This window comes from Phoenix dactylifera, chromosome 1 (genome assembly GCF_009389715.1).
Source record: "Phoenix dactylifera cultivar Barhee BC4 chromosome 1, palm_55x_up_171113_PBpolish2nd_filt_p, whole genome shotgun sequence".
Taxonomy (NCBI): Eukaryota; Viridiplantae; Streptophyta; class Magnoliopsida; order Arecales; family Arecaceae; genus Phoenix; species Phoenix dactylifera.
In genome coordinates, this window is record NC_052392.1 from 28,848,897 (window position 1) to 28,920,489 (window position 71,593).

The 71,593-nt window shown below is 39.2% G+C and overlaps 5 protein-coding genes across 10 annotated transcripts; 1 reads left to right on the forward strand and 4 right to left on the reverse strand.

The window, feature by feature from the left end:
- Positions 1 to 5,554: 5,554 nt before the first annotated feature.
- Positions 5,555 to 9,264, reverse strand: LOC103696278 (cytochrome b561, DM13 and DOMON domain-containing protein At5g54830-like). Its single transcript, XM_008777844.4, has one exon. The coding sequence runs from the start codon at positions 8,979 to 8,981 to the stop codon at positions 6,228 to 6,230; it is 2,754 nt and encodes a 917-aa protein (XP_008776066.2). The 5' UTR covers positions 8,982 to 9,264; the 3' UTR covers positions 5,555 to 6,227.
- A 2,855-nt stretch (positions 9,265 to 12,119) lies between these two features.
- On the forward strand, positions 12,120 to 22,223 carry LOC103696277 (probable purine permease 5). 5 transcript variants are annotated; one of them, XM_008777842.4, is made up of 3 exons: positions 12,121 to 12,269; positions 15,255 to 15,313; positions 20,681 to 22,223. In XM_008777842.4, exon 3 carries the CDS (start codon positions 20,689 to 20,691, stop codon positions 21,739 to 21,741), a length of 1,053 nt encoding a protein of 350 aa, XP_008776064.1. In that variant the 5' UTR covers positions 12,121 to 12,269; positions 15,255 to 15,313; positions 20,681 to 20,688; the 3' UTR covers positions 21,742 to 22,223. The 5 variants fall into 5 exon arrangements, with proteins under 5 accessions (XP_026656630.1, XP_008776064.1, XP_008776065.1 ...); XM_039131251.1 differs by lacking the exon at positions 12,121 to 12,269 and adding an exon at positions 12,296 to 13,184; XM_026800829.2 differs by lacking the exon at positions 15,255 to 15,313 and having other exon boundaries at positions 12,120 to 12,269; positions 20,657 to 22,223.
- A 714-nt stretch (positions 22,224 to 22,937) lies between these two features.
- Positions 22,938 to 25,769, reverse strand: LOC103696276 (chorismate mutase 2, cytosolic-like). Its single transcript, XM_008777841.4, has 6 exons — positions 25,661 to 25,769; positions 25,343 to 25,562; positions 23,977 to 24,063; positions 23,755 to 23,898; positions 23,561 to 23,653; positions 22,938 to 23,369 (listed from the first exon to the last, which is right to left on the reverse strand). Exons 1-6 carry the CDS (start codon positions 25,684 to 25,686, stop codon positions 23,118 to 23,120), a joined length of 822 nt encoding a protein of 273 aa, XP_008776063.1. The 5' UTR covers positions 25,687 to 25,769; the 3' UTR covers positions 22,938 to 23,117.
- Positions 25,770 to 29,918: 4,149 nt separating this feature from the next.
- On the reverse strand, positions 29,919 to 38,661 carry LOC103696274 (eukaryotic translation initiation factor 5A-2-like). The gene is made up of 5 exons (XM_008777839.4): positions 38,411 to 38,661; positions 33,665 to 33,787; positions 33,519 to 33,575; positions 33,346 to 33,420; positions 29,919 to 30,300 (listed from the first exon to the last, which is right to left on the reverse strand). The coding sequence occupies exons 1-5, from the start codon at positions 38,531 to 38,533 to the stop codon at positions 30,199 to 30,201; spliced, it is 480 nt and encodes a 159-aa protein (XP_008776061.1). The 5' UTR covers positions 38,534 to 38,661; the 3' UTR covers positions 29,919 to 30,198.
- Positions 38,662 to 45,630: 6,969 nt separating this feature from the next.
- On the reverse strand, positions 45,631 to 49,029 carry LOC103696275 (probable LRR receptor-like serine/threonine-protein kinase At2g24230). 2 transcript variants are annotated; one of them, XM_039131276.1, is made up of 2 exons: positions 48,780 to 49,029; positions 45,631 to 48,504 (listed from the first exon to the last, which is right to left on the reverse strand). In XM_039131276.1, exon 2 carries the CDS (start codon positions 48,479 to 48,481, stop codon positions 45,908 to 45,910), a length of 2,574 nt encoding a protein of 857 aa, XP_038987204.1. In that variant the 5' UTR covers positions 48,482 to 48,504; positions 48,780 to 49,029; the 3' UTR covers positions 45,631 to 45,907. The 2 variants fall into 2 exon arrangements, with proteins under 2 accessions (XP_038987204.1, XP_038987202.1); XM_039131274.1 differs by having other exon boundaries at positions 45,631 to 48,686.
- Between the last annotated feature and the right edge of the window lie 22,564 nt (positions 49,030 to 71,593).

Genomic DNA, 71,593 nt, shown 5'->3' on the forward strand with positions numbered 1-71,593 from the left:
AAGGGCGACTTCGTATTGAACTCGAAGTCGCCGTTACGTCCCGATTTTCTCCCGTGGAGTGCCTGGATTTGGCGCTCCAGCTTTTCGACCTTCTTGTCGAGTTCATCATTCTGGAGGATCGCTACAGCGGTTCCTCCGGGTGCAGGTTGCCCTGGAACCAACTCAGCTTCTGAAGGCTGTGGCCAGCCTCCGTGATTTCTGACTGGGTGCTCTCTCCAGAGGGAGGCCTGGACTTGAAAGTCCTGACCTCGAAGAGGAAGCCCGCTTGTAGGGGGCTCCGGTTGAACTGGAGCCGGGGGAGGCGGTGCTGCTGGGATGCCCCTGGGTTGCAAACTTTGGACGGCGGTAGCCAACGCCTGCACTTGCTGCACCAGGGCATCAAATTATTCCGGTTGAACTTGAGGTGCTGGCTCAACCGGGGGTGGTGAGTTCCGAACGGAACATTCTAGGCTTGGTGGAGGACGTCGAGAGGCGTTGGAAGCCCCTTTGCTTCTTAGCTTCATGGTAGCGAACTCGGGCCCTTCCTCTAGCGCCAACTGTTGCTGGAAATTGGACCCGGGGGCCACCGTGAAGCCGGAGAAGAAGGAGCTCCGCTGCTGCAGGGGGCGGACAGTGGTGCGCCGGCTGGCTACGTCCTCCGCCGGGGGGCGTGGGAGCGTCCGAAAAGGGGTGGTGCGTCCAGTCATGTCCTGCAAAAAAGCCGGTGGCCGGGCTCCCCGGCGCCGGCCCTCCGATGCCTAAGTCAGAGGGGGCAAGTATGTGGAGAGAGCAGGGGAGAGAGTATGTGGAGAAGACAAAAAGAATCTCGTGTTCAATTGTGTCTGTGCTGTTTTCTTCCTTTTTCCCCCGGTCTAGGAGGGTTCTCTCCAGCTCCGGGTTTTTTCTCTGGTTTTTGGTCCCCTCTCCCTTTTCCCTCCAGGTTTCCTTTTATAGGAGGATTTTTGTTACCTGGGAGGTGACAGGAGGTTTGTCCTGTTTTGTAATAATTGGGCACCATGTGGCCCATTAATGGCGTAATGGAGAACGGGACCGGATCAGACCGGAATCAGGGAGTTGTCACGGTCGATCGGACCTGTTGGAGTGGTTGAACCGCCGGCTGCGGTGGGTCTGGGGTCCGTAGATGGTAAGTGCATTTATTACCGAATGAACCGGCGGTCAGGGAGAGCCATACGTTCTGATGGTTCAGTGATCCGGAGATCGTCTTGGGCCGTGTTCATTAAATGCCTGAGTGCATCGGAGACTTGAGGGAGTCTCATGCATTAATGGCAGGTCGTGCCGAACGCCTGAGGAGATCTTATGCCTTGATGGCTTGGAGATAGTGGCAGGTCGCAAGCCGTAGGAGTTGTCAAGTCCCTTGGACTTTAGGCGGAGGTTGAACATTTGGTCAAGGCATCGGCTCGGCGAGGGTGCCGAGCTGAGCTGATCGCCCAATGGGGCGCCCTGTGGCGGGGCTGCTTTGAGTACTCCTGGTCGGCGCCCTTTAGGCGAGCACCTTCTAGCAGAGCGCCTCGGCGCTGTCTTTGGTCGGCACTTTCTAACCGAGCAGCTTATTTTGGTTGGGCACCTCTTGGCGCGCACTCTGGTCGGCGCCTTCTAGTCGAGCGCCTTCCTGGTCGGCATCCTTTGGCCGAGCAGCTTTCTGGTTGGCGCTCTTTGGCCGAGCGCCTTTCCGGTCGGCGCTCTCTAGCCGAGCGCCTCCGTGGCGGAATGACTTGGGGTTTTCCCCCAACAACCATTTTTAATTAAAGAAGTAAAACCAACAATTTTTCACTCCATAGTCCTTAAGATCTCTATTGTAATCCATATAGATATCTAGACATAAATAAAATAGAAGATCAGTGAAATGGAGAAGACATCAGTGATTCCTTAAGAATTAGCATATAAGAGTGAAGATTCAAATAAAAGCAGTTCTAAAGAAAGAAGAAAGCAAGGCTAGAATTGTCTAATATAAAAGGCCCAATAGCATAAAATTCTTGATAAATTTTCCCAGCGTATGCCAAAAACTGAAGCACAAAAGATAAAAGCAAGGCTACCGATTTAAGTTCTTAAATCTCTTATACAATATAAAATGAACAATTACCAACTTCATATCACTGATTTCTGTTGTGGTTCAAATTTGGCCCGAGGGTGACCATGCCAGAGGAGTCGAGAGAGCTGTCAGAGCGTCAAAAAAAAAGAAAAGAGTCATCTCCCACGCAATGGTATACCTGCACAAAACCTCACCGGTGCTTCCAGTGAGGGCCCTCCGACGGTCAAATTAGAGTGGAGCTCAGTTAGTCCAGCCAAAAGTCCCTTAGGCGTTACCTGACGGGGCTATTTATTGCCTAGGTAGCAGTGGAATGGCATGTTCTCATCATGAGAGGAAATGGCTTTAAGCCAGATGGCGTGCAACTAAAGCTTGCTAGTGGCGCGCGGTGTAATCCGTTCTTAGGAACGTAAGGCGTAGATAGTCGTAGCAGGATATGGCTGGGATAGTATGGCGTTGTCCTTAACTGTCGTGGGCCAGCAAGCAAAGCATGGCGTGGTGGCGTCGCAATGTACAGCCACGTAGGAGGGCATGGGCACGCACATGGGTGCGGCTGTCGGCAAGGCTGAGCTCGTCGAGGGATCGCATCATGCATTTGGCGAGGTCGGCTTGACAGGTGTTGAGACTAGTTTAGCATCCCGAGTTTCGAGGCGTGCTTGGTTGGGTGCCCCAGCTCAAGGGTTGAGGCAGATTATTGGATGGGGCACCCCGAGCTCGGTCGGGGCGGGTCAGCAAATAGGAAAGGCGCTCCGAGCTTGAACGGGGTGAGTCGGCGATCGTGAAAGGTGTCCCGAGCTTGGTCGGGGCGAGTCGGTGATCGTAGAAGGCAAGCTCGGGATGGGTCGGCGAATATTCCTGAGGTTGAAGGAGTTTTCGGCGGAATCCGAGGTCGGGCTGATTCTGGATCGGACCGAGGTTCCGTCTGGATGGCCCTTCCCCCCCCCCCCCCCAAAAATCAAATTCATATACTCAATGGAGCTGTTTGGCTGTCTTATTTTCTCAATGCATGAAAAAAAAACGTATTAAGAAACAAAGCAATATACTTGGAGAGGGGGCAAATCTTCATAGCAATTGCCTACAGAGTTTATAAAAATCCATTACCCACAAACTCAGTTTAGCGAGGCTATCCGTCAATCGTCAGATGGTACATTAAATCGATTGACACAAAAACATGGACAATAAAACCACGACCACCATTGCCTGCATGGATGATACAACCCCAGTTTGCATCAAGGAGGCTGCTAATAGCAATAATCTACACAATGGTCTTAGGCTACCACAGCCACGACCAACAAACCTCATCTCATCAATGCTCTCTCTTAAGCTGTAATTTGGAACACAAAAGGAGAGGTAGCTTAGGTTTCTCAAAGAATGATTACATTTTGGGAGAGGGGCCATGTCATCCTTTCTTTTGGCATAATAGAGATAGAGATATAAAGCTGTAAACCCAATTCATTAACTAGAACAAAAGATAGGTCTCTCATGGAAAGTTGGAGGGCTTGGATTCTTTATTCTCTCTCCCTCTCTTCCTCCTCCCTGTGTGCATGCGTGCAGGCATATTCATGAGCTAGCATATGTGGGAACTTTACAGATGTATATTTAGTCCCACATCAGCTATTCATGAACGACATATCCATCTTTATGAATGATCTGCAACACTTATGGTCAGCTAGACTGAAAAATGGCGGCAATTGTGGATGCATATGATGATCATGGATATCAAGAATATTGCTTTCAGTAATCAAAATCTTCCATGGTCACATAATTTTTGCTGGATGATAGCGGCAAGCAAGATATGACATTCCCCAACAACATAATAAACGCTGGAGAGAAGGTTGGTGCACCAATATCTGCCACATGGCATGTGGCATGGTTGCACGCCCAACCCACCTCAGAGCCAGGGAAAGTGGGTGAACGAATAATGCCAATACGTGCTAGTTTGTACCAAGCATTAGCATGGCACGGCATCAGCCTGCAGCACTTGGAACCTTGCTTCGAGTTTCACTTGTATAGATAGACTGCCCCAAGAATGAATTAGAGGCTTCTCCATTGTTTGAAGGTTTCGAGGATTCTATGTCATTTAAAGAAGTCTGATAAAAAAGAAGCAGCAATGCTTCATTTTTTGGTAAGCTATAGATGAAATTAATTCTAACAATGTCTGACTTTAATTACATCAGTAGTATATGTGGTCGCGGAATAGTCGTATGTCGAACAGGTACCAGTAGGCATACCGGTGGCCTGCCGGACCGGTTCAGCTTGTTCAGAACCGGGACCGATATCAAGCCCGTACCAAAACGGACCCAGCAGGAGTTGAAGAAGACGAAGGCCTAGAGAGAGCGAGTGAGGGAGGAAGAGAGCAAAGAGAAGCCTCCGCCGCTCGTGGAAGGCCGCGAGGGAGCAGTGGAGCCCGCAAGGGCGCGGCAGAGGCCACGACAGCTGGAAAAAAATTAGAAATTTTTAAGTGAAGTCGATCACTTGCCGACTTTATTTAAAAATTTCTAAATTTTTTTCCGCGGACGGCGGAGGCCTTTTCTTCTCCCTCCCTCCTCCGCTCACTCTCTCCTTCTATTCTTCTTTCTTGGCTCCGGTTGGGTTCGGCCGGTACGGGCCCTATACTATTTTCCATGGCTGAACCGTACTGGTCAGGGTCTGGACCGGTATGGTATGTGCTGAACCAGCCAATATACCATGGTCAAATTTCAAAAACCATGCCTGCATTCTAAGTGTAGCAACAAAAAGGTCTAGAACTCAACATAGCCAGTAGCTTTTTGCTATTGAAAACTAATTGGCATCATCAAAGTCAAAAGAAATAATGTCCCTTTTGGAGGTGTTACCAGAAATCAGCATTGATAAATTATAATGCAGAGTAAGCAGAGGCACATTCGATTAATTGCAAGAACCAAGCAAACCCCCAAGGCTGAAAAAGATTTTATGCAATCTGGCTCTTCCGAACAAAGCAGACTAGATAGAAATGCTGACAGAAAGGTTATCTAGGTATACTGAAGGCCATCATATAATCAAATCAACCAAGATGGCACTTTCACCTCTGCCTGAACTATCAATCCATTTCCTAAACAAGCCACTATCAGTTAAAGAGTCTCAACTCAAATCAAGTAGCTCCATGGATAGGGAAAAACTAGAACCAGATTCTTGATAGCATTGTTGAGAAAATCAGAGAGATTTCTCCAGGCAGAGACTTCTCTCTTAGAATGAATCCTATTGAAACAAGTGTTTGGCAAGCTAACTACAGGACTCATGACTTTTAAGTCAATCCATTTCTGTGAAATGCAAAAACAAGATTTCTATCCACTTCGTGTTCCTTTTTTCCTAAACAAGATAATATGGTAATATCAAATCTAAATATAGACTAGCAAATCTTGATGTATCGAGCATATTCATAGTTCATAACCAGTCATTAAATTCAAGAAATCTCAATAGTTGCAATTACTGATGCTAATTATGAGAAAAAGCACGTAAATACTAACATTCGATGAAGAAATTGCCGCCACACTTAAGATAAGTGAGACATATAAAATGATCAGCACTACATAAAGAAACTTGATCAGAAAATTGTACTAACATAAGACAGAGTTTGTCTTTCAACCAGGGAAACAATAGCCCCTAGGAAGTAAGTATTGGGATATGATCCAGACAATGCTAATCGCAAATGTGCAAATAGCAGAAAACTTTGCTGAACATTTTTTTTTCAAAAAAAAAAAAAAATCTTAAGTTCGCCAGTTTAACAGAACAAATTCCTTCCATCACTTCTCATATAGATGAGCATAACCTGAAGCAATGATCAAGGACAACAACAACATAATGACAGCTGCTCGTCTGAATTTATGTTCCCATGCATGGCAATTTATATCACCCAAAAATCAAGAATATTTTTCACTGGCCAAGTAATAAGAGCTGAGACAAATTGTGAATCAGTTATCGAAACAGGTTTCTATTCTTACTGTGCCAAAATCCTGTACATATACAAGTCATATGTCTGGTGCAGACTTCAGCAGCAGTGCACCAGAAATGTTGCAAAATATTTCATATCCAGCACCATGTTCTGTGAGTAGATAAAGTCCTTGCACTGCAAGGATCCTCTGCGGTAGTCAATCAATATGGCTCCAGTTCCCTCTATAATTAACAAATTCAAGGATTGAAGCATACAATGTGTCATGTTGGAATAAAATAGAAAAAATGTTTCTTATCTGCTAAGAGGTTCAAGCTGCAATTCCATTATTCCAGATGGATGGGACTCTGGTTTAGTAACAGCTCTGTCAGGCTGTAGCAGATCGACTGAATCTTCTTCTTCATTGTTTCCCAACACCCAGTTGCCTCTGACAGAGCTCCTATCCCTTTGCTTCAAAAGCATATATTCTAAGTAAATAACTAAAAGTACACAAGCCAAAACCCATAATATTAGGGCCCAAGTAAGTCCTTCAACATTCTCACTGTCATATCTATGTCCCAAATGTTTCATTCCACTAAAGAGTGCCGCAATTCCAACCACAATAGCAGACCTCCCTATGATAACATGAAAATATTCCCAAATAATCCTCTTTGAACAAGCAACCTCTCCATGCTCTGCTCTTTTAGGCCGTAAATACGCATTTATTGGCTGGGCACATGCTAATATCATAGCTGTCAAACCAAATTTTACATGTACTGAACTGATATAAAAACCTCGGAGTTCAGCAGCCGCGAAGAGAACACCAAGTAAGACAATAGCTATGCCGGAATACTGCAGGTAGACATGCAACTGGTACCAGCCATCACCTTTCACATGCTTCAAGTACCTTGCAGCTAATATTCCACCTGGAAGCAATATACCCCAAGCAACAAACATCATAAATCCATGAACAGCTAAAACAGGGCGCAAGTCCTGCTCTGCCTCTGCTGATCCTCGTAACAACAGAACCCTGACAGGCCTACTGCTTGTGACAGAATGCATGTTCCTCTCATTCAAATGGTCTGCTGACCATTGGGCGCCCATGGCCCAAACAACTTTCAAAGGAGTAGTCGGATCAATAATATTCTTGCACTCTACCCTTCCACTACATGAAGGTGATAAAGGACGAGTGAACTCGAATGTTATGATGCCATTTTCTGATCTACATCTCACATAGGTTAGATTTTCGGAAGTTGGATGCACATTCATGGCATCCTTTCCATCTATCCAATAGGTGTCCACATGGCCCTTGCCGTCATCATCTATCCAACCTACATATGCGAAGCTATTTATCATTCCACTTCCAAACCCAATTGCAAGGTATCCACTTTTTTTCTCACCCCGAGCAGCCATTGAAATTGAACCATCTGACAAAGTCCAGAACAAGGAAACTTGTTGATCATCCAAGAGAACACTATTGTTATACATATCAGAGAGACCACCATCGACCACTTGAACTTTCCAGCCCATTTTCTGCTCGTATAGGGAATGGTAATAAACTAGGTCAGGCGTATTCCGATCAACAGACCACACTAATTCCGTTGGGCTGGATGGGACTCCCTCAGCCTCTGGTCCACCTGCATAAATTACTTCAGTCATATTACGCGACGTCGCATTCCCTCCGAGAGAATCAGATGTGATGTAGAGTGCTACATAATGCCCGGCTTGGACCGAGAATGTCACTGGCACACCCCTTTCAACTCTCAGCAAGGGAGCTTCTTTCTTGTTGATATAAAGAGCCTTTGTCGGGCTGGGAGGATTCGGGTAATGCAATGCAGGCCCTGAAGACACAACCAGCAGCGTCTTCCCATCGGCGATGATTAGATCCTGATCCTCCTTGTCTTTTGCATCCAGCGGCCCCAGGCAATCATTCACCTTCATCGACACATCGAAGTCAAAGTACCCGTAGGTCGTGAGGCGAGGGCCGCCATGGTTCTGAGGGAGGTAGTGAGGGCGGAGGGTGTCGGGCGGTCGCATCAAACCCAATGCCCATATCACTGTCATGTTGCCGGTCATGTTCATCGGCACATCGTAGTTCTCGTCCACGGACACCAGTGGACGCACATATCGGATGAAGGAGACCCCATCCCTCCGGTGCCCGTACACCAATTTGGTGTTGTTCACCATCACGGTGGGGTCTGAGCCTTCATACGCAGTATCCGGGCACACGCCCTTGAACTTGCCGTCCTTGCTTGGGAGGCACTCACTGTATTCAGTAATGAAGTAGTCCTCCGCGAAGGGAGTGGCATCTTCTGTGAACCAAGCCACCGCCACATCGGCGTGGATCATGGAAGGGGACGGCAACCCGGGCGCCGCCCACCCAAAGGCCATATAATACTCTGATCCAACTGCAGCTTCTAAGCCTAAATCAATGGAATTGGATTCAGGGGAGAGCGTCCATCGTAGGCGATACCTTGGAGACAGGGTGAGGCAGTTGTCGAACATCGTGGGCTGGCGGTGGATCCGTCGCTTGCTCCGCCTGGACGACGGCGAGGGGGCAGGGGAGAGATCGGGGCTGGGGGCGGGGGCGTCGGACTGGTCGGCGCCAGGGGGTCCGACGACGACGTGGCCGAAGTCGGAGGCCGTGGCGGGGTCCCAGACCGCGATGACGGAGATCTGGTCCCAGGTGGCGTTGTCGGAGAGGCGGACGGTGAAGGATTCGTTGCGGAAGGTGCGGTTAAGGGTCTGCTCGGAGATCGGGGATCCCAGGGTGAGGTTGCGGAAGTCATCGCCGTTGGCGCCCCACCACCGGACTTGGCCGGAGCCGGCGAGCATGTCGAACTCAAGTACTGAGAAGGAGCAGCCGTCGAGCACCCGGACGACGCCGCGGAGCTGGTGCTGGACCATGACGAGGTCGGCCTCGAAGCCGGCGAGGGTGGTGTTCCTCCGGCAGCCGGCGGCGGCGAGGGAGGAAGAGATGGGGAGGAGAGAGAGGAGAGAAAGGACGAGGAAAAGGCGCGGATTTTCCGCCATGGGAGGAGCTCGATCGAGATCTGGCGCTCGATCCATCGGGAATCGATGGTTTGGGTTAGGGTTTCGGGCGAGGGGAGGCTTTCACGTGGGTCGTTAGGGACGGTGGTTGGGTTTGGCTTTCGGGATGGTCCATGGTCCCCTCACTAGGCGTTGGGTTGGGGACGGGCGCTTCGCGGGCGGCGGAATGCGGCTTCCTCGGATTTGAGAAAGCTTCCATGCTCTTCCTTTATTGTCCAAAGTCCATAGTTCTTTACTTTGTTTGTTGATCTTTGCAATGGAGTCAAAACTAGTTGGCTTGGACGCATTTCATGGAGATGGGCTGTTATGTTAGACTTTATTGGTGATGACAACAAGCTAGTTTAGATCATAATGACAACAAGCTATAATATCAAACTTTCATTTATTATATCATCAAGAGCTCTTCTTTTACTTCTTTTTTTTTATCATTTAGTCTAATGTTATTCATGATTATATATTTTTATGTAGATAATATAATATGTTTCTAGATCTTAGATACAAATAATTATTTTTTTTACTCTTATAAGTACTTCATCCATAGTGTCTATGCATGATATATATATTTTTAGGTTTGTGGCTCGGTCTTGTGCTGAGACCTTAAAAAATTACCTATCTAACTCTAACCAACACCCAAGCTCCTCTCTCTCTCTCTCTCTCTCTCTCTCTCTCTCTCTCTCTCTCTCTCTCTCTCTCTCTGTGAAAGAGAGAAAGGGAGGAAAGACCTTAAAAAAAATATTTTTTATAATGAATATTAAAGATAAATTGACAATGTTCAAATAATTAGAGATGGTCTATCTAAAAATTCAAACCCAAAAGCTTCCTCAAGAAGTCTCTCTCTCTCTCTCTCTCTCTCCCCCCTCTTTCTTTGAAAGAGAGGAAGGGCGGAAAGACCTTAATTTCTTTTTTAATAAAGAATATTGAAGGTAAATTGACAATGTTCAAAAAGTTAAAGATAAACTATCTAAAGATTCAAACCCAAAAGCTCCCCAAGAAGCGGCGAGGCCTGAATGTTTGAGGATCCCCAATTCGCATTATATATGCATTTGATATGAAAATGATTTAAATGCAAAACAAGCGAGTGCAACAAAACCTTATATGCATGCTCTTTTAATCAAGTCATGCTACTTTCATGTGAGGTATCTATAATTTTTTGATTTCATTCTTTGTAACTAGGAGAGCATTAAGTTGAGGTATTTGTAATGGTAGAACTTGGAGAAAACAAAACTACTACAATCAAATAAAAGTTTTTTTATTTAAAGAATCCAAGTTGCAAGGCTAGTATAATGATGATCCAATATTTTTAATAACTTTCCCAAGAAAACTTTTCATATGATTTTTGTCGGAACTCAATATAAAAGTTATTTTTTCTTAAAAAAGTGAGGGGCTTATCCCTCACGAGATACACAGGTAGGTCTCAAACCAATGTTATGGGCACCACACCCTCATGCCTTTGCCAAACCCGTTGGCACTCACCAATATAAAAATTATTGTTGGAAGTCTCCTTTTAATAGTTTGTAATGTTGAGAGGGATTTTAGTCCCACATTGCTTGTTTAAAGATTTTTAGATAGCTTTATAAGCATTCATATCTTACACATGTTAAAGTAATTTTTTGGTGGGAAGTTGTGGAGGGAAAGCTAATATTATATTAACAAAGATTGGCACTTGGTTTTTATCCGTTTTGCATAAAATAACTGCACTAGCAGTTATGTTTTGAACAGGCACTATTCCAAAGGTTATGTTGGTTCAGAGTTTAATTCAGGGTTATAAATTGCCAATATCCTTCACAGATTAATATAACTTCTTCTACAAAATCTTTCATTTCGTTGTTCTGGGGAATCCTAGTTTTGCTGGCTAGGATTCTATTTTGATTTTGTTGTATCCTGGAGCGAATTTGCTGGATCACCAACAGCAACATAGTGAGGCAAAATTCGCTTAAGGACAGTGATAATTCACGCTTCAAGACCGGTTTCAAATACTAGAGTTCCTCCTGCATCAATAATTATTCCTAAAAACAATTCATTACAAACCAAGCTGGAAGGACCTTGCATATTTTATTCTAATTCCATGCCCATGTAACTTAATTGATTCTTTCTAATCCCTCTTACAATGGATATGGAAAAAATCGAGCGAGATGCTTCCATTTTCCTTTCTATTATAATGTACGTGCTACAAGTATAGCTGAAATACATGATAGAATTTGATAGGTTTTGAGTAGTAATGCAAGACTACCAAGCAACCTCACAAACAACACTTGAAAAATCAAGGTCAACTTTCCGGAGTTGTTGCTTCTTGCAGGGCTGCCGGCCAAGCATGCGGCTCTAAAGACAATTAATTGAGTCCTAATCCTAATTTTCTATATTATTTATGAGGGCTGATGACGATTCTCTATCTCTATCAACATATAACATAAACTCACCTTAAAACTCCCAAAATATATTCAACCATGCTGGCCAGTCAACTCTAATTTAGTTCAATAAAAAAATTAATTTTATCAGAACCAAGGGCTCACTCCCAAAATAAAAGAAATTAAAATAAAGTAACATAAATTAAATTAATTATAAATTACTTATATATTATGCAGTAGATGATTGAATAAGACAAAATATAAATGTCCCATTTTGTTTCAAATCTTGCTAAACCATAAATCATTGTGTAATGTCTAAGATTGAAATTAGGACCTTTCTATTTACGAACTAATCAAATATTCAATTCAGAATATATTTGGATGATTGAATTAAAAATTTTATAAATTTCGTAGGTTAGAATAGTACGATCAATAAAATTATAAGATTATATGCTGGGCTAAGCCTATTTTCATAAATATTTAGAAATCACTTTGAAATAAACCAGTCCAACTTTTATATAAAAAAAGAATTTTAATAATTTTTTCTTATTTCAGTAAAATTTAGGCTGGTCAACTCCAAAATCACTTATGAATATTTATAAATATAGATTTAATCTAACTTGTTGTATTAGCCTAACTTACAAATTTTATAGAATTTTCAGGATAATCAATCAAATTAGATTCTTAATAGTATCAGTAAGTACATAACCTAGACATCTGCTATGAGATTCAGCCGTATCTTGACCAGGAAATAAAATCCGGAAAACCCTGACAAGACAAGCGTATTTCGGCGGTCGGAAGAAATATACGCGTCGAGCCCCTCGGACTGTCTGCGTAGAATCGGACGAGAGAAAGGCGTGGCCGTCCATCTGCTGCTATTATTGTCTCGACGACCGACAGTCACAGGCCCACAGAGGAAAATCTCCGTCTGGGCTCTCGCGGCGTCGAATCCCACCTCGAGGTACGACTCTCTCTCTCTCTCTCTCTCTCTCTAAAACCTCTCCTCCTCGAATGCCGATGACTCTTGCCAAGAATTCCCCAGTTTCTGCTGTTAATCCTCCTTTCTTACGGCTATCTTTTTATATCACTCGCCGTCCATTTTATTCTCAGAAGTTAATCTTTTCTACAAGGGAAAAGAAAGATCCTTTTGAGATAAAGCTTAAATAATTAGGCTTATGTAGTTGACTGTCTGTCCCCTATCTTTGTGCTGTCATCGGTGGAGATGCGGTGACGAAATTGCGCACTTCTTTAATTTGAATCTGCTTTTGCATATCCTGGATTTTGCAAATTGAATCATTATTTCTACATGCTAGAAATGGCTAAGATTCTGGCTTTCTTTTTGTAAAAAGATCAGCATCTCCTGTTCTTCATTTTTTTGGGGCGTGTTAGATCATGCAAATGTTGATAACTGATGAGCATGTGCGTTTCGTATTGATGCATAGATGGTTGGTAATTTCTTTGGTCTGAAGTCCCATTCATATGTTGTTGTGGAAGACGGGGAGTGTTGTATGTTTGACTAAATTTTGGTTTTGGTTAGCTTGTGATCAATGCTGAAAATACAGGCTGCATGCTTGATACTTCGTCAATTATGTGTTTGCCATATTATAGCTGGAACGTAGTCGAGAATAAGGTCTAATGGAATGAGTTGATAGGAGAATTTTCACATGGAAAAGAAGGTTTCTAGTTTTCTACTCTTTGAGGCAGAATGACTTGTTTCCAACTTCCTCAATATGTATCAGTTTTTCAGTGTGCTTGATTGTATGGTGACTATTCTTACAAGCAACTCAAGTGAATGCTTGTCAGGAGACGAGTGGGCCAGGCATGGGGGCATTGTGTAGAAGGGCCAGTAATCATAAGCAAGGAGTATCTTGACAAGGTAGAGTTTGCTTGCATCGGTTACATTTGTTGGAGTTTGGGACTCGGCCTTTTCAACAATAAGGACGTCAATTAATTTTGGATATTAGGAAGGGCGCAAGATTGTGTTTGTGTAGATGGTGGTGGAAAAATCTATCTGCTAAAATATTATAAACCTCTTTTATGTGATTTTATTGTTTTCTCTTTAATATTTAATTAATGGCTTTCTGCACACACTGAATAAATAAATTAAGTTTTGATGTTGCCTGGTTTGAAGCATGCTATGAAAGGCATTTCCTTTAGAGTAGAATTCGCCATGCCTATAGTGCAAACAATTGATGATGGTCTACTCACAAAATATAACAAATCGCTTCGTGTTCTCCTTGAAGTGCACTCTAATGAAGGAGAATCAAGGTCGAACCCAAATTAGCCAGATCTAGATGCATTGAATATCAATTTAATTGAAGTAATCTCTCTCAATTCTCTTATATGTGGACATAATCCTCTTCTCAAATGCTTAATAGCTATATTTTTGAGTCCACTCATTTAGTGCTCTTAATTCTTTTCTCTAATTTTGGTGTTATTCAGATAGAAAGGGTTATTGTTCTAATTGATGGGAAGTGCAATCCTTTTCCTAGCTATAGATGTGAAAGGGTGAGTATGATTAGATGCTTAAGCATCCTTTTGTTGAGTACATCTCTTCATATAATCTACCCATTCATCAAGGGTTGTGTTTCTTGGGATTACCATATGCATCTTTTCATGAGAATGCATCTTTTCATCTATGGAAGTCTTCTGAAGAGTCCGTTTGCGAAGCATCCCTTTGGGATGTCTTGTGAGAAGAGAAAGCGTTTCTACGCTTTTTTTTAAGATACCGCATAAGAAACAATTAGAGATGTATCCATAAAATTTTTGTAAAATTTTAAGAGATCAAAGAGAAACAAGGATAAAAAATTAATTCTTATTTATTTAGAAAACCAAATTATTTGGGAGTCTAAAATAAGTTTTTATATTTAACTAGGTTTATGTTTAGATAAATATCCACTATAGAATTCTAAAATCTATTAATTAACCAATGGATGGTAGATGGAAGACATTGCAGAGGTGTAAGGGTTGAATTGGGAGTTCCATTAGAACAGTTCTAGAGTTAGTTGTTGGCAAGATCATAGAAAAGAAACTTGTCTTGTCAGTTCATTTCCATGGACAAGATGCACCTGAGTTTAGAAGTTTGTCTTTTAATGGATAATGTTGATGGAAGTGTTGTCCTGAAGCCGAGACTGGCTTTCCAAGTTAGAAACAATGGGCCTTGAAATTTGGGTTCTAGTTTGAAACTTGAGTAAGGAGCTTGATGGGAGATCTAGATATGTGGTTGTCTTGGTCCAAGAAGAGTGACTCAGCTTGTTTGTTCTTATCCCTCTTTGATGACTTTGGAGATTGAGCTAAGCCTGTACGAGAATTGCTGGCTATGTAGTCCTATTGTAGAAGAAACCTTCCTCAAGAGGAAATGAAAGATGCGGACCAGCTTCTATCCATGCTTGTATTGCTCTCTTCAGATGTAATTGCAGGCTCACATTGTAGAGGTGGAGTATTATCATTGCTTTCTTCTGATTAAGGAGCACTATCTTCTTTGTGGAACTTCATTTGAACTCCTATTGTGCCACATGCTTCAAGTCTTTCCTTGAGGAGTAATGCATGGGGGGATCCTTAAAAGATAGAATCTTGTCAAGAGTTGGCTTAAAGTTCATAGAAAGTGGAGGAACCAATGGGATGTGGTGGTTGCAATTGAGATTTGGTTGTCTCTACACTATGCTTTCACTTGGTGAGTTGGATTTGTGGCCTCACATAGTTATCTGCTCCACTAGTGAGTCAATTGGAGGTTTTATAATGTCTGAGGATATTGGAAATATTTTTGAACAACTTTTCAGATTCTATGGCTCTCTGTTGAGACATTAGACTTTTTAACTGTCTTTAGTTTGAGAAGATCTTCGTTCCTTTCAAAGAGTTGTTTGATGATTTTTTTATCGCTTTTCATTTTTATGGTTGTAATTGTGTGATCAATCATAATGATGCTGGGATTTTCATAAACTTGCAGGATCAATCCTTCTTGAGGTAGAAACAAACAGAGAAGCAGATTTCCAAAAGAAAACTATGGTATTCCATACGTACCACTAAAGATAATTCAACATGTTCATATTTTGAGGTTTCTTAATCTGTGTTAAACTTGGGTTTTAATAGCTGTCTAACTACTTAGAGCTGCTTAAGATTTGTAGAGATTCTGTGGTTCTCCAAATTTTAAATTAGAGGGGATGTGTCTAAAGAGCTTTTTATCCAATTTTCATGCTCCTCAGAATTTACCTTTTCATTGTTTTAGAATGTTTGCTGAAGCAATTGTAACTTAAAGGGGCATGGAAAGATGCTAGTATGTGATCTATGAGCATCTTTTTGCAAGTCTTTAATTGCTTAGGTAACTGCTGCTTCTGCACATTGTATCCATTTTAATTTGTATTCTTAAATCACTTATAGGGTATTGTTGGACTTCTTGCAACCTACTTAGACCTGTGCTTTTAGAACTTTTTTATCTGAAAATTTAAGGTGGTTCTGTTATTTTTAATGTTTTATCATGGTTATTCATTTGTTGTTTCTCTTGGTCTATAAATGATTTCTTTATGAGATGATAGTGTTCTCCTCCAAAATTCATTCAAATTGCGAGGAAGCTATGTGCTATTTGAATTAGTTCTAGTATTTTTGAACCATGGGCACGTCCCAAAATTGCATCAACTATTCAAAACTTTTATCTTATGTTGCTCTTTCTTATTACTTGAGTAATTTTATTATACTTCCTTTTGACATAATAAGACCTAGTATTAGCTAACACTTGCTCTAAAAAGGACTCAATAACTTTAAAAAGTGGGCATAATACTAGTCAAATATACTATTTTCTTACTAGAAGATTGATTGAGTTTTGTGTAAAGATCGTAAGGTTATACTAGGTAAGAGTTTATCCGCCCAACAAAGGTTGGTAGTCTTGGATGTGCATATTAGGAAATGGAAGAGAAGGACTAAATAAAATAGGAATCCAAGGACTAGATGGTGGAATTTGTGAGGAGAGAAATAAATAATTTTTAATAATAGAATGTTGAAGGAAATTGAGATCTAGATGAGGAAATTTATATCATGTGAGAAGATATGGCTAATAGTATTAAGAAAGTGGCTCCAAGAAAGTTCAGTTGGCTATCTAGTAAAAAACACTTAATAGTGGAATGAGAAAGTTCAGTTGGCAGTTAAAGCCAACAGAGAGTGCTATAGAAAGCTACCTAAATGTAGGAATGTAGAAGCGTATAGAAGTCATAAAGTGGTTAAGAAGGAAGTTAAAAGAAAGGGTAAGAGAGGCTAGATTCAAAATACGTGAAAAGTTACATTGCAAGCTAGAAATTAACAATGGGAAGAAAGATATCTGTAAGATTACAAACTTAGGTTAAATGAATTGAAGATAAAAGTCAAAAAGTTTTTATTAAGAAAGATGAGTTTAGAGAATGATGGAGGAGTTATTTTGATAAGCTATTTAATTAAAATCATGTAAACAATTTAGATGCACTACTAGTTCCATTAAGGATAGAAATGTTAAGTATACACAAAGAATTAGAGTATCTGAAGTAACAGAGGCAATGAAAATGATGAAAAAAGAAAAGGCGGTTGCACTTGATGGAATCCCCATTGAGATTTGGAAGTGTTTAGGTGATGCAGGAGTAACTTGGTTGACTAATTTATTTAATAAGATCTTAAATACCAAGAAGATGCGTGATGAATGGAGGAAGACCACTATAGCGTTGCTTTATTAGAATAAAAGTGATATTCAAAATCGCTGTAACTGTCGTGGTATCAAACTCATGAACTACTATGAAATTTTGAAAGTGGATGATTCAGCATAGATTGAGGTGTGACACAAAAAAAAAAATTAAAGAATCGATTTAGTTTCCTTCAGAGGTTAATGAAATAATATAGAGAAAAGAGACAAGATCCTCATTTGTTTTTTATTGATTTAGAAAAAGTATATGATAAAGTTCCTAGAGAAGTCTTATGGAGGGTGTTAGAAAAAGAAAGAAGTTTGCATTAGATATATTAATCTGATTAAATATATATACAGTGGAGTTGTTATTAGTGTAAAAACTACTGATGATAATACTAGTGAGTTTCCTATCACAATAAATTTACATCAAGAATTTGCTCTAAATATTTATCCTTTTGCTTTAGTTATGGATAAGCTTTCTAGGCATATTTAAGATGATATTCTTTGATACATTCTATTTGTGGATCATATTCTCTTATTGGACAAAACGAACGTTGGAGTTAATTGTAAGTTGGAATTATAGAGGAGAGCATTAGAATCTAAGAGCTTTAGATTAAGTAGGGCTAAGATGAAATGCATGAAATATAATTTTAGTAAAATTAGAAATGAAGATGAAGGTGGAGTGAAAATTGAGGATCATGGAGTTTCTAAGAATGATCATTTTCAATATTTAGGATCAATTATTAATAAAGGGTAGATTGAAGAGAATGTTGTCCATATGATTAAAATAAGTTGGATAAAATGAAGAAGTATAATTGAGATATTATGTGATTGTACCTGCAAAGTTAAAGAAAATACTTTTTAGGACAACCATTTGACTGGCTATGCTTTACAGTATAGAATATTGTGTAGTTAGAAAACAACATGCACATAAGATGAGTACGGCCGAAATGCGAATGTTGAGATGGATGCATGCTAATATAAGAAATGATAGAATCAGAAATGAAGTAATTCATAGAAAAGTAGATGTAGCATCAATTAAGGATAAATTGAGAAATAAACGGCTTACATGGCTTAGCCAAGGGATGTACCGGTACAAAAGAGTGATTTGATATATGTAGAAGGAAAAAGAGGTTGAGGTAGACTTAAGATCACATAAGATGAAGTAATAAGGAAGGACTTGACATCACTATAGTTTTCAGAAAGTGTGGTCTCAAACACAGCAGAATGGAGGAAAAAGATTTATGTAGCTGACCCCAATTAGTTTGTGGTTAAAGCTTAGTTGAGTTAAGTTGTAGCGCCCTTTGTAATAGTAATAAATATTTTTGAGATTAAATTAGTAACATGTGATAAAGTTATCCTAGACATTATTATCGCAATAGAAATTATTTTTCAAAGGGTGTTAAACAAAGAGAACTAGATGTATCTCTTGGTTTCATATGCTTGATGAAATGAGTTTGGTGGTCTTTTCAAGCTTAAAACGCTACTAAAACCTTGTGCTAGTGAAGTTGTACACCTTTATGGAGTAATATGTGGCATCATTTCTATGGAAACTCACAATATCCTTCTAGGATAATCTTGGGCTTGTGTTGGGATTGTGAAGCATAAAATCAATACCATTCATAAGCCTTTGAACATGGAGATAAGAAGATTGCACTCTATCTAATAAAGCTTGATGATGTAAAAGTTGGCCAAAGCAACATTGTGTTTATCTAGGGAAATTCCTATCTCAAGACTGATAGCAGTGACTACAGAACAAATTACAATGGGCTTCTCATACACCTTTACCTAATGGTTAATGTCGGGATACGAGAAGGTTGAAAGTGTGGAAAATTGTAGATTACTTAGATGCAGAATTGCAATCAAAGTCATGACTCACAATCAAATCAGAATTGATTGTTCAGCCTTAAAACATGAGTTTTTGATTTTCCAAATTAAAGTTGAGTTTGGTCTGAGTCATCTTGTCTAATTACATATGTAGTGTATCTTAAGTAGTCTTAACAGCAAGGCAATGGTTGGGATTGATTTGCATTTATCGAACATCAAACTTCATTTGAAGTGTTCAAGATTTTGTATGGATTTTAGTTAAAGCTTCTCTAGGGAGTCTTGAAAACTTTCTCGAACCTTCATATCTTGATCTTCCATGATTCTTATGGTTTTTTAACTATGATATAAATTGTAAAAGGATAAGATTATTCAATAGGCATTTAAAAGAAAGTAGTTCTGAAGAATTAGTAGGAAAAAGGTTTGTGTGTCACATTATCTAGCTGCTCGCGTAAGGGTTTGTTTGTCACATTATCTAGCTGTTTGCATATGTCAGTGACAATTGCAGGCATCTTATCTACTGTATCGAGAGTCGAGGGAGGCTGCTGCGAACTTTGAAGATCTGCCTCCAAAATCTTTGTAGCTTTAAGTTCTTTCATAAAGCAACCTCTAGTTCATCTGAGCAATGTTGTCATGATACATCTTCCTAAAGGCACATAAGTCAAGCTCTTCCATATTGTATTCTATTTGGCTATGAATAGGAACTAAGACTATATCTTCATTAAAGTCTTGACTGAAAAGGTGGGTAGTGTCTTAATTGTCTTTACCTTGCATGTGGAGAGGAGTTTCCCCGTGCAAGTGTCTGATATCTTAAGTAATTTCTCATTTAGATGGATGACAAGATTTTCTCTTGATATTATGTCACTTGCCTCATTCTCTTTTGTTTCTCTATTTTAGCTACTTAGTTAAAGCTAAGATATCCAAGAGGTTGAACCACATGTTTTGGATTGGCCATGTTCCTCTAAACCATAAGCTGAGCTTCATCATGACGTCTCAATGAAAATGTAGGATAAAATGATCATATGTCAAGTTGTTACTATCAAGGTTTGCCTAGCCATATCGGATAGTTTGGGGCATACCAAACTGCACCTGCCAGCAACTGGGATAGTTTGACCATCTAATTCGGTCCCAGATCAAAACCGACTTGAGTCGGGGTGAATTGTTTGGTTCTGCTTGGTTTCAAGCAGTTTTGGGTTGTTTCGGAATTAAACTAGGTCCATTGCTTTATAACCCTCCTTCCTCCTATCTCCCAATCCTTCTCACCTCTCTTGATCCTCTCCTCTCTCTCAATTCTCTTTACTAGAATTAGGGTTCCACTGTTGCCACTACTGTTGATGATGATGATGAAAATGACAACGATGATGATGACAATGGCCATCATGGTCGACCACGACCATGGTTGGAGGTATGCCTATCCCTCCCTGCCTCCCTGTCCTCCCTTCCCCCTGCTCCCTCTCCATCCCCCTAATTTCGGTACATCTCGTGTAGGTACGATATGTACTGGTAGCGTACTGAACAATTAGCTGGTCAGTACAATCCTAGGTATCGGTTTGACAAATTTTGGTTGTTATAAATAATGCCTTCATTAGTTATCTTAAAAGTACAACCTTTTGAGTTGACATAAAATTACAGCTCAGAACATTATGTACGAGGTTGCTTAGCCCGACCAAACTCAATTCATTGAAATATGGTAGACTTATGGCTCTTTAGGGTGGGACAAGTCCTGTACAACACCCAATATGCATGCCTTGTCATATACATTCTATATACGCAAGTAACTGACTGTACACGTTGTTTTTTAAGCTCAAGGAGGAAGTTCATTGTTTGGTACATATGCTGACATTTGATCACTCTCCTTCTGGTATGCTGTGCCATGCTGAAAGAGCGTTAATTTTGCTTCAACTCAGGAACAACAATGGAGGCAACTGGATCCACTTCCTCATCACAGAACAAAGTGGCTGAACTTACTTCCTTGGCTTTGGAAACATATAAAAAGAAGCCTCTTTCTTATTGGCTTCTATTGATTCTCAGCAGCAGTGCAATGCTTGTGGCATTCCCTGCTTCAAGCCTCCTGTCCCGTCTTTATTATGCCAATGGTGGCAAGAGCAAGTGGATAATTTCCTGGACGGCAGTTGCAGGATGGCCATTAACTGCCCTCTTCTTAATTCCTATGTATATCTGTGGTAAAATATCGCCAACTCCTCTTTCCCTTAAGCTCTCTCTTTGGTACATTCTACTTGGCTTCCTTAGTGCTGCGGACAACCTTATGTATGCATGGGCTTATGCATATCTTCCAGCATCAACTGCTTCTCTCCTTGCATCATCTTCTCTTGTGTTTTCCGCTTTGTTTGGATATTTCATTGTGAAGAATAAATTGAACCTCTCTTCTATAAATGCTATTGTTATTATCAGTGCTGGTGCAGTCATTATAGCCCTGGATTCAGAATCAGACAGATATGAAGGAATCACCGACAGACAATACACCATGGGGTTCATCTGGGATATTCTAGGGTCAGCTCTCCATGGTCTGATCTTTGCACTCTCAGAGCTGGTCTTTGTGAAGATTTTAGGGAGGAGATCCTTTCATGTTGTGCTGGAGCAGCAGGTCATGGTTTCATTCGCTGGATTTGTTTTCACCACAATAGGACTCATTGTGAATAACGACTTCCAAGGGATGCGGTCAGAAGCAAGCAGCTTCAAGCATGGGGAAGTGTCATATGCCATGGTGCTTACTTGGGCAGCCATTACATTTCAGTTGGGAGTTTTAGGGAGCACAGCTGTTTTATTTCTGGCTTCGACTGTGTTGGCTGGTGTTCTCAATGCGGTAAGGGTACCGCTTACCAGCATCGCAGCAGTTATTCTGTTCCATGACCCTATGAGTGGTTTTAAGATTCTATCCTTGATCATCACTGTTTGGGGATTTGGTTCCTACATTGTCGGAAACTCGTCATCGAGCAAAGCCACCTAGCATAGCATTGGTTTCTATGCTCTCCAATGATCTCTTTAGTGTTGGACATTGTCTTCTTACAGAGAGAATAATTGGAGTGACATTTTGCAATCTCTTTTCTATGTTTTAGACAGTTCCATTGGAGCACAAAGTAGATAAATGCTTGTGGCTTGGTTGACAAACCAAACGGCCTCCTTTTGCTGATGTGCTTACAGAGGACGTCAGATGGCAGTGTACATGGCTTGAGACTGGTAGAAAGCTCCTGGCTCTAATTGAGCCGAAAGAAAATATTTCAATTTGGTAAGTTCTTCATAGTTTGATAGTTTGGAGCAATATGTATGTTTACTGGGTTATCACTCTGTTCAGTAATAGGTTTGGTTGCTATAGCATACTAGATTATTCAACTTGTGGATTGGACAGGCAAAGCTAAAAATCTGCTCTTCTTTGTGTACCCCATCATGCTCATCCTTGGCTGCATATGTTATGTCAATTATGTTTTTTTTTGGTGTGTGTGTATGAGTGAATCAGTTGAGTTCCTCCTATCCCAAGATTACATAGTATAATTATGTGAAAATACTTGCTACCCTTTTCTCGAAAAATTGTAATAAAATCGAATGAACTTAGGGATGATTCCGAGCGTTTTAAGTTCTTGGAGGGGCTGCGTTTGCCATCAAAATCACCTTAAGAATTGTATATTTAGATGCTTCAAATGGCTCCACTATGGTCAGCTCTAAGATAGCTTGAAGTCTAGCTTCAGCATGATTCCCTCACGAACGCTTTGCAAGTAGTTTGACTTCTGATAATAGACTATTCTCAAGCTTTTGGTAGCCACTACAGATAGAACTTGCAGGAGACCAGGGTCATTGTATGCCAATGCTTCTAACTCTCAAGAGGCTGCTTCTAACTCCAAAATATACAACTGTGATGCCAATAAATTGACCAATATGGTAAAACTTAACGATTTTAGTATCTAGTGTTTTCAAAGCCAATAATAGGCTAGTAATATAAGGGGGCAAAATTTAAAACATCTTGGTTAAAAATGTCAGTACTCTACTAGCTCATATCTTAGAAATTATCAACCAAAAAAAGAAAATGAGAATCTTTGTGCCAAGATATAAAGAACTAAACTGTACCAATTTAGATTACGGGTTCACCTATAGTTTGTTAACCACAAGCTAGTCCATGCTGAAACCCATGTTTTTAATCAAATTCTAGGATTTAGAATCAAAAGATCATTAGAAGTCCAACTTCCTCAATTAAAAGAAAGCAGAAAAAGGAAAAGGAATCATCAAGCTTCATGGGATGAATCAGCATCCTCGATACAATATGTTTATTTTCTTATTTTGGAGAATCAAAAGTATAAAAACACCATTCTAACACAAAATCAACCAACGTAATCAATCAAGACGACGGAGGAGATACTCAACTTCAACAAGCTTTGTCATGGGCATAACCCACTCATCATAGAGACGACAAACCACCGAGGGGTCTACCTTACACTTGATCTCACCATCAGTGAACTCCACCTTATTACCCTTGTCCTGTAAGGTTACATCTTGCCCAAACACCATAGCCTTTTTCTCTACCCTTTTCTTTACCATCTGTTCAACACGCTCAAATGTTAACAATTTCATCAAAGCATCCCCATCCTGCGTGAAAAAGGAGGATGAAGTAAGTTCAACAGTATACTCTTCTCTCCTCTCATAAAGCCTAAAAAACAAAAGATTAAATATGATGGTTCTCTATCACCTGAGTACGGGTCTTTTTTTATTTTTTTGCAGTAAAAAGGAAAAAATAGCTCACTTTGACTGATATAGGTGTATAAAATAGAGAAGGAGACCTTAGTGCGAATTGCTGGAGTGTAATCTTGTGGAGCATCTCTGAACTTCACCTCTGCCACAAACTTACCATAATGGATTCTTCTAGACAGAGCCTACAAGGGGGAAGAAAGTAAATAATTAGATAAATAAAAATCAACTATTTGCAGCCCATATAAGGTCCGGAATGACCGCAAGTTGATCACGACCGACCTACCTGCAAACATGCAAGATCTGCGGCTGCTGTCGATGCATAGTTACCATCATCACCCTTGACAGTGATTAGTGGAAGCAGATCATTTAAATACATGTTCCATATGGCCTCACACACACTTACAGATGCAGATGTTGGATGCAAGACCTATAATTACATCAAATGTACACACATTTATCAAAGTTAGTGATGCTGAAATCCGAGTGATGAAAGTTGGATACTTGCCTCTGGATAGTCGCAAGGAGGTACGAGCGGCAGCGGTAGATCATCAGGGAAGAAGGGTACTTCTTCCGGGTTTTGATATCGTCCAGCCTGTAACATGTTGAACATGTCTCTAACACTTAATACAATAGGCAATCACTGAAATCGATAAAGATGAAGAGTAACAGAACAATGACCATGACATCAAAGAGCCATGATGCATGATACCTAATTTCTAAATTATAGACCTGAAGATTGAGAGTTGAATGTAATTTAGTATGTCGATAAATAGACCAACTTCATAAAGTGTTAACTTCAAAAAATAAATGAAGATTGCACGGAACAATTTTGCTTATGAATAAGATTATGGAAAATCAATGCTGAGCTAGTTCAGTATACCCACTAGATGCATCATCCAGTGAACAAAGCATAGGAAAACTGGAATCTGTGTGTATAATGAGCCATCCATACTTATCTTTTGATTAAAAAAATTTCTGCATGAAACATATAAAAGAACAAATATGAACTAGAAATCTCCTTTATTCACCAACTGCAGGGATCTACTATTAGAATTATGGACTTCAAATGACATGACCTCCATCTTACACTAAACAGATAAGCAATACCCATTATACATGGAAAAGTCAAAATTTTGCATGCAGGAAAAAATGCACTTACATTTGTCAGAAAGAAAATAAGACAGCCTAGGAGTCATCCACAAATATTGATTATCCATTTCAGAGCAAAAAGAAAACAAAGCAAATGCATGGGGACATATTTGTAATCGAGAATGCAGGATGCTATCTACCAAATCTTTGAGGCATCTGCAAAAAAAATTGTGCTTTTTCGAGCATTTCAGCAAACACTAAGAGTTTGGGACTGGGGCTCTACGAGTTATTTCACCCGAGGCAGACTCTTTTATAACATCTATAAATAGGTATCACAATTACACGATGAATCTACTTTGGTTGGGATTGGGTGTTTGCATATCTGTCCAAATTCTCATGTTCTTGCAACTCAAAACTCTTGTTCTCAACTGAGCTACCTGCCAGCCTGCTGCTTCCCAATGTATGAAACTATAAATGGATGCCCAAGGTGTGCTATTATTATAATATTTTTGCACATCTAAACAACCCCTTCATAACTAGCCAAAAACTGTCCTTTATAGTGGTGGGAGAATGATAGTTGCAGAGCAATTTTCTTAAGGATATAGTGAAAACCCCAAAGATCCAATCATCTAGCAATGAAAGAATTGGGCCTGCTATCAGCTAAAATTTTATAGAGCAATAACATCTAATAGAACCAGATTTTTATCCGGATCCAATTAATTCCAGAACATAGAATAAACAGGGGATTGAGAAAAAACCAAAAAGAAACTAGGGTAAGGGACCTTGGCATGAAGAGACTCGGACTCCCTGACGAAAAACTCCACAAGGGACTGCCCTGACCCCAGGAACGAAGGGTCGTACACCGGGGCGTTGTGCGGGAACCTGGCCCTCTCTATGAGACTGAACACGATCGTATCCTCCTGCCTAATTAGAGCATCCCTCACCGATGCCAGAGTGATCATCCCCTTCGAAGGGTCGCCGGTTTCTGTCTCTCCCGAAGCCCTACAGCACAAGGAAGGAGAAGCGAGCGTAAAGAAGAGAAGAAGAAGAAGAAGAAGAACAGGAGAAGCCATGGAGAGAGAGAGAGAGAGAGAGAGTACCTGTTGGAGACCTTTGTGGAGGCCATTACGTCCCAATGACGAGCGTGCGACTCGAAAAAGGAGAACGGGGGGAAGGAGAATGGGGGGCCGGAAGGGGTTTGTTTACTATTTATAGAAATACTATAAATACGCTTTAGTATTACTTAATAATCTGTTAATTGGATATATCTTTTATTTTTAACCGTTAAGAGGGAATCTATCCAAGAAAACGTGCCGGATGACGACACTAATATCCTGTCGGAATTACGATTGGCGAGAAGTTGGATCCACCTCGGATACGGTAAGAGACGAGGAAGGGGGGAGAAATTGGGGGAGCAGCAAGCTACGGAATCCACTGCGAAACCGCGAGGAAGGGGGGGAGTATTTGGGGTAGCAGCAAGCTACGGAATCCAATGCGAAACCGCGGTCTGTTGGTTGACTGGACTTTTGACTTATGTGATCAGACAAGTAAACGTTGCGTGGAATGGTGGGGGTAGGGTGTCGGCTGTTCATTGCTTGTGATGCAAGTATATGCAAGCTGATGATTCACACTCTCAGGATCTATTTGAATACCAGGAGATTTTATCAGTCCGACAAAATTTTTGATTAGCTTCAATATTACTAAATTACGGTTAGAACCGAACGTTGAAAGATAGGAGACAACTCTAAGAGAAAGAGAGAGAGAGAGAGAGAGAGAGAGAGAGAGAGAGAGAGAGAAGGAGGAAGGAAAGACATGGTGGCCAGCTGAAGTAGGTTGGAGAGGGCAGGCCCCACTATTTTTTTTTTTGGCATAAAATAAATCATCCAATCGGGCTGCTCGCTTGTTTACTCCATCAAATTTTCTAAGTAATTTTGAATGAGGAGTCATTCCCGATGATCGTGCCAATCCGATAAGATCTTGCAATACCTTAGGCTATCTGATTTGATATAAGACCTGCTTGGATGCCGGAGGATCCTAAGACCAATAAGACCCTTCATCTCGGAGACAAACATCAATTGGAAGGAGTTTTTGGAGTTAAAGAAAGAAGAAGAGGAGAGAAGTAGGAGGGACTAGGCTTAGATAGGATCATTTATCTGGCTTTTTAGAAGTTAATATAGATTATTTAAAAAATAATTCATTTTATTTAAAAAAATCAGGAAGCAGAGATCAAACATGCCCTAAATTCATCTCTCTCTCTCTGGTACGCACTCACTTTTGGAGAGAAAATTTCCATCGGTGGACACCTAATCCTTGGGTAATTAACTCCAATATCCAAAGAGTCTTGGAATACCTTGTTGCTGCTAGAATCCAAACTGAGGAGTTGAGGTCGATAGACAATTGAGGTGAAGATGAGGTCGGAATTGAGGCTCCGAGCTATAAAGCTGGGCTGAAGAGTTGGTAGAAGTAGCTGACGGTAAACAAACTAGAGCTTGGGTAGAACGATACCTTGCTAATCTGAAAATAGGAAAAAAAAGTTCTCTTGTCGAAGTTTGTCCGATGGGGGACCCTCTGATGCTTAAGTCAGTCAGATTTTAGAAAAACAAAGAGAGTTTGAAAAAAAGATAGAGTTTCTGAAGAGACAATGGAGAGAAAAATTTACTTGAGGATTTCCCATTTGTCCGCTTATGTAGAGGGAGGTCGACGCCTGTTATTGGATTGGCGGTATGTGCCTTTACCACTTAGTAACGGCTGCCAAGTCATATACGTGGGTAAGAATTAACTACTCCGATCATGCAGTAATGACCGAACACCAATAATAGGTCGTAACTGCAGCTACGATCATGGCCATGCCCTTAATGAGCATTAACTGCCTTCAAACAGACTTTAATGGGAGACACATGGCTCTTCTCCGTTGCTTGGTTTGATCAGAACGTAACTTTGGCTAGCCTTGAGGTCAAGTACTTCGAAAAATACCGAGGTTAGACACCTTAGATCATACGGAGGTCAGGTCGACAAGTATATATCATATCACTTGCCTTTTATTTCCAAGCCTAAGTTTATCTCTGCTCAGGTGACAGAAGTAATATTATTAAGCTGCCCGAGGTCACATTTTGATGCTTCTAGATCCGTGCAGAAGGTTTTAGAAGCGGCATTTAATGAGGATCATTTAATGTGGATTTGCATGGATTGAGATCCTCAAAGCACCATCATTTTGGTATAATTTTTGAGGCAATGATTGGATTCGTCAATAAGATTTGAAATCGTGATCCGAGTGAACTTCTAGTGTTGTTCCCCGATCTGACACGTGATGCAATCAGCTTGGGTAGCTATAGGGGTGCATCAATTTGGGTCATTCTCGCGTCGATAAAAGTTATTATTCCTTTTTCTTCTCTTATTTGCTTTCATATGAGACCTTGAAGCTTGGGTAACTTGCTTGGCTCGAGTTACAATGGTAAGGTCTACGGCCAAAACCATGGAGCTCCAATTGGCTGAGGCTATAAAGAAAGCTTAAGCAGCAGAGCAGCAAGCAGTCAAAGCAGAAAAGAAGGTTGCCTAAGCTGAAGAGAGAGCTATTAAGGTCATGGAAACTTATTTGGCCTTGAAGGAGTTCAAATTAAGATTGTCAAGTGTACCACTGACTCTTTTATGAAAGGCTTCGAAGATTGCCAAGCCCAAGTAGTAAAGCTTCTTCCAACAACATCCTTTAAGTGGGATTGGATGGCGACGACGATCACAATGAAGGTGGGGATGCTCTCTATTTTGTGCTCGGTTAGAACTTAACTTGTAGGTTGGCTTAGCCGAAATATAAACTGAAATTGAACTTATTTGTCGACATTGTGATCCGTGCAAATCCCAAGTGGAATAGAAGTGATAATTTTAGTGGATCTTTTTTTCTCTCTCTATGTAATTTAAGTCAGTCAACTTTAAAGTTACTTTTGGGTATTAGATCTAGTCCCGCTTACAATTTTATAATTTTATTAATTATACCGGCTCAATCCATGAATCATTTCCAAACCAATCGTCAAGTGCCATCTCTCATTGTATTACAGTTGCCTTCATTAAAATTATACTTGATTGATGTCCTAGATTTCAGTTGCATCATGCATACCTCCATCTCATACTCCCACTGTTTTAGCCGTATATCTTGCACAAAACCATGCCTGTGTTGTTTGGTCCTTTGCTTAAGATGCCCGCGTTCTCATCTCCTAGATTTTAGTGCCATCTCCATAAGCTCTATCCACTTCGATAAACTATGAATTTTCTCCCAGACAGCCTTTCTTTCTCTGTAGGATGATAAATTTCTCTCTCTAGGATGATAAATTGCAGATACCATTGACTGGAACGACGCCAAGAGTTTGTAAAAAAATTAAAATTTTTTTTAAAAAAAAGCATCTCGCGAACAAAAGAAAACCCTCCACCTGCCTTTTCCCCTAGAGAAAATGAGTAAAGAAAATAAGAATACAAGAAAAAGAAAGAACCCTCCACCCGCTCATCACATCCTAGGTCTCATAAAACTCAAATTTTAACTGGTTTCCACGAACAAGCTTTCTCCAAACAGCATTTAGCTTGAATGCAATGGTCATTCCTGCTTAGGCTTGCTCCTTGTGTCTTGAATAAATGGACCTACCATCTCCTTACTAATATCTAGCAAGTTTTTGGCCTACTCCCAACTTAGACCATCACTGAAACAAAATTCATGATCCTTATAAACTCCCAAGATGTAACATGCATGATGCTATTAATCTAATAATGTATTCCAAATCTCCCCCTTTCCCATTTTTTCCCTGGTTATAGAGGAACTATATCCTACACCACATTCACCCTATGGCGGTACACCACATCAATCACAATTGCTTGTTCTTATAGACTCCATTCATCAAACACTCATTCCGGTGAACCACCACAAGAACGAACAGCTGAAATTGTTATGGTGCACCGCCACATAGTGCACTTGGTGTAGAATATGATTTCTTCTAGTTATAGTATTTAAACAAAGAAGCAACAATCTTACAACACTAGTGGGAACAAGCAAAGTACCATTATCAATCCATATATTCGTGATCTTAACAGATATTAGATCAATCTATATATTCAAGCAAAAAAAATGCATGGAATCAACTGGCACAAACCCAATACAAGCTTCTTGACTGGAATATAGATGAACATTAATAGCACATTTCTCCAGGCAGGGAATTGTCATGCAGTGCAAGTCCTGTTAAATACAATCCCAACATCATGAATAACCCAAGCATACCCGATGGTGACATCAAAGCATGATCCAATGTCCCTTCTACGGTATTGTAACAAATGAACGCCGTGCAGTACACATGTTCATTGAAAGGTGTTAGATGAATGAGATGCGGAGAATATGCAGTCTTCATTAATAGTAATGAAGAATATCTCCAAGTTAACGAAATAGACATGCAAATTGACGGGAGAAATACAGATGAAGCGATAAGACAATATGTCAAGGGACGAGCCTAGGCTTCTTACTTCCCCATGGCAGGACTCAGATTTTTGGTTCAATAAACCCATGGTCATTTTAAACATACAAACTCTCAATCTTACTAGTTTGTGAAAGCATCACCAACAAGATTGATGCTGTTTCAAATAGCTAAAACCCGTGTTCTAATCAAACTTATTTGGGACCAATGTCCTTCAATGTGCAGATCTGTTCTTCTCCCATTGCCGACATGACGGTGACCACGAGATCCTTGCCTTCAGCAAAACCATCTTTAATCTGCAGAACAAAATAATGAGATAAATTAAAAGTTTTAACAGCTAAGGTATGTATCACTGGTTTCACAAGCATCTCAAGAAAAATTAACCAGCTTGACCTACTGTCAATTAGTTCATAGTTTGTCAAACATGCTTTTTATTTGGCTATACGAGCCAAAAAAATATACAAACAAAACAGTGTTTTCTGAAGAAACAAGTATGCATCCAGTACCTGGATCCAACCAAAAGTTGGCTATATATCTACAATGCTGACCAATACTTTGGTCCATTAAGCCAACAGGCTCAGCACAGGTCAGATTCACTTTTATACTGGTGTGGCTTGGTGTGGGCTAATCCAACATACACAGAGATCACATGGGTCGGGTGGGTGAAATCTATTAGCAGCAGGATCCAATTTTACAAAGGTAGCAACTAACCAACACATACACAGAATCAAGGGTTGGAGGGAGATCAAAAATTAAGGCGTCATGGGGTATCAAAGTCCAGCTTATTTGACTCCCCAACTGATTTGCCATAATTGTAGCCATTTTAATTCTCATAAGTGATAAGTAATCAATTTATTTTAAAAAAAATAGAGTGGAAATTGGGAAAGCCATTCATGCAAATAGCTATCCCTCAACATTGTTAAGTCAGTAATCTAGCAAGAGGTTGTCAAAACCTCCCACAAGTCCTTCACTTCAATCAATATTCTGATGTTAACTTTTAAGAGAGAGAGAGAGAGAGAGAGAGAGAGAGAGAGAGAGAGAGCCAGAAAGCTTGTAACTGATGATGACTACGCACCAAAAAAGTTAATGACACAAGGCTATATCAAAATAATTGAGCTTTCATTTGTGATTATCATAAACACATTAACATAAACTGATCCTAAAGTTTCCAAACATATCTTGATTCATAATACCATTATATCACCCTCACGCTGTGCTAGTTTAAAAGCATCCCGACACAAAAGCCTGCCACATTCATATGACATAATAGACTTCTAACTTAAACTTTGAGACTTACATCAGTTCTCTATCGACATGTTGGATGACAACCTACCATATTCTCAGAAGTTCATAGAAGAAGTACTAACCAAAATTATAAATGACAACCGAATCTTAGAATGACTGGACACCATTCACCACTACAAAGATCAGATGGCATAAGCCACCATGTTCTTGCCCCCACCCACCCCACCACCCCTCACCCCCCTCCCCCCACCCCCCCCCCCCCCCCCCCCCCCCACAAAAAAAAAAGGAAAAAAAAAAAACAATGCAGTCTCAAAAACCACTCTAATCACATATCTTGTACTAAAGGTTTCGGTATGATAGTAAGAAAGTCATCTAGCACTCCTAAGGCAATAATTTGATTCAGACCTTCAAGAGATTGGTTTGTATAAAGTTCAGTCAAGAGAATATCATCCTTAAGGGGAATACAGTCAATGGACATTAATAATTCTGAAAAGCTAATGAGGCCGCCATTAGTTGCAAGTGCTTATGAAAACAATAAAAGTCAAATAGCCACCAGAATAAAAATATTTACTAACCAATTTGACTCGTGACATCAAAAAGCTTGGGCAATACAAAGAGAATATTATAGAGAAGAGTCCATCATCGCATCTAGAGGGAAATCAAAAACCCCACAAGAAAGATGGTAGGTAGGAATGGAGGTCATGCCAAATAGGAAACATAACCAGGAGAGAGAAAAATATTTCTCAAACTTTGCAAACCTGAGACCCAACCCAAGTCATCATTTTGAAACTAGAATTATTAAATGGTTGAATTCTCTTTCCAAATATCTAAACTATGAGAACATTTGAGGTTGTGAACTACTCTAAACTTACTGTGCATGTGCAAAAGTTGGTCTTTCCCAAAGGCCTCCACCATGAAAACAAACAGCTAGAATAATTATATTCATGTGAAAATAACAAATAGACTGCAGAGTGTGCATATCAATAACATGAGGAAAGGCCCCTAAATGAATTGTTGGGTGTTTGTAGCCGTCACTTTGATTTCCATCTTTTCTTCAATTTGTCCCTTTTTTACAAGAAAAATCATGGTTCACCATACTGATACTAATGGTGGTACTGACTAGCCATGCAATATGGTACCATTACTATACTGTACCAAGCCTAGGCATGCCAGAACCAGGTGGAGAGAGAGTGAGAGGGAGAGAAAGGGGGCATAGAAAGAGGGAGAAAGAGAGGTGGAGACGTGGAGAGATGAAGAGAAGGGGGGCAGAGAAAGGAGAGAGAAGGCTGACCAGTAGATAGCCGGTGTCATCTGTCATTGGCATCAGCATCGACAATAATGGTGAAGAAAAGTTTTTTATATAAAAAAAACTCGAGCAGCCAAGCTTGGCGAGCTACAGACAGCTCGCATGTGGTGAGCATGAATTCCAAAGCGGAACCGAATGGGAATCATGTCTTATTAGGCTAGTTCGCCCCTTGAGCTGATCAAAACTAGGTGGTTCCTAGCGGTTCAGCCTGATAGTAGAAGTTTTGCACTGGTTCGGTGCATTAACAAAGCCGAGAGGCTAAATCATCCCAATTTGGGCTTGGTACAGTTTAGATCTGCCCAGAAGGGGTGGTTCGGTATGGTTCAGCGTTCCATGGGGAAAACAATTGCCATCAATAATACCTCCCCTTTCCCATATGAGGAATGACCTGGGTATAAACCAAGCATAATCATTTAAAGACACTGAAATTTGAAATGTCTTTTAAAAGCACAAAATGACTGCACATAGGCAATTAGTTGATGAAACGAACTCATAGAGATCCAGAAAGGGTTCCTAACTATATATAAAGGTACTCATGACTTGAGGCAGATGAACAACTTTCCATCCACTCAGATTTTAGATGGGCTTGACAAAAATATTTAGAACTATAGAACCAAGCTTGGGCTCAAAACTTTCAAGCCACTTGTTATAGTTAGGCCGAACTTTACGGGCCCATTTCGACCTTCCACAAACTCCCAAACTGGATAGATTATATCAATAGAGTTCCTGCTAAATATGGACCCTCCCATAAAAGCTGCAATTCATTTAAAGCTGAAGTGGAGGCACTGACCTGGGTAAGCAGAGTCTCGTCAGTGGGGAGTCTCAGATCATCCTTTGTGTTTCCACTCTCAGTCAGTAGACTAACCTAAAGGACCAGATTCAGACAAATTGGTATTCTGAGTAAACAGCTTCTAGCATCAAAATAGCAAAAAAGATGCTGAATAAGTCAAAATATGGACATACAAAACCATCTTCAGATATATCAATGAGTTGGTAGTCAGTGCGAGTAACATGGGGAACCTGCAAAATGTAAAGACATTGAATCTGATAACCCAAATCATATATTATATTTAAAAAATCCATCCATCTACAAAGGAGAAGAATCATACATCACAGTTATGGGATGACGGCACAATATCTTCAAGTTTCTTAGCAGTGAAAATATCAATCGCCACAAAGTGACACTTGGCATGACCATGCTTGCCTGTTTTAGAGGTTGAAACCTCAACAACCTGTAACCATGGAAATCATAAAAAATCAATCACAACTGCAATGTTAACTTTTGGATTGGGTTTTTTATTTTTTTAAAAAATAAGAAATTTCTTTTCTCTGTCGAGGGTTGGGGGAGTGAGGGTGGAAGCTTTTGTTTTTCAGGAAGCTTAGAAGAGTGTTTCTCATAAGCAACATGTAAGCATGAAAGAAACACTACTATTAATTATATTCTAAGCTATAAAATACAAGAAAGAAAAGCACATCAAGAATGATGTAGATAAGTCAAACAATATCTTCGATTAATAATCTAGAGAAAGTAATGTTAAGCAGAAAGTGTTATGGCATCCCATGATCTCTAAACAATCTGCAATGAAGGAAATAAACAAATATCTGCTTGTTGAGATGAATTGGCTATCATAAAATTGGATGAATTGTGCACACTGAACAAGTGTCTGCACCTACATCAAATGGAATTGATTGTAAGTGGGACTGGTCTATTAATCAAACAAATGTTCTAAATGGCAATCAGTCTAGGCACGTAAGGTTGACAATGCAGAAAGCTTCAGTCTCGGAACAATGACAATTACTTCTGAAAACACAAGGATGATCCATATGTGTGAGACTTCGCAAACAAGCATTCATGAGAAAATTTAGTATATCCTAATTCATCAAAATGGATGGTCTGTAATCAGCGAGTTCATTCTGCTTATGCAAGTCTGAATAAGAGGAATTCTGAACAATCATTCTTTGAGATGAAATTATTCAACCATTGCAAATTAAACTTAGCACCTCTACTGCTTCAACAAGTATGAATACTTGAAGCATATCAAGAAAGAGGTAGAGAAACTTGAAGCTGAAAGAAAGCCAGATTTACATATAAAAAAAAAATCCAGATGCAGTGCATCCAAAAATTTGCAAAATCAGCATAACAATGGAAACTGTTTTTTTTTTTTTTGAAAAAAAGACAGCATTCCACAAACATCATTCGAAAGAAGGAAATAATTGCATGACAAGGTTAAAAAAAACAAAAGAAAAACTTTTGAAGAACCAACAGCCAGAAAACATGGCATGTCAAAAGATCTCATTTGGCACTACATATTAATTTGCTTCTATGCTGAAAAAGGTTGAAGATATCTAGAGTTGACATGACCAAAAATTTCAGGTCCATAAAAGACATTTACGGAAGGGAAATACTAAAGCAAAATTCATCAAAGCCAGTATAGACATAAATCAGTTGGTTCAATAGATGAGAAATAGAGACCATTTCTTCTGTAGGACATGTACAAATAAAATGCTGATAACAAGAAGCACGAAGGAAAAAACATACTTCAGCATGTGTATTACACAGAAAGCCATATTTCCTAATAGGTATCTTCCTAAGTTATCAAGTTACACATACACCAACTTAAATTGGATTTGTGAAATAAAGGTATCATGCCAAGCAAATATATGCCGGTGCTGATAAAAAATTTGTGGCCAACCAGATGCAGCAATTAAATCATGCACCTGCAGTTCTAAAATGACTTAGAGGATTCAGTGTATGATTCTTAAAAGTTGCAGATATGTCATATAAGCTAAGGCTATTGCATTATGCTAAATAAAAAAGTGAGGGAGAGGAATTTGTTAGCCTCTTACTAAATGAGTTGGTGGCCCAGGGGACTGAAGAATCGCATTACATGCTGAAAATGATGAAACATAATAAAAAATTGTTAACAAAACATCTTGTTTAGATATCTTGGCTTTGATTATCAACCTCCTCTTTTCTCAATGATTTTCATTATAGTGTGTTTGCAGTCCTTTACAAATGCACATGGCCCAAAATTCTAATAATAAACCATTATATAGCTTTTCAAATTCACTGTTTGTGCCAACAGACAGTAGCTCAGCTGGTCAGATGGTAGCTCAGCTGGTCGGCATCCATCTCTCCAAGTGGGAAGTCTCAAGACAATATTCACACACACACACACACACACACACACCCAAACAAAAAAAAGAAAAAAATCGTTGTATTATTAAACCTCAGACTATAAATCCTCACGTCAAACCTCCCAGAGACCCTAAAAAATTATGAAATCCTTTTGTCTCATAAAACCAAAATTTTGTCAGACTCTGACCTAGGTCAGTTATGGATAACAGGTTAGTGAGCCCTAAAATCTTGGTCAAATCACCATTTCAAGTAACCACCTCCCCATCACTTGTATGGGAACCCAAACAAGTGGAGGCTATGCCATTAAGCCGGCTTATAGAGAACATATCTATATTAGTCAGTGGGAACAGAGAAAGAAGATCAGCATCATTAAATCCTGTATCTAGGCTAAGCTTAATTTAAAAAATTAAATATGCATCATAATGGAGGAAAATGACAATGGGAACCCACGTAAAGGCAATGGCTAAGATCTACCTTGATCATTTTCATTGACTTGAATTAGCATAAAAAAGAACAGAAAAGTTTACGGTGACATAACGTAATGGTCTAACCTAGGGATTTGAATTTTAAGGTTATAATAGGCCATAAAAGGGTCTAAATGAGAGAATAACCAAATTCTAGTGTTTGGTGATATTTCTAGAAAATTATGAAAGGAAACGAAGAGCAATGCTCACAATCATTCTGAACCTAAGAATCATTCATACGGCTTAAAATCTCACATTTCCAAACTCTGGAATCACAATACAGAGAAGGTGCGTGAAAACCCATGTTTTATTAAACATAACTGTCTTTGTTTTGACAAATTCCATAATTCAAACCCATACAACCAACAAAAATAAACATCAGAACTACTTCAAGCAACAATTCTAATGACTTTTCACATTTTTAACCTAAGTTGATTCAAAAATTGCATTTATAAATTCTAGTCATAATGGGACCCAAAAAAAAAAAAACTCAACCCATAAATTACAATAAAGTCAAAAAAAATTGCAGAAGTTGCTCCTGATCCAACTCAAAACAATATGGAAAATCTAATAGGTCAGAACAACATTCTTTCATCAGCTTAGATTAAAATGGCAAATTAAGCTAGAAATTTGATCAACCACAAAGAAAGAAAAGGGAATCAATAAACAACTTTTTGCAATTTAAGTTTAAGTTCATATTATATTATTGCTTGGTAAATTAAGTAGTATCTTCTTTATGAAAACTAAAATCACTTCAAAGTCTTTATGTTTGGAATGTCCGCATACATTTCTGCAAAACAAAGTGAAATATACAAATTCACTGTTGTCAAAAATTTGATATGGTGAATCCGAGATTTGACAATGTGACCCTGACTGCTTCTAGTTAGGAAACATATAAACTTGCTTTTGAACTGGTGCAGTAGGTGGTTTGAAAGGATCCTGCAACAAAAGCCTAGAGGAAAGATGAAGATTTAAATACCATCATTGTTTAGACTGCCACTAACCAAAAAGAAAAGAAGGAGAGGCATGGGAGCTTTTGGTTCACTAATCCCAATAAAACAGATAATGCCTTATACCCATTAGGTGTGGGCTTTGAATAACAGTTACTCAAATAACCAACCACATAGGCATTGCACAAGAATGTTACTCAACTATTTTTCTAGTCTTCCACTTCCTACAATTTTTTTTCCATCAAGATAACATTTTCCATTGTAGTAAGGCAGGGAAACAGCTATGAATATCTAGAAGTCAGCGCATCAAGGAAACTGAAATTTAAAATGATTACTAAATGCAATGAATAATATAACTATCAAGCACATTTTCAGATTTTTTTTTATGTGAACAAACTAACCAACCAATCACTGCATTTCAAGTTAACACTGCTTCCTAAAATATGTAATTTTCTAACTTTGCTGTTAGTTTTGCCATTCATTTATAACAACATCCTCATTATCACGAATGTAAACCTGTCTGATTCCAAAACATTCGAATCCATATAACATGCCACGACTTGATTTTTCTAGTTGCCACAAACTATCTTATTTTAATAACATAACAACAAAAATACAACTAAACATTACGCTCACAGATCCACATCAGTTCCATTAAAATACCCATATTTATCTCTTCCTCATTTCCTACAATAAAACAAGACTAATACAAGTGATGAGTCCAAGATAACACATTCAGAACACTCCTGTACTGTTATACCTGTGTAAATTATTTCACTTACTACTTCTTGACTCTTGTTTTCTTCCTGTTGTACAAGCCAACTTCTTTTATTTAAATAAAAAAATAAGAGCCATGACACTTAACATTGGATTACTACACAGAGCCCAACAAGATTGCATAACATGCATGATCTTCTTCATTTGATTTCCCTGGCCTTCAATAAGCCATCATCTTATGAATCTAATGCAGCCACGTATCCCCTCTAGAGAATCACTTGCCGATCTTAAATCCCAAATCATGTAAATTACAAATTTTACTGTCTCCAAATCATCACATCCACTTGCATAATAATTACCCAATTAAAACCACGACATACAATCCAAATCAATTCCACAATATTTCCAAAGCAGTAGATAACCGTCAGTCTTTCAATGAAATCAAGCATGAAGTGTCATTCTTACAGCAGCAAAAGAGAAAAACACCACGAACACGCCTCAAACAAGCAGAGTAACCTTAAAATTCAACCAAAAAACCGAGAAAAAATGGGGAAAGAGAGAGAGAAGAGATGGGGCTTCCATTACTTTGCAGGGTCTGCCTTTGATGACGATGTACCCGTTCTTCCTGATGGCCCCAGCCTGCTGCGGGAACGTCTTCGACGCGCCGGCGTCGGCCTTCGACTCGAAGTGATGCTCCTCGTCCGACATCTTCTCTCCCTCAAGGCAACAAGACAGAAATGGAGAAGGGAAAGAGGCACCGAAGAGGACGACCGGTTGTACCCAAAAAAAACAAAAAACGAACGATCGGAGGAACCCGAACCCCTCTATGTAGCGCGCTAGGGTTTCGCTTCTCGTATACCCGCTTAATTTGGACAATCTTTGCCGTCTGATGGCCGTGTTCTCTCGATGTGATCGTCGGTGATAACTTCATCTTTTGATAGAATTTTGAACTAAATTCGTGATCTCAATTGCCGCAACTAGTAAACAGAGGGAGGAGGGCTTTGGGGTGGGGTGGGGCGATAGCGATTGGACAACGACATGATTAAAAAAAAAATCTCCTCGATGGGGATGGAAGCATGATGGGCCTACCATGTGATTTGAGTAATAGATTTTATGAGCACAGCAGTGTTTATACCAAGGCTGCAAATGGGTCGCGTTGACCCATGACCAGATCCGCACTGAACTGCTTAGATCCAATCCAAACCAAATTTAAGCACCCATCCGGTCAGGTTGGGTTCCAAATTTCAATCCATTCCATATTTCGAGTAGGGTTTCAAATTTGGATATGTTCCACATTTTGGGTTAGATCTGGATTTATTGAATTTTGACCCAATCCAATCCAACTTGATATGATTGTTATCTAGATCTAATTTGAATCTTCTGACCTATTATCCAACCCGAACTAACCCAAGGTTGGCCGGGAGGGTTGCGGTGGGGTGGGGTGGGGGGGGGGGGGGGGGGGGGCGGGGCGGCGAGGGGTGTTAAGCACTTAAGCCTATCGGTGCTTAGAGGGTGAGAAGAGAACATCTTCAGGCTTCTAACTTTGTTTGATGAAGAGGTATTTGATTTAATGGATGTTGTTTTTAAGGTGCAGGAGACTCAGTCGAGCTCAGGGAACAGTGATTTGGAAGGTCTAATTAGGAAAACTGATGTTCAAATGGTAGATGGTGATGCTGATTTTGGTACGTTGATTATCTTTTTTTCTTGGTTAAGCCTTATAATATATGAATAGATGCCATTTACTTAATTCATGGTGATCATGTATAAGGTTCATGTTTAAGTGATCTTCAAGAAACACCATTGCATTACTTTCCAATCTCCTTACTGAAAAATATGGAAGATAGTGATGACACATATAGTTCTTGATATAATCATGAGTTCGGAGGACTTGGTTAATATTGAGGCACATAGTTTCTGGAGACCCATTTCAAAGACTCCTCATCATGTTCCCAGAAGATATTTTCTAAGGTTATATAACTCAGACAACATTCTAGTTAACATTCTAGAATAGGGATTCAGATAAATTTTGTGCAAGCTTAATTTGAAAGTATAATAATTTTAATAAAAGGCATTTTAGAAGCAATTCTCTAGAATGGTTGACGAGGTTCTGACATTTCTTCCTGTTAATGCATGGATTTATTACTAAATAAAAAGTATGACTTAAAATTTGTAACTCATTGCCATATGCCTGACCCAAATCCGATCCGAATCCAAACTTTTAGGTTAGGACCAGTGTTTCCCTTGGTTTCAAGTTGAAACTAGGGATACCAAGCAAATGACAGAGAAGGAGATTTGTGCAGTGTGCCACCGACATACGGTTGGAACCTAAAGAAGATGAGATTAGGTTCAGTTGCCTTGAACCTTCAAGAACTTTGTGAGATAACGGAATGCTACCTGTCACGTCCCAAATCCAACACCCAGGTCTAACCACATGACATGGCCACGCACTCTTTAAGGCAAGGCCCCAAAGAATATGCAAGGTTGAAAGTTTATCACAACCTCAATATCTATAATCAAAATGATCTCAATTCATAACGAATCAACAAAACTGGTCCAATAACAAAATTTAATCATCTAACCAGTATCAGTGATGCTCTATCTATTCATCCATTCCATTCGTAATTCAACCATGCTAAGTACTACGTAACCTGCAACTCTTAAAAAGAGAAAGAGAAAGGGATTGTGAGCTTTACAACCAAATAAGAATCCCAAGCTGCTACACCATAAGTAATAAAAAAAATAATCAATTAACAATATAAAATAAATATCATATTAATACTTGGAAAGCTTATACAAATAACATGCACATAAGTTCTCATTATCATCTTTTCAAAGAAGCATATATAGATACACATAAATATATATCTCAATTGTAAACAATTGTTTAACGACAATTTCTTATATCATTTCATCCATTTTTTATTAACTTGATTTCTATGTTTCTCATTGATTAACTTCTGACTTTGGACTAACCAAGATCGTGACTCAGTCCAAGATTGATACCGTATTACATATTATAGCCTATGGTCATTATCCCATGCATAAGCTCGTGGAGGTTTTTCGTGTGTTAGCCCATAGGTGCTATAACGTAGTTAGTCCAAACCATATCTTATCCATCTGATTTACCTGTTACTCTTATCAAATCAATTATCACATATACAATGAATTTTTCTCAAATTCAAGGTATTTTTGTTCATAAAACCATGTTCTCAATATCTGACACACACACACACACACACACACACACACACACACACACACATATATATATATGTACTAACACACATAGACACACATATATATGGTGATTTAAGTACAGAGATTCTTACCTCTATCATAATCCATCGCAGCTACAACACTGCCAATCCACACTTAACATGTCCAGACAATTTAATATCAATATAACACCAATTTATCCCTTATCAATCACTCGCTATATTAATGAATCAATTATTTAGTAATTATCCAATTTTTAAAGTTCTAATATTTGAATAACCTATATTTTTCCTATTCTCTTTTAATTAAAAATTAAATAAATAAAGGGTCAGGATCTTACCTCAATTTAGAATTAGAGTATCAGATCTTGTTGGGCTTCTTCCTATTCGAATGACTGTAGACCAACAAAATTAGGGCTAACTATGAAAATAGATTTCTATAGGAAGATATACGAGGCTAGCTAGATGACAATATCCAATCATTCGAATCGGTCGGTAAAACATAACTGAATTAATATGATCAAGAAATATATATCCAATCAAATAATAATAATAAATTAGGGGTTATCAATTATGGGTTTGATAGTAGCCGATAGCAGTCGAGTGCAGGACAGACAAGGTTGGCTAGGTAGCAGCATCCAATAATTCGGGTCAGTCTGCTCTGGCCAGTTAAGCTAGTCAACTCATGACACAAAAATTAGATCATGGTACAGGTAACAAAATAAAGACTAATAATGATAGAGTCCAATGATGCTCGGCAATGACCGAGATAAGGCTAGCACAATGGGTAGTCACAGTAATACTAGTTTATAACCCTCTACTAAGGCCAACTAGGTAGTAACATCCGGATGCTCGGATTGATTGGATCTAAGCAGTCTAACAAGTCAACTCAAGAACAAAGGTCGGCTGCACTATAGATAGCTCAATACAAATTGATGACGATAAAATTCAAATATGCTCAGTAAGTGCCATCGGGGAGGGGGGCGGAGGAGGGCTAGCATGCCGCCCGACGACTATGGATAAGGGCTGTTCACTAGAGCCGACCAAGAGTCACCGAGAGACCCCCTTACCAGGTCCAACAATTCTAGAGAGAGACAATCCAGTTAGAGAGAGAAACAAGAGAGAGAAAGAGAGAGAGAAGAGAGGAGAGAGAGGGCTCTCTTCTTCTTTTCCAAAATAGGGGAGAGCCCGTCTTCACCTCTTCTTCTTCTCAACTCAGGGTGGTGGCAGCCAAGGTGGCCTACTCCGGTGGCGGCGACCTAGGGCGGTCCTTTGGCCGTAGCCTCATTGACGACAGTGGCCAACCAGCACAAGGAAAAAGGGAGAAAAATCGAAAAAAAACATGGGTTAATTCATGGTAACTTGGCCTAGATTACGGCCGTTCTTCCTTAACGGCAGCCATATGATCTCAAAACTCTTGAGAGGTGGCGAAGCTTGGCCAATCCCGACAGCCGGCGGCAGCAAACACGGGAGGAAGAGTCGCCAAAATAGAGTACCTCTATTTTGGATGGATCTTGGTGACTTGCCGGCTAAATTCAACGTAATAGTAGCTCTAGAAGCAAGAAAAGAAAGAGAATGAGGCGTAGGGCAATTACCTCGGTTCGGCGAGGTATTCCGGCAACCCTTTCCGGCAAAAATCGAAGGAGAAAACCCGAGGAGAAGGTTTGGAATTGGCAGTGAGATCTCGGATTTTTGTCGACGAAACTCAAAGGAGGAGGAAGAAGCCTTAAATAGATTAAATCTCGGAGTTTTAGCTAGTCTTTGGTTCGCTTTAGGCCTCTTAAAGCCCGCCGAATTTAAGGAAGGAGAATATAACATAAAAAAGATTTCATTATTCTAGAAAAGGTCATTTGTTCTAGTTACAAACATTCTTTTACACCTTCCCATCTTTTCGTATGGTTATACGTAGCGGTGAGCTGCTTCCCACTTACCCACTTTACTACCACTAATCGATTATATCTTCAAACTAGCAGCAAGTAGATCTTTTCTGCTCAAAATCATCGTTAAACCTTAATGTTATCCAAGCTATTTGTATGATGCACATATCATATGTTTAGTTTGATCCAGTCAGCCCACTGGACTATATATATATATATGCAGATACATGATGCAAACAACTAGCTTATACATGGATCCATTTCAATCAAAATGACCAATTAGGTCAAACATTTTGATTATGGATCCGTTCTAATCCAAATTTCTATTGAGTTAGGTCTGAATCTAATATTAAAATTGATTTGGGCCCGACCGGACCGACCCACTCTCACCTCTAGTTAATTCGATGCATGGCGGCATAAGCTCACAGTTGCGAACGCTACCAATCGACTCGCAAAAATGTCAGCATGTGATTGGACGTCAACGCGTGATCGACATAAAATAAAACATCATAATACGGTTTCTTCTCTTGTTGTTATCCGAGCATGTCTTGTCGGCATCAGAATGGATAAAACCAAAAGGCAGAAGACTATGTGGCATCTACTTCCATATGTTATCGCTGTCGTTCGTTCGCTCTTGATGGCTAGATGTGGACCTCCACTGGCTTTCCATGAATTGTTTTTTCTTCTCATCCTTTGGCTGGAATCAAATTTGTCATCGTATACTTTTCTTTATGGACGTGATCTTCTCAGATCTCCGGCTCAAGCAGGCATGCGAAGTCTTCACCAGAAAGCAATAATTGTCATGGAATAAAGTTAATGGGTAAATTGCATGCTTGCACTAGTGGGTCCGCATTGCCCAACACAGCTGTCCATCATCTAAGATTATGGTAGAAATTTGTACATAGGGAGCTTGAGATTTCTTGGATGCTGGTTTCATGGAGTGGGTATCACATCCAAACATAATCACTTTGCAAGACACCTTTCATCTTAAATTAAAATAATTTTAAAATATTTAATCAATAACTTCTCTTGGATATACAATTAGATGAAATTGTAACAATTCAAGACCCCACTCAAAATGATTGGAGGAATAATCGATGTAGGACTAAATAGACCCACGGTCAGCCTCCATAAACTTGGCTGCCATGTCCCTTAGTCGATATAGACTATGGGCTGAGTTCGCTCTAATACTATTTTTAACAAGTTAGAACCCCATCTAAAATTGCTAACAAGAAGATATTATTTGGTTTCTTGGTCATATATATAAGTGCCTTAGATTTTCTCGGCGATTAACCGATGTAGCGAATAATGAGCTCGCTCTTATACCATTTGTAATAACCCAGAACTTCATCTAAAATGGCTAACCAGAAGATATTTTTTGGTTCCTTGTTATGTATATGTACTCAAGATTTTCTTGGCGAATAACCGATGTGGAACTAAATACACAGTATCTCTAAAGGCATAGGAGCCTAATTATATAAAAGATGGCTGCCGAGTGCAAAGAAGCCTAATTCACCAACAAAAGAAGATTTCTTCTTTTACGCAAGCATCAACAAATCCATGGTAGAGACTCCTTTGGTTTCTATTCCTATGTCACATGGTAAGAAGATGAATTGCTACCTGATATCTACTTAGCAGAAGACTAAAAATAAGGGCAGAAATTACTGCTGACCAATTTATCAACAATGATTGGTCGAAGGAAAACTGTCTTATGCTTCCCAGAACCTTCGAGGATCATTAATTTAATTCTTGGGTTGATAGGTTGCTCGTTCTCTTCAAATTTCTGACAAAATTCAGTTCAACTACCTACCTCGTTCATTCATTTATCAGCCGGCCCACATCTAATCAGATGCACATCTCACCCACCCGAGGACACAAGCACTGATGAGATTAATTGTTTCAGAAGTCTCCATGCCACTGGAGACTCAAACCATGGAGGTAGAAAGATAGCCTATCAGAACGTCAAAGCCTATTCACTAATCTGTATCATATACTGGTGTTCAAGTTTTGTGGGAGTATCTTCTCAGAAAAAGAGAGAGTTTAGTGTGGGAGTAGTAGAAAGATATGCAATATTAAGTGATGGAGGAAACCCATGTTCTCAAGACAGTATACTGAAAAACTCCTAGATACAGGAACTAGAGTCAAAAACATCAAGCATGCACACCAACCAAACCATGAGATGAATAACAGCACTGGGGGTCACCATCATGAAAGTCTCTACCTAATCTACTTTCCAAAGGATAACATAATAATGTTTCATAATTGAAACATCAGGGAGGAGTGGAGAAAAGGGAATTGTTTTATCATCAAAACGGAGTGGTTTTTACTCGACTCATGCATCAGCAAAGGGAAAAAGATGGCCTAAAGCCTGGAGTGGCCTGCCGGCCTGCATTTTGGTGGTTGGGACCATCATAGTTCTAGAAAACAGCCAATGGGTGAAAGGAAACAAAGTGCAAATCTTTTAAGAAAGGAATAGGCTGCATGAACACCAGCAATGATGTTAATTAAATTATCAAGCAGTGGTAACCTATTGTCGTCATCCAACCTTGATAAGGATGGAAGCTGTGAGCTGATAGAAAATTTTAGTATAAATGTATAAAACTATGATAGGATGCCTCTATACCTGCTAAAATCTCAGTTTAAATCAAAACCCAGCAGCTAACTTATGAAATATTTCTGAGGTGATACTCTGTTGGTAGAAAGCAAAATGAGATAAACACATCAAAAGCCACTTTGCTTTACTTTCATCCATGGAAGATTGGTTTCTCAAGTCAAAAAAAAAAGGAATCATGGTTGTTTTGTAATAGACGAACGCAATGCAGGAAGAAACCATGTGGAGGAAAGAAGCTAATGGCAAATGTAAAGCTTCTTCTGAAATTCAAATGAAAAATTGAAAGCAAGGACTTTAGTTCAGAAATAGTTCGGAACCATTGTACATCTCCTTCCACCGGGAACATTGTTAGAGAAGGGCATAGCCAACTCCCAATTCTCTATTTCAGCAGATCAGCTGCCATGGGTTCGATGTCCTTCAAAAGCCCAACTATTTGCTGCATGGAAGGTCTCTTTGATGGTAGGTCAGCAGTGCACAGATAAGCAATTCTCAGTCCTTCCTCCATTCGTGTCTCCGATCCAGTCTCCCGAATCTTAGGGTCAATTACTTTCGAGGCCTGATTCTTCCTTACCAATGTCCGAGCCCAACTGACAAGAGTAGTCTCCCTCTCTTCAGGATAGTCGTCTCCAAGCGGTTTCTTCCCTGTAATAAGCTCAAAAAGTACAACGCCGAAGCCATATACATCAGACTTCGTAGTTGCTGAGACATTTTCTGACTCGCAGAACTCTGGAGGAGCATAGCCTGGCGATCCCCGAGAGATCTCATCCTCCAAGCTAGCTCCAACAATCCTTGACAACCCAAAATCAGACAATCTAGGCTCCAATGCTGAATCAAGATAGATGCTGCTTGCCTTGACATCTCTGTGAACTATCTGGGGGTAGCATCCATGGTGGAGAAAAGCCAATGCCCTCGCTGCTCCAAGGGCAATTTTATGCCTAAATCTCCAAGTAGTCAGCCCTTCAGTTGTGATGCTCTGGATAGTTCCAGTATCTTCTTCCCATGTATCAGTGCTCCAATCCTCAGTTGCCTGCACTCCTAATGGGAGGTCATGAAGCAAATTCTGTAGATTCCCATTCTCCATGTAATCATATATTGCAATTCTCTGATCCCCCGCTAAGCAATAACCTGTTAAAGGGACTAGATTCGGATGCTTGATCCGACCAAGCCTCTCGAGCTCTTTTGCAGCTTCCTGCTCTGTCACTGTAGACCCATGAACCAAAACCTTCACGGCTGCATGAATTCCTCCCGGTAGAAAGCCTCGATAGACTGGACCGAACTTCCCTTCAGCTAACAAAGTTCCCCTATCAAAATGTGAAGTCGCAGTCAGGAGGTCGGCAAAGGTAAAGTTCAGCAATGGCTTCTCAAATATGACAACAGGGACTGAGGTAGCACTCTTGACATCGGCAACCCACGTTGACGAATCTGTCTGAAAGGAGAATGGGCCTGAAACACTCGGTTCCTCCTTGATTGAGAGTTGCTTAACTGCCCATGATCTGGTTCTCTTTCGGAATCCAAAAGCAAGGCACACTAACCCTGCTATCAAAAAGAAAACCGATAAAGTTATGGCCAGTGCTAGCTTTAGCGCTTTATACTTTGCTCCCTTCGTTCTGATAAGGTCTGGATTCGCGGCGATCGGGCAGTCATTTTGGGATCCAACGAATGCTGTGTTAAATGTTTGGGGTGAGAATTTAGCAGCACAAAGTGTAAGGTTGTTGTAGGAGAAGTTGAAACTTATCATGTTGGGTAACTCGTCTAGGAGAGGCTGGGGTATTTCACCTGTGAGATTGTTCGTCGAAAGGTCCAGAACTTGTATATTTTTTATGCTCAAATCAGGAATATGGCCAGTTATATGATTCTGTGAAAGGTCTAGTGTCTTCAAGCCAACCAATTTAGAGATTTCAGTTGGAATTTGGCCAGTCAGGCTGGTCTTTGACAAATTGAGATATTCCAGACCAGAAAGCTGCTCTAGCATAGGGAAGTTCTGATGAGAAAATCTATTGAATGCAAGATTAAGGTGTCTCAGCGACCTCGCTCGGCCAAGATCATGGAAGAACTCTCCGCTGAGTTCATTCACAGACAAATCAAGATAAACTAAGGAAGACCAATTGTAGCTGGAGCTGAGGTTTACCTGAGAGACGTGGCCTTGGAACTGGTTGTTACTGAGGTCTATGACCTGCATTGTCTCCCGAAACACCCCGAGAACCGAACCCTGAAATGAATTGCCAGAGAGATTGAGATAGGTGACGGAATCTAGCCCTGATAAGTCCGGCAGCCTTCCATTAATCTCATTCCCAGAAAGATCCAAGAACCTCAAATTTTTTAGTGCATCACTGAAACCATCCGGCACAGTTCCATTCAGTCTATTGCCCGAGAGATCGATGGAAACCAAAGACCTACAGCCAAGAAACGAATCCGGAATGATCCCCTCGAACCGATTTCCGCTGAGATTGAGAAACCTCAAGCTCGAAAGTGAGCCCAATGTGACCGGCATCTCGCCGGAGAAGTCATTGTGAGAAAGGTTCAGGCTTTCCAATTCCCCGAAATTCCCAAGATTGTTTGGAAGAGCCCCCTTCATCTGGTTGGAAGCAAGATTGAGGCTCCTGAGAGAGCTACCGAGTCCCCAAATATCCGAAGAGAACCCGGTGATGTTATTGCCACTGAGATCCAAGGTTTTCAGCATGCTGAGCTTTCCAATGGTGTTCTCCGGGATGGGGCCGGAGAGCCCGAGGCCGGAAGCCACCAAGGCGATGACTTTCTCCTTCCGATCATCACATGAGACCATTTTCCATGAGCAAACCGAAGAAGAGGAGCCATCGCTGAGAGAAGCGACCTCCACACCCATCTTCCGGATGAAATCAGCGACAAAGAACTCATCCGTGTTGGGCTGCTGAGAGGTCGAGCACCTCAACAGCATCACCACAGCAAGGAGGCAAGCAAGGAACCCAGTACCCATTAGGAGGAAAGCCTTAGGAAAACCTAGAAGAAGGAAAAGGAGAACATAAGAGCTAGGCGGTGGGTTGAGGTCACTCCAAAGGTACCATCTTTTTTATTCCATTTTTCCTCCGAAAAAGACCAGAGATACCAAGAGGCTCGCTTAGAGAAAGAGGTTCCACGGATAATAGCACTTCAGACATCAAAAGACTCCATTTTTAGATCATCTTGAAGAGTTCCGAGCCATCATTGAAAGGCCTTGTGATTAGAAAAGTCAAAAAAAAAAGGATCATTTTCGGAGGGCAACAACGTGAGCTCACCTTGTCTCGTTGCGGAGGCTCACGCACGACAGCAACAAGGACAGGCCAGTTGTCTAAGCTCTCTGGCTTGTGGTGGTGGGTGCGAGAAGCCCGTGCCTCCTCCTGCCTCGCTTCAAACTACAAAGAGAATGGTCTTCTACTCTCTTTCTGTAAATCTTCTTCTTCAAGGGAGACACAGAGATAGAGAGAGGAGGAGGAGGAGGAGGAGGAGGAGGGGCGGAGGGGGGGAGACCCGGGGCAGGGAGGGGGAGATGCGGATGATAAATGCTGGGGTGGGATTAAAAGGAGGGAGGTAATAATGGGGCCGACAGTCAAAATTATACTTAAATAAGTTTTAAAGATCTGGGACCGGGTGACGAACCTTGTGGTGGAGGACCACCGAATCTATGGGACTGCTCTTCCGATGGTGTAGATCATTTGATAGACTTTTGGCTTCACGGAGTAAATGTTCCTTCGACGGTGGGTGTAGATTAAAGAATAACGAATAGATGGACTTCCTCCGGTTCCTATATATATATATATATATATATGAACACGCAACATGTCACCTACCGCTTGCTGGCATGGGGAACGTAGGACCCATGAATCATCTAGAGAAGAAGGTCTCTAAGTTGGGTGTTGCCTTTATGTGTTCATTTTTTTTTTAATGCACGGAACGGTTGGAATTGCATGTGAGCAATGATGGATGGTTGTGATCTGCCATGGCACAATGAGTAGTGTTTTTTAAGAGCATGGTGGCACTAATTTTTGTCTAATTACAATTTGGGAATAAAGTGGCCTCCCTTCGGCTACAACATTTTTTCTTTCAAGCACTTGACTTACTCGAGGATGGTGGCTGATTAGGTTCAGAGCTTGCTGGAAGCTGATGGCAAATATCTACTGTTGCAAGATATCTGTAGGATGGTGATGGATTATGCCATATTTTAGATCAATCATATGTATTAGAAGGCAAACAGAACAGCTGACTCTGATTGGATTGCATCATATGCAGCTTAATATTCTAGTAGTTGTTTGTGAGATAGACATTAGGTCACCTCGTTTTTTTTCGGTATTATTGTATCCTTTGACTTATGTGGATCTATTCATACTAGAATAGTATGATCTGTTGGAAAAATTAAATGTGCATGCGGCCATTCTAGGGCCGCATGCGCAATAGAGGCGCCCGCTGTGGTTTTCCTCTGCGAAATCACTGCGGTCGCGTCCGCAAAAAGGACCAAAAGCCCTCTAAACACCCCTATAAATACTCCTTGATTTCATCTCTTTGGGGACACAAAAAATTAGAGAAAAATATCAAAAAAATTATGGAGAAAAGTTCTTCCTCTTAGCCACTTCTAATTTTTATTTTTTTAATTATATTTAGTTTATTTTATTTTTTCTATTTCATTCTTCGCTGGATCTGCAAGTTTGATCGGATTCGATTTAGTTTCTTCTGAGACGTACTGAAGAAAAAGTTTAGGATCGTCGTATCTCTGAGGAGGATTGCCGGAAGATCCGTACATAGGGGTAAATACTTCTTTAGGACAGAAACTACGTGCTTCGACCTGCCTTCAATCAGGCTATTTCCTCTAACTTTTATTTTAAATTTAATATCAGTAGATATGCAGTATTTGCAATTTTATGATTTAAATATATTGAATGAATAGATTTATTTTGTGCTAGAATATATTTCTTTTGTGTTAAAATTGAATTATTTTGATGCCGAATAATATATACATATATTATTCCTTTAAGATTTTCCATAAATTGTAATTTTTAGATTTATTTGCTTATTTAGGTGATGTATTGCTAACAATCCAAAGAAGTATTTGTTTATTTTTTTTGTTAGTAATATATAATCTCAGTAAATTATTCTAAAAAGGTAATAATTTGTTTAACCTCCAAGAAATTTATCATACCTCCATTTGGACTCCTCAAGGAGTAATTTTCAGATCCCATTCAGACGAAAAATCAAAAATTGGTTAATACATAATAATTAATTCATTGAATTGACTTATTAGATCTTAATCAATTATTCTAATAAGATAATAAATTTTATAATTCATTGAATTGATATTTTAGATCTCAATTACAATAATTGATTTGCTCGCACAAAATTAGTAATCAATTATTCTAATAAGGTAATAAATCTTATTTCATTGAATTGACATTTTAGATTTTAATTATAATAATTGATTTGCTAGCATAAAATTAGTAATCAATTATTCTAATAAGGTAATAAATCTTATAATTCATTAAATTGACATTTTAGATTTAAATTACAATAATTGATTTGATAGCACAAAATTAGTAATCAATTATTCTAATAAGCCAATAAATCAATTCTAATATATAATTCATTGAATTGACATATTTGATTTCAATTACAATAATTGTCAAGCTAGCACTAAATTAATAATTTATTATTACTAATTCGGAAAATTCAAATAGAAAATTTGAAAATTGATTAATCCATAATAAGAAATTTAAGTTTGCACTTAAGCTTTTGTAAAAATTGAATTTGTATGATTTCTAGTAATTATATCCACTAACTAATAGTGTCAAAGAAAAGCTTATCAAAAAGGCATACATGCCTAAGAAAGGCTAGTACTTAAGTGAGCCTAGTGCTCCACCACCGATCTGGAGCTGATCTGGCTATTATTTTTTGGATATATCAACTAGATATTCAAAATTCAATACAAATTTTAGTGCAATCTTTTGACATAAATTTTTTGCCTTCATTCAGGTTTATGTCCCTTCTCTATAACCTTGAACCTATTATCTCCAACACTAGTGACCACCTTAGTGCTAAACCTGAAAATTTTGATGGACATAACTTTAGGAGGTGGTAGAACCAAATGCGGTTCTGGCTCACCATATTAGGTTTGATCTCAGCCATAGGTGAGAGCACTACTGAAGTTGATAACGAGTCCAACCCAACTATTTCACAACCTGCTACTCGCCAAAACCCAAACCCAAACCCAAACCGGAGTTCATCCTCCTTCCAAACTGAATCTTCTGTCTCCACTAGCACACCCTTTAGGACACCTGATGAGATAGACTATCATTGCATCCATAGAATTTTAGATGTCCTTTCTGAAGGATATGTGGCATTTATTATACAGCAAAGAGTGTCAAAGAACTTAGGGACACCCTAGATAGCAAATATGGTGATGCTGGGGTAAAGAGATTCAAGGCCTTCGACTTCAATAACTTTAGAATGGTGGACTCAAAGCCTATGAATGACCAAATCCATGATTTTGAAATCTTGATCCGCCAGCTTAGGGCCAGTGGAACTAATTTGGAGGAGTCATTTCAGGTAGCTTGTCTGATAGATAAACTATCTAATTCCTAGTCTGCTTTTGCTAAGCCTGAGCCATACCCAAGGAAGTCTCACCCTAACCCAAGTCTTGAACTCTATTAGGATTGAAGAGTAGCACAGGCTCAGGAGTAAAACCTCTACTGGACACAAGAATAATGCTTATAATGTAAAGGCTCCACCTAGGAAAAATCAAAACCGACCTTTCAAAAATAAGCATTACAAAAGAAGCCCTACAACCCTAAAAACCCTAACCACCATAATAAAAAACCTATCCAATCCCAGAAGCAGAAGAAGAAGAAAGAGGAAGGTGGTATTCGTTTCTGTTATGTGTGTGGTCGGACCAACTATTTGGCTCCCCAGTGCTTCTATAAGAAGACTGCACCTCTTCAATCCAAGAAGAAAGGTCCACACACACAATCAGTACTCAAGTCAACATGGTGACTTCTAGCGCTGGCTCCTCTGAGACTGTTTTCAGGTCTATTTCCTTCACTCTTGAAATTAATGATTTTACAAACACTTGATTGGTGGATTGATACCGGAGCTGGTATTCACATTTGTTTGGAACGCTTCTGGTTTTCTTCTTACTATGTCTCAAGTGGAGGAGCTGTGATCATGGCAAACAGCTCGGAGGCACGTGTGTTAGGAGTGAGACATGTGGACTTAAAGCTTACTTCTGAAAAAGTCCTGTCCCTGCACGGCATCCAACATGTTTCGATCATTAGGAGAAACCTAATTAGTGGTTCCTTCCTTGTCCAGCAAGACTTTTGTCTTGTTTTTGAGTCTAATAAAGTTGTAATTTCTCATGATGTAATATTTATTGAAAAAAAGATTCTTAAGTGAAGGATTGTTTAAGTTGAATGTAATAGTTCCTTCAATAAATAAAAATCCTTTGATCATAAATATAGAACCTCCTTCAATTTGGCATGGTAGAATAGGTCATGTAAATTATAATACAATTAAGCAACTAATGAACCTAAATTTAATACCAAAAAGTGATCTTAAGAACCATGAAAAATGTAAAATTTGTGTAGAAGCCAAACTTCCTAGGAAGCCTTTTAAATATGTTAATAGGGATTCAGATCTATTAGAGTTGATCTATAGTGATGTTTGTGACTCTGGTAGAACTTCTAGGGGTGGTAACAGATACTTTGTGATCTTCATAGATGATCTGTCCAACTTCTGTTACACTACCTAATTAAAACCAAGGATGATGTGCTCAGCAAATTTAAGATTTTTTTAAATTGAAGCTGAGAACCAACAGAAAAAGAAAATTAAAATCCCTAGATCAGATCGGGGAGGTGAATATACATCTAATGAGATAACTAAATTTTGTAAAGATCATGGAATCATTCATGAAGTGACTGCTTCCTATTCTCCCCAATCAAATGGAGTAGCAGAAAGAAAGAATAGGACTTTAATAGATATGGTTAACTCAATGCTTATAAGCTCAGGAGTACCAGAGAATTTGTGGGGGGAAGCTTTAGTTTCGGCCTGTTATATTCTCAATAGGATTTCCTCCAAAAATAATAATCTAACCCCATATGATGTCTGGAAATATAGAAAACCTAATCTTAGCTATTTAAAAGTGTAGGGGTGCTTGGCAAAAGTGAAAATACCTAGTTTAAGAGAAAGAAAATAGGGCCCAAAATAGTGGATGCCATATTCATAGGATATGCAGCCAATAGTAATGCTAATAGATTTATAGTGATTAATTCAGAAGAAAATGATATTAGTAACAACACTATTATAGAAGCCAGAGATGCAACATATTTGAAGACACCTTTTCACTTAGGATTAGAGTAGATAGTGGTATAGCTAGTAGCTCTAGTAGAATAAAGACAAGAGAAATAGAAGTAGAAGCAGAACCTAGGAGGAGCAAGAGATCCAGGGTAGAGAAAACTTTTGGAGATGATTTCGATACCTTTTTTATAGAGGACTCTTCAACTACTTTTGAGGACGCAATGAAATCCTTCGATTCACCCTTTTGGAGAGAAGCTGTGGACAATGAGATGCAGTCAATTATCCAAAATCATACTTGGAAACTAACTGATATTTCTTCTGGCTGTAAAACTATAGGATGAAAATGAATTTTTAAGAAGAAACTTAGGCCTGATGGCTTTGTGGATAAATTTAAGGCTAGATTGGTTGCCAAGAGTTTTACACAAAGACCTGGGGTAGGTTTTTTTAATGTCTATGCACCTGCAGCTAGGATTACTACTATTAGGGTTATGATAGCATTAGTCTCCATCTATAAATTAGTGATTCATCAGATAGATGTGAAAACAGTTTTTTCTAAATGGAGACTTAAATGAAAAAAATTATATGGACCAGCCAAAGGGATTTATAATCCAGGCCAAGAAAAAAAAGTTTGCAGATTAATCAGATCTATCTATGGTTTTAAACAAGCACCCAAGCAATGGTACTTGAAATTTGATAAAACTATACTGACATTTGGATTTGAAATCAATAGTACAGACGAATGTGTATACAATAAGAGAGTTGGAAATAAACTTGTGATCTTGTGTCTCTATTTAGATGATATACTGATCTTTGGGACAGATTTTTAGATAGTTGATGAAGTAAAGCAATCCTTAAGTCATAAGTTTGATATGAAAGTCTTGGGACAAGCTGACTTAATTTTAAATACCAAAATAATTAGAAGTGCAAATAGTATCAAGTTATCCCAAAGTCATTATGTTGACAAGATTCTCAATAAATTTAATTATACCGATTGTCAGCATGTCTCTACTCCTTTTGATCCCTCTACACACCTTAAGAAGAACTTAGGAACTCCTGTCCTTCAAGGCCTATATGCTCAAATTATAGACTCACTAGGATTTCTAGCAAACTATACCAAGCCAAACATAGCATATGCTATGAATAGACTTAACAGATATACTATTAATCCAAATAGAGATCACTGGACAGTATTAGAGAGGATCCTTAGGTATCTTAAGGGTACTAAGTCTCATAGTTTGCACTTTAGTGAATTTCCTGCAGTTCTGGAAGGCTATAGTGATGCCAATTGAATCAGCGATACCTTAGATATTAAATCCACTACAAAATATATCTTTCTCCTAGGAGGTGTTGCTGTGTCTTAGAAATCCACCAAACAAACCTTGATATGTAGGAGTACCATGGAGTTTGAACTGATAACTTTAGACACCACTAGCACTGAGGTTGAGTGGCTCAGAGATCTACTAATAGACCTTTCTGTAGATGAGTCACCTTTACCATCTGTCTCCTTACATAGATAAGTGCAACCAAGAAAATGCCAATGTAAAAATGAACAGGCACTCAAAAGTGTGTCATAAATCATTAAGATATAAACTGAAAAATAACGTTATTGCTTTGAATTTTGTAAAATCAGAAAATAATTTGGCTGATCAGCTTACAAAAAGTTTGTCTAGAATAGTAGTTCTAGAGTCGTCGAGGAAGATGGGGCTTAGCCTATAAAGATAGATTACCACGGTGGTAACCCAACCTTAAAAGGTTCAATAGGTAGAAACAAACCGGAGTGCGACTAAGAGGAGCACTGTTTTATATTTTCCTCATCCCTATGACGCTAGCACTCATAAAAGCAAGCGGTAGGATAAGTTTGTTTATATAACTCTTAATGAGCCTGAGATCCAAGAGGCAGGAGCTTTCCTGTTAGCTTCTTTATTAGGACTCACCTATATATGCAGTCATAAGGCCGCAATTATGAAAAATGAATGATTTTCTAAAAAATACATGAAAGATACCTGCGCATGGCCATATTAGCGCAACCCGCTTAGAACCCAGATCGGGCTATATTATGTGTGCTGTTGATTTAATCTGAGCCATGGATCGAGGTTCAAGGTTAAGACCATCTTAGCTCCATAGATGTAATCAATTGTTACTAAGTGAAGGTTCAAACCGAAAGGTACCAACACCTATTACATAATATAAGATATCCAGTATTTTATTTTGATTTTAAAATTATTTTTAAAAAATAATTTTTGTGGGGGATTGTTAAAAAAATTAAATGTACACGAGGCCATTCTCGGGCCGCGTGCGCAATAGCATGCTGGCGCCCGCTGCAGTTTTCCTTCGCAAAATCACTGCGGGCGCGTCCGCGTAAGGCACGGACGCGTCTGCAAAAAGGACCAAAAAGTCCCTCTAAACACCTCTATAAATACCCCTTGATTTCATCTCTTTGGGGACACAAAAAATTAGAGAAAAATATCAAAAAAATTCTGGAGAAAAGTTCTTCCTCTTAGCCACTTCTGATTTTCATTTTTGCAATTATATTTAGTTTATTTTATTCTTTTTATTTCGTTCTTCGCTGGATCTGCAAGTCCAATCGGGTTCGACTTGGCTTCTTCTGAGACGTACCGAAGATGAAGTTTAGGATCGTCGCATCTCTAAAGAGGATTACCGGGAGACCCGTACGTGGGGGTAAATATTTTTTTGGGACATCATCTACGCGCTTCGACCTGCCTTCAATCAGGCTATTTCCTCTAACTTTTATTTTAAATTTAATATTAGTAGATCTGTAGTATTTGCAATTTTATGATTTAATATATTAAATGAATAGGTTTGTTTTGTGCTAGAACAGATTTTTTTTGTGTTAAAATAGAATTATTTTGATGCTGAATAATATATACATATATTATTCCCTTTAAGATTTTCCATTAATTGTAATTTTTAGATTTATTTGTTTATTTAGTTGATATATTGCTAACATGATCTATCTGTTTTATTATTATATATATATATATATATATATATATATATATATATATATATATATATATATATATATAAAGAGAAAAAAAAACAGCACTTAACCTAGAGCATCAATAATGGCTGTGCATGTTGGATGACTTATGTTCCAAATTACTTGCTACACATGAGCACATTCGTATACAAGTCCACGGGTGCGTTCATGTCTAGTATTATTTTGAAGCATTTGCTGTCTAGAAAAAAAGTTTACATAATTTAAAATAAGAAAAAAAATCTTTCCATCTCCTCAAGTTTTCACAAATTACATTTACCTTATCTCTCATTTAAAATTTTTTATTTATATTGCTTAAGTTCATTATCGGTCTTGCGATTCATTTTCTTTACTTGATCTCAATGATCGTGCCGTGTGATGGCACATAGCAAGTTTAAGATTAAAGTGCTCTTCACTTGGTACCACTTTTTAATAAGATTTTTTTTTTGATACCACTTTAACATGATAAGATATCTTACTTTATACATTGAAAAAGAGAGTTTTTGAATTTGAAAAGTATTCCTACAATGCCTGGTTTATCAGGTTTTGTTTTCTAACACAAAAAAAAAAATTCATAAAAAAATATGTTTAATTTTTCCACAAAGTGAACTAATTTTATCAAGAAAAACATAAAAAAAAAAATCTGCTTGGAAATTATTTATAGATAAGAAAAACTGCCTCACAACATAATCCCACTTTTCTTAAGAAATTATTCATTACTAAAAGAAGAGCTCTGAATTGCTTGACTGAGTTTCTAATATTACGTACTTCTTCACATAGCTATTAGCGCATTTTCTTGAGCCACCATCAACTCTACTCTAAATGCTCACTCATCAAAGTGCATTGCCTCCCAGCTGCGATGAGTCTGGCGTCACGATCCTTGTGAAAGAGTAGATGCCCTATAAGCCAATCATTTGATGGGTTTCTCTTTGTAATCCTCCAAATCATGTATTTTGACACTCGATATATATCAATAAAGGCATTGTGTTTCATCATTTGCTGCTTATCTATTTTATTATTGGATGATGAACCCCATAAATTAGGACATTGATTTTAGGGTTATGATGAGATTATACCAGTGAGACCTAAAATCCTAAAATCCTAATTTAGAATATTCCCAGTCAAATTGGTATATTGAGTCGGGGATCAATATTACCGGAAAGACTGGCACATCTTATGTATGCTCAATGTAGAGGGTGATTGATCTCACAATCACTTGTGTGAGACACTAATACAAAGATGTGGGTGCTCATTAGAGGAATGAGTTCACTGAAATGACCAGCCATGAGAACATCTTATGGATTCTTACTTAATTATCAAAAGATGGTTCTCATAGTGGGAGTTGTGCAAGTGATCCTTAGACCTGAGATCACCATGGTACCTTGTGCACTTGAAGCTATATTTTAGTTTACCCTCATTCACAACATTGCGTTGTGTACGGGGTATTCTGGATATGGTGGATTTTGTACGAAGGTTGTGAGTAGGTCAACAAGGAATCAGTCACTTCTAGTAAGAGAAGGTAACATCCTACTTACTCTAATCTTATGATAATTCAAGAAGCCTTTGATCAAAGCAAAATGAATATTAGAAAGAGTTTCTAATGTTTCATTGTTTGAATTATCATATAAAAGATTGAGAGAGACATGAATAAGTGATTGAGTTTGATATTGATCCATACTCGAGCACTTATTCAGGATGTAGTATGACTGAGGGATTGAATTGCACAGTAACTTTCCACTGAAGGGTATGTTTGGATTTGTCCAATACATTCCTCATCTTCCGGGTAGACATGATACGTTGCTAGACGTCAATCATGTCTTGTGGGTTGATCGGATCAAAGAGTTTGATTAGATCAAAGCATCAGAAAGGTTCTGATTGCTAAGTCAGGTTTAGCACTAAATTGAACCTAAATTGGATTAGAGGTATTCTAATCAGGTTAGGTCAACTTGCACCTGCACCTACTGCTGGCTAAGATAAGGAACCCAATGGGTCACACACAAGGGAATTGATCAAGGGTCTAATTGGATTAGATCATGTTTGCAAGATGAACATGCTAGCACGTGTTGCAAACCCTAGCTCCTGATTCGAATTAAATTCGAATATGATTCTTAGATTAGGTTGATCTAATATGATTAGATCATAACCTAATATGGGTTAGCCAAGAGTTGAAACCCATTTGGCTTTAATTAGACCTGATTTGATTAGGTTTAATGTTTTCTTTAAGTTGGTTAAACCCAATTGGATTGGGTTTGATAGGGCCTTCACTTCTGGACCATTGGATCGCTTCCTGGATGAAGGATCTGGTCCACTGGTTGGCGCCTTCATCTGGACCATTGGATGGCTTCCTGGATGAAGGATCTGGTCCACTGGTTAGCGCCTGAATCTGGACCACTGGATGGCTCTCTGGATGAAAGATCTGGACCGTTGCTCAGCGCCTGAATCTGGACCACTGGATGGCTCTCTGGATGAAAGATCTGGACCGTTGCTCAGCGCCTGAATCTGGACCATCGGTGATGGCATCTTACTTCTGGACCATTGGATGGCACCCTGGATGATGATGTCTTGATCTGGACCATTAGATGGCACCTAGATCTGGACCATTGGCTTTGGTTCACTGCATTTGGGCCCTTGGATCATCAGGATTTAAGAGGGAGATGTGAGAAAGAAGTTGATACACCCTTCTCCTTAGCACCCCATCATGATGGGATGCATCTCTTGGTACATGCCTCATCATGATGAGGTGTGTGGATGGGATGCATCCCTTTATGATGCATCCCTCCATCTCTTATAAATAGGAGGTGCCTTGGGGTTCTAAAGATCATCCAAAAAAAGGCCTCTCCTTCTCTCTCCCTTATCCCTTCTTTCTTACAAGCCTCTCTCTTTTGTCCTAACCCAAGACAAGAGGGTCTTCTTTAGGACAAAAAGGCTAGTGAATGTTTTAGAGGTAGAAAGGAAGAAGTGAAGGAAAATCAGCCAATTAAATCCTTTGGAAGGATTGAACAATTAGAATCAAGTTTTGGTGGAGCTAGAGTCTTGAACCCATTCCTGTGTGGATCAACATCGGAGGGTGAACATTTGGGCACCTTAGGACATCTTCAGACATATTGGATATAGCGTGATAGGTATTCTTCTATACCAAGATTATATTTTCTATATTATTTGGTTATACTATTAAGGCGATCTTGGCTTATTAGGGTTTCATATAATGGGTTTTATAAGAAAATTTTATAATCCCGTATCTTCCGCTGCGCCCTAGGGCACTGGAAAACCCTAACAGTGGTATCAGAGCCACCCTTAATCAGTTTAACCAAATGATAATACATGCTATTATCTTGATGCTATGAGATAGCTAGGTTGTTTGTATGCATGATTAGTTTATGCTATGAGATAGTATTATATTCATGTTGTAGCACAGTATAATTGCTAGTACTAAATTATAGAATATGCAATGAGACCAATATAGTAGTATGAAAACTTTGGGCTGACCCATTCTGGAACAATCGACTCAGTTGGTGTCTAGGAAGGAAGCCACAGGTGGTTACTTAATTAGGACCTCACTCTCTGAGTGAGGGGTGCCTCCCACCTGCTTTCCTGGCCAATTATTTGATTGTCCTTTATGGTTGAGCTTAATGTTAGTAAGATACTATTATTTGAAAGCCCTCACTAAATTCATAATTAAGTCGTAGTGTTAATTGCTTTAAGCTGAGCCATTCTGAATCAATTGACTAAGTTGGTGTCTAGGAAAGAGGCTACAGGTGGTTATTTAATTAGGACCTTACTAAGTAAGGAGAGCCTCCCATCTGCTTACCTGGCCAACTATTTGATTGACCTCCATGGAAAAGCTAATTGCTGATATAACACTATAAAGGTCCTTCCTTCATGCTTAGATATTATTATGTCAATATCTACGCTAGCTTGTTGTGATTCCCACAAGGCTAGTATTAGGAATTGATATTGTAATATCTTGGTGCATATGATGCATATGGCATATTTTAATATGTTGCCTTGTTGTGATTCCCACAAGGGCAGCATTATTCAAATATGACTGTATAAAAATGAAGGGTTTGACTTAACTAGACACAATAGTTTGTTGTGATTCCCACAAGACTATATGTGTGCTAGAGGACAGAATAAAGTTGGGAATTGCATGGGATGCAATTGGAAAGAGTTTCCTACCTTTGAACTTATAAGGGCTTGTTGTGATTCCCACAAGGTCTTTTATAAGGAATTTGGATCTCAACCCCACTAAGAAAATTAGTATTTTCTCGTTCATCATATTTGAGGGTTATGACATTCGATAAAAATAGTGGGAGTAACAATTAGATAGAAGTCCTTGTCTGATTGAATACATGTCATCATGATTGGTCTGCTTATATTAGTGTTCTTTGTAATTATAGATTAATTCTGCAAAAATGGCATCTTCACTCTCACTTAGAGGTATCTTAGATACAAACAAATTGACTGGTCCCAACTATGTGGATTGGTTGAGAAATTTAAAGATTGTTCTCACACAAGAAAAACTTTCCTACATTCTTGAAACCCCTGACCTAGGGTCAGCAGGGGAAGATGCAACTGAGGAGGAATTGGCCACATATCGTATGTGGAAAAATGATAGTTTGACTGTCAAATGTATCATGCTTGCTTCTATGAATAATGAATTGCAGAGGCAGCATGATAGCATGGATACTCACTCCATACTCCTTAACTTAAAGGAGTTATATGGTGAGCAGAGCAGAACTGCTAGATATGAGATATCTAAACAGTTGTTCCGTGCTAGAATGATCGAGGGATCATCTGTGCAAGACCACTGTTTAAAGGTTATAGACTTAATCACTCGATTAAGTCAACTTGGTTTTGCTATGGACAGTGAGCTCAGTCAGGATTTGATCCTGCAATCACTACCCGACTCATTCTCGCAGTTTGTCGTGAATTATCACATGAACAAACTGAATTCCTCCCTGCCTGAGCTTCTAAATATGCTGAAAACAGCAGAGTCTCACATCAAGAAGGACAAGGGTCCGATCCTTCTTGTTGGTGAGAGCTCAAAGAAGAAGTCGGGCAACAAGGGTTCAAAGAAAAAAACTAAACCCTAAGAGTCGCATCAAAAAGAAGAAGGGAAAGAAAATCTCTGGACCCGGTACCTGTTTCCACTGTGGCAAGACGGGGCATTGGAAAAGGAACTGCAAGAGCTTTCTTGCAAGTGTGAAGCCTGATGCAAGTGTTGCATCAAAAGGTATGTTTTTATTACATGCCAATATGACATTAAGTTCTTCTGATTCTAATTCATGGGTATTGGATACCGGTTGTGGTTCTCACATATGCAAATCTTTGCATGGACTGCAGAAAATTAGAAGTCTGAAGAAAGGTGACTTCGAGCTATATGGCGCTGGAGGAGAATCCATCCAGGCTGAAGCTGTTGGCACCTACATACTAGAGCTACCCTCCGGAAAGTTCTTGAAGCTAGAAGACTGTTATTTTATGCCAAAAATTATTAGAAATGTAATTTCAATTCCTTTGTTGCTTAAGAAAGGATTCGAAATAAATGGAAAGAGCAATGGTTGCTCTATTTCTTTATCTAATGAGTATTATTGTCATGGCACTATGGAAAATGGTCTTTTAGTATTATGTCTTAATAATGTTATGTTTCATATTGGCAAAGATAATAAAAGAAAAAGAGAAAATATTAATAATACCCTCCTCTGGCATTACCGATTAGGTCATATTAGTGAGACAAGGTTACATAAGTTGTATAAAGATAAATTCTTTGATCCTTATGATTTTGAATCATTAGGAACTTGTGAATCTTGTCTTATGGGTAAAATGACCAAGTCTCCATTCTTGGGACATGGAGAAAGGGCAAGTGAGTTGTTAGAACTCGTACACACTGATGTGTGCAGTCCTATGTCAACTCAAGCTAGAGATGGATACTCTTACTTCATCACATTTACTGATGACTTATCAAGGTTCGGTTTTGTGTATCTAATGAAACATAAATCCGAAGCCTTTGATAAATTTAAAGAGTATCAAAGTATGGTCGAAAAACAAACTGGAAAGTGTATTAAAATCCTTCGATCTGATCGAGGAGGAGAATACCTTTCTAGTGAATTTTTAGACTATCTTAAATTAAAGGGTATACTCTCTGAATGGACACCTCCATATACGCCACAATTAAATGGTGTAGCTGAAAGAAGGAATCGTACCTTATTAGATATGGTACGGTCCATGATGTGCTTCACAAATCTTCCAATTTCCTTCTGGGGACATGTCCTAGAAACTGCTGCATTAGTATTAAATAGAGTACCATCTAAGTCTGTATCTAGCACTCCATATGAGATATGGAAAGGAAAGAAACCTAATCTTAAGTATCTTAAGATATGGGGTTGTCATGCTTATGTCAAAAAAAATTTTGGACATAAGCTAAGTGCTAGATCGGACAAATGTATATTTGTAGGTTATCCTAAAGATAGTTTAGGATATATCTTCTATAATCCTACCGAACAAAAGGTATTTGTTGCTAGGCATGCCATTTTCTTGGAAAAAGAGTTTTTTTTTTAGAAAAGGGCAAGGATAGAAAAATTGAACTTGATGAAGTTCAAGACCTACAAGGTGAGACACATAATAATCCTCAACCAGATGTACCCATGGAAGAGGTACAGCCACTACACACTACTCCTTTTCGAAGGTCAGAAAGAGTGCGAAATGCACCTGAGAGGTATGGATTTATTATTGAGAATGATGAAGCCCACATCGTTGATAACGATGACCCTCTGACCTATTCGGAAGCTGTCAAGAGTAGGGACTCTGACAAATGGTTGGACGCCATAAAATCCGAGATAGATTCTATGTATACAAACCAAGTGTGGACTTTGGTTGATGCACCTGAGGGAGTGATTTCAATAGGGTGCAAATGGGTATACAAGAAGAAGATAGGAGCTGATGGCCAAGTAGAAACCTACAAGGCCAGGCTAGTGGTAAAAGGTTTCAGGCAAAAACAAGGCATTGATTATGATGAAATTTTTTCGCCAGTAGCTATGCTCAAATCTATTCGGATTATGCTTGCTATAGCTGCATATTATGATTATGAGATCTGGCAGATGGATGTCAAAACCGCCTTCCTTAATGGTCACCTTGAGGAAGAGGTCTATATGACACAGCCAGAGGGATTTGTCTCAAGAGGGAGAGCAAATCAAGTATGTAGGCTTAAGAAATCCATTTATGGATTAAACCAGGCATCTAGAAGTTGGAACATCCATTTTGACATGATAGTCAAAGAGTTTGGCTTCATTAAAAATATAGATGAACCTTGTGTGTATAAGAAGACTAGTGGGAGTGCTATTGTCTTCTTGATATTATATGTGGACGATATATTGGTCATTGGAAATGATGTTCCAATGATGCAATCGGTCAAGACTTGGCTATCAAAGAAATTTTCCATGAAAGACTTGGGTGAAGCATCCTATATACTTGGTATAAGGATCTATAGAGATAGATCTAAAAGGATGCTAGGTTTGTCCCAGTCTAGGTACATAGATAATGTGCTGAAGAGGTTCAGCATGGATGGAAGTAAGAAAGGTTTCTTACCCATAGGACATGGCATACAACTCTCTAGGAAGATGTCTCCTAAGACATCTGAAGAGAGGAATAGAATGAGTTCTATTCCCTATGCTTCAGCAGTAGGGTCGATCATGTATGCTATGTTATGTACCAGGCCTGATGTAGCTTATGCCTTAGGTATGGTAAGTAGATTTCAGGCAGATCCCGGGGAGGATCATTGGAAAATTGTGAAAAGCATTCTCAAATACTTGAGAAGGACTAGAGATATTTTTCTGATTTATGGAGGATCAGAATTGAAACTAGAAGGCTATTCAGATTCTAGCTTTCAATCTGATCCAGATGATAGCAAGTCAATCTCTGGATATATTTTCACTTTGAATGGTGGAGCTGTGAGTTGGAAAAGTTCCAAACAGCAAACTGTAGCTGACTCAACTACTGAGGCAGAATACATAGCTGTTAGTGAAGCTGCTAAGGAAGCAGTCTGGATGAAGAAGTTCATCACAGAGCTGGGTGTAGTTCCTGAGATTGTCGGACCAGTCCCAGTTTATTGCGATAACACTGGAGCAGTTGCACAGGCTAAGGAACCAAGGTCTCATCATAGATCCAAGCACATTTTGAGACGCTTCCACCTTGTTCGAGAGATAATCGAAAGACAAGACGTCAAGATTGAACGAGTAGACACAAAGAACAATATAGCAGACCCATTTACTAAAGCTCTACCACAGCAGCAATTCAATCGTCACCTCGATTGTATGGGGTTAAAATATAAGGGCGATTGGCTTTAGTGCAAGTGGGAGATTGAAAGAGTAGATGCCCTATAAGCCAATCATTTGATGGGTTTCTCTTTGTAATCCTCCAAATCATGTATTTTGACACTCGATATATATCAATAAAGGCATTGTGTTTCATCATTTGCTGCTTATCTATTTTATTATTGGATGATGAACCCCATAAATTAGGACATTGATTTTAGGGTTATGATGAGATTATACCAGTGAGACCTAAAATCCTAAAATCCTAATTTAGAATATTCCCAGTCAAATTGGTATATTGAGTCGGGGATCAATATTACCGGAAAGACTGGCACATCTTATGTATGCTCAATGTAGAGGGTGATTGATCTCACAATCACTTGTGTGAGACACTAATACAAAGATGTGGGTGCTCATTAGAGGAATGAGTTCACTGAAATGACCAGCCATGAGAACATCTTATGGATTCTTACTTAATTATCAAAAGATGGTTCTCATAGTGGGAGTTGTGCAAGTGATCCTTAGACCTGAGATCACCATGGTACCTTGTGCACTTGAAGCTATATTTTAGTTTACCCTCATTCACAACATTGCGTTGTGTACGGGGTATTCTGGATATGGTGGATTTTGTACGAAGGTTGTGAGTAGGTCAACAAGGAATCAGTCACTTCTAGTAAGAGAAGGTAACATCCTACTTACTCTAATCTTATGATGATTCAAGAAGCCTTTGATCAAAGCAAAATGAATATTAGAAAGAGTTTCTAATGTTTCATTGTTTGAATTATCATATAAAAGATTGAGAGAGACATGAATAAGTGATTGAGTTTGATATTGATCCATACTCGAGCACTTATTCAGGATGTAGTATGACTGAGGGATTGAATTGCACAGTAACTTTCCACTGAAGGGTATGTTTGGATTTGTCCAATACATTCCTCATCTTCCGGGTAGACATGATACGTTGCTAGACGTCAATCATGTCTTGTGGGTTGATCGGATCAAAGAGTTTGATTAGATCAAAGCATCAGAAAGGTTCTGATTGCTAAGTCAGGTTTAGCACTAAATTGAACCTAAATTGGATTAGAGGTATTCTAATCAGGTTAGGTCAACTTGCACCTGCACCTACTGCTGGCTAAGATAAGGAACCCAATGGGTCACACACAAGGGAATTGATCAAGGGTCTAATTGGATTAGATCATGTTTGCAAGATGAACATGCTAGCACGTGTTGCAAACCCTAGCTCCTGATTCGAATTAAATTCGAATATGATTCTTAGATTAGGTTGATCTAATATGATTAGATCATGACCTAATATGGGTTAGCCAAGAGTTGAAACCCATTTGGCTTTAATTAGACCTGATTTGATTAGGTTTAATGTTTTCTTTAAGTTGGTTAAACCCAATTGGATTGGGTTTGATAGGGCCTTCACTTCTGGACCATTGGATCGCTTCCTGGATGAAGGATCTGGTCCACTGGTTGGCGCCTTCATCTGGACCATTGGATGGCTTCCTGGATGAAGGATCTGGTCCACTGGTTAGCGCCTAAATCTGGACCACTGGATGGCTCTCTGGATGAAAGATCTGGACCGTTGCTCAGCGCCTGAATCTGGACCACTGGATGGCTCTCTGGATGAAAGATCTGGACCGTTGCTCAGCGCCTGAATCTGGACCATCGGTGATGGCATCTTACTTCTGGACCATTGGATGGCACCCTGGATGATGATGTCTTGATCTGGACCATTAGATGGCACCTAGATCTGGACCATTGGCTTTGGTTCACTGCATTTGGGCCCTTGGATCATCAGGATTTAAGAGGGAGATGTGAGAAAGAAGTTGATACACCCTTCTCCTTAGCACCCCATCATGATGGGATGCATCTCTTGGTACATGCCTCATCATGATGAGGTGTGTGGATGGGATGCATCCCTTTATGATGCATCCCTCCATCTCTTATAAATAGGAGGTGCCTTGGGGTTCTAAAGATCATCCAAAAAAAGGCCTCTCCTTCTCTCTCCCTTATCCCTTCTTTCTTACAAGCCTCTCTCTTTTGTCCTAACCCAAGACAAGAGGGTCTTCTTTAGGACAAAAAGGCTAGTGAATGTTTTAGAGGTAGAAAGGAAGAAGTGAAGGAAAATCAGCCAATTAAATCCTTTGGAAGGATTGAACAATTAGAATCAAGTTTTGGTGGAGCTAGAGTCTTGAACCCATTCCTGTGTGGATCAACATCGGAGGGTGAACATTTGGGCACCTTAGGACATCTTCAGACATATTGGATATAGCGTGATAGGTATTCTTCTATACCAAGATTATATTTTCTATATTATTTGGTTATACTATTAAGGCGATCTTGGCTTATTAGGGTTTCATATAATGGGTTTTATAAGAAAATTTTATAATCCCGTATCTTCCGCTGCGCCCTAGGGCACTGGAAAACCCTAACACCTTGATCACAGCCAACACTCTCTCTGCCTCCGGCCTGAAAGGTGCTGCCATTAAAATTAACCTTAAGAGCGTAAGGGAGGAGGCTCCCACAATACAAATACCATCCTGGTTGTAGTCATAGCTGAGTGAGAGCCCCAGATGTTTCTGATCGTTCCAGGTAAAGCCACTGCAGTAATGCTGGTAACTTCTGCAGCATGAAGTAGAACCCCGTCCGCAACCGTCCTTGGGTGCGCCATGGTGTCCTCAAAGATTTGAGCATTTCTATCCATCCAAATATGATAGGACACATAAGCACACATGATGGCCCACTCCACCATGTTGGGCCTCCGCACAGACTCCTTCAGATGGCCTACGAAGTTCTTTGTCGAGTGCGTGGCCTGCACCGTGCTGGGTGGAGCTATGGCATACCTCCAAATCTGAGCCGCCTGCGAGCATCCAAAGAGAACATAGCTGATTGTCTCCACCACCTATGGGCATCATACGATATCTTTTTTTCAACCGTCACTCTATGTTAAAAAACCACACAATTTGGAGACTGCTAGATACTATTTTTTTAAATAAAAATATAAAAACCAATGCAGAAAATATATTTAGTTATCCTGTCTTTATTTTTTTTATAATTTTTATTATTTTTGGAGAAAAAGTGAAAGCGAAAATTTTTATTTTCGTCCAATCTGACCTTTAGTAATGGGAAACCTCATAGTTGATAGTAAAGATGGTAATTTACTCCACCCCCATCATATATTTGATCCACCCAATCTAAATGGCACAAACCTCTTTCTCAATTTTTTTTTTAAAAAAATTGTGTATAAAAAAATATTTTTTACAATTTTATCTGATTGGATTCATCCAGTCTATCCCGTCTAACTCTAGACCGTCCCGCTCCAGGACTCCATCCAACCCGCTCGCTTCGAGCCAGAGTACTGGATGGATGGACGAGTTGCCATCCCTGGGTAGGGGTGGCAAAATATGACCCAACCCGCCAACCCGACCCGTGTTCGACCCGCCATAAACAGGTTTGGGTTTGGCCTAAATAGGTTCGGGTCGTAAATAGGTCGACCCGTTTAACCTGTTTATTAATTGGGTCGGATACGGGTTTTAGATGTCTGACTCGTTTAAACCGTTTAACCCGTTTAACTGTTGGGCAGGTTAAACAGGTCTAAACAGGTTAAACGGGTTAAACAGGTTAAACGGGTTAAACAGGTTAAACAGGTTAAATAGATCTAAACAGGTTAAACGGGTCTAAACAGGTCGGGTTGGGCAGGTTAAACAGGTTGGGTTAGACAGATTAAACAGGTCTAAACAGGTTAAACGGATCAGGTTGGGCAAACAGGTTAAACAGGTCAGGTCGGGTTGGGTAAACAGGTTACCTGTTTATTAAACAGGTTAAACGGGTCGGGTCGGGTTACCTGTTTAATAAACAGGTCGGGTTCAGGTTTGCAATTCCTGACCCGTTTAATAAACAGGTCGGGTTCAGATTTATAGTTTTCTGACCCGACCTGTATTTGACCCGACCTGTTTATGCCTGACCCGATCCGATTGCCACCCCTATCCCTGGGTTATTAAAGTTGGGTTATAATCCGTCGCCATATGGGACAAAAATAGCAATTAAACCATCAGACCTAGAAAGTTGCACCTCTGGTATGTTCCACGTTATCATGGCAATTTTTATCTGAAGCGTTGACTGAAAGCAAGTAACAAAGAAAGGGTGATTAATGGCTATTACAAATATACTAATCATGTTCCTTGCTAATTGCCTGAACAGCCAGTCAAAATTTTTGCATCAGAAGTCATTTTGGATCCATTTCATGCTTAAATTTTCTGAACGCTAAACTTGTATGTTGCTCCTGGCCTTAAAGGCAGGCTGAATTTCGACAAACTAGTAAATGTAACCATTATTTTATTTTAGTTCATGTAGGTGAATGTATGCACTCCTACAATATTATTTTTTACTGCATTCCTTGAGTTTTTCTCTTTTAAAGTTGGCTTCACTGATGATGAGTAAAACTCCAGCCATGTGGGTGAAATTGTAATTAATCCTTTAACATTAAATACTAAGTGGCAGTTGCACATCCAAGGACCCTCAAGAGTAAGAACTTGTATTATAATAATAAAATGTAATGCTTTTTGTTTGAAAATGCTCTCACTAAATATAATTCACACAAAGTACACTCTTAAATTGCATTGCTTTGAAAGCAGACTTTGTCTGTCCCTTGCTTGACCATTTTATGGCTGTTGCTTTATGCTATAGCAGAGATGTTTCCACCAGTAATAAAATGTAATGCTTTTGTTTGAAAATGCTCTCACCAAATACAATTCACACAAAGTACACTCTTAAATGGCATTGCTTTGAAAGCAGACTTTGTCTGTCCCTTGCTTGACCATTTTATAGCGGTTGCTTTATGCTATCCAACCAATAGGCATCCTTGAAGAACCAAAATCAATTTTCTCAAAAGATAAGTACATAAATTAGTTCTTCTAGCTTAGAATTTCAAGTTTTTTTTTTTCTTCCCACAACGTATACAACAAATCAACTAAAAGTTTATGTTACTCCCTGTGAATCTGGTGGTGGTTTCATGTAGCTGGCAATGAATCATACATTTGAATGATGTATTGAATAGAATAATTCTTGAGTTAACCAGTTCATGGAACCCAAATAGATAGCCATGTATTACACTAAGCTTCCATCCCCTAGATGGATTTGAAGTATTTTTGAGGAATATGAATCTAAAGTACAATCTTCTTGATATATTACAATGTTCTTGCTTATTTCATCCCAGCGGTGACTGTGGTCATCCGTGTTTCCTCCTCTAGTTAGTGCCGTCATACCAACCGTGCGTTGAGCTTGAAGCATTAAAGATTGAAGGGTATTTAAAGTCTTCAATCCTTGCATTAATTTAGTACACTGTCCATCGTCAGTAACGTATTAAATAGTTTCATTAAGTAGTGTTGTGCTTATCCACATTTCTTTCGTTTTAGAATCTAGGTGCCGCAACAACTACCATAGCTTCAAGAAATAAGGAGTGCTATTTAAGTCTTGATGCGACCTGCAAGCTTTTCCTCACGCCTTAACTCCTCGAGATAACGTGGCAGTTCATTGAAGCTGGTTGTCCTCCAAAAGCTGCATGTGGTGAGTCCAAGGGGAAAACTGAACTTGTTAAATTGGAAACTCGGCTATTAAGTTTTGTCGTTGTCATGCTCGAACCAGCACCTAGATCCAGCACCGACATAGCTGCACACCTCTTAAAGCAAAATCCTACAAAATATACAAAGTCTAAAAATATAATACAATATCAATATTTATAATCAACAATGATGTCAAGTCATACGAAACAACAAAGTTGATATAATTACAAAATTTGATCATCCAACCAGTATCAGTAATGTTCTATCTAATCATCTCTTCACCAGTGATCTCAATCATAGTCATGTACTATACAACTTGCAACTCTAAAAGAGAAAGAGGAAGGGATTGTGAGCTTTACAGCCCAGTAAGAATTTTCACACATATACACCAATATAATAATAATAATATAAACTTGAAAACCGCAAAAAATCATTGCGCACATCATGAAATCACAAATTGGCTATTAGTAATGCTCGAATAATCAATATAAATATGCACATCAAATATCAATAGAAATTCAGCCACTCAAGAGTGATATATCATACGATATCTCATAAATATTTATTAGTATTTTCAATGTTTTTCATTATTTCTTTTTAACTTATTCAAATTAATTATCTTTTTGTCTTTGAGACAAATTTTGGTCACTTTTTCTAGTATGTGGTGGGGCCTGCCAAGGTATCACATTTCTAGCTCGTAATGGAGCTTGCTATAGTTTTACATTTCTAGCCTATGATAGGGCCTACTATAGTTTCACATTTCCAGCCTGTGATGGGACCTGCCATAGTAACGAGATATGCCCAAGTCCTTATTTAATCAATCCAGTTTACATCCATACATCAATTCTTTTTTAACTTTATTTTCGGCTTAGATTAACCACAATCATATTTTTTGCCTGTGACAG

What these genes read in the sequence shown, in the direction of transcription:
- LOC103696277 (XM_026800829.2), top strand. Translation starts at nt 20,689, where the DNA reads ATGGAGGCAACTGGATCCACTTCCTCATCACAGAACAAAGTGGCTGAA.
- LOC103696274 (XM_008777839.4), bottom strand. Translation starts at nt 38,533, where the DNA reads ATGTCGGACGAGGAGCATCACTTCGAGTCGAAGGCCGACGCCGGCGCG. An exon ending in CGTCATCCCATAACTGTGAT is followed by an intron (nt 33,576 to 33,664) that starts GTATGATTCTTC and finishes TACATTTTGCAG; the next exon opens with GTTCCCCATGTTACTCGCAC. An exon ending in ACGAGACTCTGCTTACCCAG is followed by an intron (nt 30,301 to 33,345) that starts GTCAGTGCCTCC and finishes TTTGTTCTGCAG; the next exon opens with ATTAAAGATGGTTTTGCTGA.
- LOC103696276 (XM_008777841.4), bottom strand. Translation starts at nt 25,686, where the DNA reads ATGGCCTCCACAAAGGTCTCCAACAG. An exon ending in CCGAGTCTCTTCATGCCAAG is followed by an intron (nt 24,064 to 25,342) that starts GTCCCTTACCCT and finishes AACATGTTACAG; the next exon opens with GCTGGACGATATCAAAACCC. An exon ending in CTCCTTGCGACTATCCAGAG is followed by an intron (nt 23,899 to 23,976) that starts GCAAGTATCCAA and finishes ATGTAATTATAG; the next exon opens with GTCTTGCATCCAACATCTGC.
- LOC103696278 (XM_008777844.4), bottom strand. Translation starts at nt 8,981, where the DNA reads ATGGATCGAGCGCCAGATCTCGATCGAGCTCCTCCCATGGCGGAAAAT.
- LOC103696275 (XM_039131276.1), bottom strand. Translation starts at nt 48,481, where the DNA reads ATGGGTACTGGGTTCCTTGCTTGCCTCCTTGCTGTGGTGATGCTGTTG.